Source organism: Parus major, chromosome 4A (genome assembly GCF_001522545.3).
Source record: "Parus major isolate Abel chromosome 4A, Parus_major1.1, whole genome shotgun sequence".
NCBI lineage: Eukaryota > Metazoa > Chordata > Aves > Passeriformes > Paridae > Parus > Parus major.
In genome coordinates, this window is record NC_031772.1 from 17,395,077 (window position 1) to 17,461,214 (window position 66,138).

General features: G+C 43.6%; 4 protein-coding genes and 1 non-coding gene across 10 annotated transcripts; 2 read left to right on the forward strand and 3 right to left on the reverse strand.

Moving 5' to 3' along the window:
- Nucleotides 1-1,756: 1,756 nt before the first annotated feature.
- Nucleotides 1,757-13,007, reverse strand: PGK1 (phosphoglycerate kinase 1). Its single transcript, XM_015626321.3, has 11 exons — nucleotides 12,842-13,007; nucleotides 10,281-10,331; nucleotides 9,437-9,592; nucleotides 9,174-9,318; nucleotides 7,028-7,131; nucleotides 6,210-6,329; nucleotides 5,268-5,382; nucleotides 4,793-4,972; nucleotides 4,060-4,237; nucleotides 3,773-3,871; nucleotides 1,757-2,216 (listed from the first exon to the last, which is right to left on the reverse strand). The coding sequence occupies exons 1-11, from the start codon at nucleotides 12,904-12,906 to the stop codon at nucleotides 2,176-2,178; spliced, it is 1,254 nt and encodes a 417-aa protein (XP_015481807.1). The 5' UTR covers nucleotides 12,907-13,007; the 3' UTR covers nucleotides 1,757-2,175.
- Nucleotides 13,008-18,701: 5,694 nt separating this feature from the next.
- On the reverse strand, nucleotides 18,702-45,445 carry ATP7A (ATPase copper transporting alpha). 6 transcript variants are annotated; one of them, XM_015626315.3, is made up of 24 exons: nucleotides 42,155-43,170; nucleotides 41,792-42,025; nucleotides 39,146-39,289; nucleotides 36,143-36,632; nucleotides 34,665-35,396; nucleotides 33,741-33,947; nucleotides 32,630-32,793; nucleotides 31,829-31,990; nucleotides 31,129-31,205; nucleotides 30,719-30,944; nucleotides 30,112-30,345; nucleotides 29,758-29,849; nucleotides 29,228-29,355; nucleotides 28,916-29,070; nucleotides 28,488-28,622; nucleotides 27,478-27,672; nucleotides 26,079-26,261; nucleotides 25,579-25,792; nucleotides 24,808-24,954; nucleotides 24,220-24,362; nucleotides 23,726-23,929; nucleotides 23,069-23,186; nucleotides 22,475-22,577; nucleotides 21,767-22,107 (listed from the first exon to the last, which is right to left on the reverse strand). In XM_015626315.3, the coding sequence occupies exons 3-24, from the start codon at nucleotides 39,251-39,253 to the stop codon at nucleotides 21,834-21,836; spliced, it is 4,491 nt and encodes a 1,496-aa protein (XP_015481801.1). In that variant the 5' UTR covers nucleotides 39,254-39,289; nucleotides 41,792-42,025; nucleotides 42,155-43,170; the 3' UTR covers nucleotides 21,767-21,833. The 6 variants fall into 6 exon arrangements, with proteins under 6 accessions (XP_015481804.1, XP_015481806.1, XP_015481801.1 ...); XM_015626318.2 differs by lacking the exons at nucleotides 41,792-42,025; nucleotides 42,155-43,170 and adding an exon at nucleotides 45,335-45,445 and having other exon boundaries at nucleotides 18,702-22,107; XM_015626316.3 differs by lacking the exons at nucleotides 41,792-42,025; nucleotides 42,155-43,170 and adding an exon at nucleotides 43,192-43,242.
- A 672-nt stretch (nucleotides 45,446-46,117) lies between these two features.
- Nucleotides 46,118-48,610, reverse strand: LOC107203841 (cytochrome c oxidase subunit 7B, mitochondrial). Its single transcript, XM_015626322.1, has 3 exons — nucleotides 48,239-48,610; nucleotides 46,862-46,986; nucleotides 46,118-46,317 (listed from the first exon to the last, which is right to left on the reverse strand). Exons 1-3 carry the CDS (start codon nucleotides 48,495-48,497, stop codon nucleotides 46,243-46,245), a joined length of 459 nt encoding a protein of 152 aa, XP_015481808.1. The 5' UTR covers nucleotides 48,498-48,610; the 3' UTR covers nucleotides 46,118-46,242.
- Nucleotides 48,542-48,658, forward strand: TRNAL-CAA. The gene is made up of 2 exons: nucleotides 48,542-48,579; nucleotides 48,613-48,658. It is a non-coding gene; the product is annotated as a tRNA-Leu (tRNA).
- Nucleotides 48,659-49,903: 1,245 nt separating this feature from the next.
- On the forward strand, nucleotides 49,904-60,466 carry MAGT1 (magnesium transporter 1). The gene is made up of 10 exons (XM_015626773.3): nucleotides 49,904-50,159; nucleotides 51,315-51,484; nucleotides 52,309-52,426; nucleotides 53,393-53,533; nucleotides 54,014-54,154; nucleotides 54,478-54,567; nucleotides 55,743-55,806; nucleotides 57,396-57,470; nucleotides 57,885-57,975; nucleotides 58,988-60,466. Exons 1-10 carry the CDS (start codon nucleotides 49,923-49,925, stop codon nucleotides 59,001-59,003), a joined length of 1,143 nt encoding a protein of 380 aa, XP_015482259.2. The 5' UTR covers nucleotides 49,904-49,922; the 3' UTR covers nucleotides 59,004-60,466.
- Nucleotides 60,467-66,138: the final 5,672 nt, after the last annotated feature.

Genomic DNA, 66,138 nt, shown 5'->3' on the forward strand with positions numbered 1-66,138 from the left:
TTAAATTTATTTAAAATTTATCTCTGGCCCTGCTGTGCCCATGCTGAACACAGAACAGTACACAAGACAAACCAGGTGGAAAAAAAAGGATATTTTAGAGATGTGGGTAGAAAGCATCCAAAATCAGGTAGAAAAATGTTTTAAAGCAGAGATATCTGTATGTAACAGAGCAATTTTACTGCTTGCTGTGTTTAATTACAGACAGCTTTGTTTTGCTGCTTTTGATAGAGAGAGGAAAAAGCCAGCAGAGAGAGGTAGTGGCCACACACCAACCTTCCACTGTAAACACCCAGAAAGAAGGGCTGGGGGAAAGTTTGTTATTGCTCCATGGGAGTCCAGCAGCACAGGGACACAAGAGTGACACAAAAATGGGCTGTGCTGTCACGAGGCCTTGTTGGCCAGAGCCAGACAAGGAGGATCTGTTACAAGACGTGGTGGAATGTTTGTTTTTGTAGTACTGGGTTTCCAAAATCCATGGTCTTTTTGTGGCTGACAAGCCCCCTCCTTTCTTTGCCTCGTTCCCGCAGCTGTCGGAGGTCTGCACCCCTGCCTGGAAAACATGAGCACAACACAGCAAAAATGTGCATCATTTATGTGCCATCAGACAATGCTTGGGAGAGTTACAAAGGAGGGGAGGAAAAAGAAACCACAATGCTGCAGTAATTTGCATTATTTCTACTTTCTTTGCAAGACTCACTTCTAGTGTTAAACTGTAACAAGTATGTATTTCATAGCAGCTTTACCACACTTCACCTTTATTGGGTTTTAATTCACACCCCCTCATGACCAGGTAAAATTTGGCAGAGTGTGTCTGTTCTAACACATACTTTAATTTTGTTTTGACAATATTTCATATACAGAAATTATCTGAAAAGCAGGATCTGTGTTGTGAGCTGTTGCTTACCTCAGGGATTCTCCTCCACGGTTCATCCTTAATACTTTGTGCTGTCCCAGAACCTCCTGAGAGCACCACTGCTGGGGATTATAAACCAGGATCAAACCAGGGCCCACACCACTCACTTTTCCTGGATCCAGCAGGAAGATCCACAAGCAGTGCCTCTCCTCAGAGCAGAGCTGTGACCAAAGCCATAACCCAAAGGCCAGGCTGAGGCTGGAGAAGTCCCAGGTTTGGTTCTGAGCCACGCTGTGCACACTTTTGGGCCCTGCAGCAAGCACAGGAGCCAGCACAGGTCAGCTCACGTGGAAAGGAAGCTCCAGGCACTGGAACCACCTTGCTGGGCCTTCACTGATAGCACCTGCTATTCTGCCACATCCTGAAGCCCACACACAAACCTCAGTGCCCAACTGTGCAGTTTTACCATGCTACCTTCAGTGCTTTTAGGACCACAAACTTGAACATTGCACATTCCAATTCTATTTTCTTGGGATTTCCTTTTTGCCTGCCTCAGCCTTGACAATTCCCAAATTAAATACATCAGTTGCCCACGATGAAGCAAGTTCTCTAGATGACAAGCACTTCAATTTGCATTTTTCTTACTTGACTTGCACATTCAAAATTTCATCTTACTTTATTATGAGGGTCACTGAAGTTTTAACATAACAGCACAGCTGTGGCAATTTACTTCCTTACCAACCAAGTTCACTTTGATGATGATTGGGTGCTTATAGAGCCACTGGAAAAACATAAAGGAGATGTACAAATATTGTAATTAGAGCAAATAGGAAAAACCCCCCTCAAAATTCCTGATATGCAAATCAATCTAAAAATCTGAAATAAGGACAACATACAAACTGGGAGCACTTTAAATATGTTTATTCAGCAGCTGTTACAACCAACCTCCAAAAAACTGGAGTCCCCTCTGGTTTCTGAACCGTGTCAAGTGATGAAAATGGCTCTAGGATGGAAGCTGGACAGTGCACTCCTTTCTGAGATATATGTCTAACAGGGATTAATCTCTTTGAAAAGGCAAAATATAAATATATACACTCTAAATTCACAACAACAGCTTCAACTCACTACGTTAATTCAAGTGGGGTAACAGTGGACAAACCCACATCATGTAAACTGCAGTCAGAAAAATCTCTGCTCTCTCCTGCTCCAAGGTCCCGTTCTGGTTTACATTCTGGGATCTGCCTCTGGCAGAGCTGGAATACGGAAGCGCTGAAGTGTTGGATCTCAGGGGCTGTGCACGGGACCGGGGCGTGTTCTGCTCTCTACACGTTGCTCAAGGCATCCACACCAGGGAGAACCTTACCTGGGGACAGATAAAACACAACAGCAGGGTTAAGGATCTTTCTCTGCTCAAACAACTTTGCAATGTTCAATGAGATATAATTCCTAATTTAGCTTTTAAAATTATAGGTTGAAAATGGAAGAGTTTGGCTCCACATTGACCACGGTGGATCCGTGGACCTGCTCTGAACAGTAAATCCACCCGGAGCACAGCTGCACTCAGATATCAGCAGAGAGATTCCTAACACAGCCCAGCCATCAATCCTCAATTAACAGTAAATGGCATCTTTCTGTCCATCTTTCTCTGCTAGGGCCAGATCCAAACACCCAACATCCTTTTCCATTAAATTTGATGGTAAACAGATTTTTGATTGGATTTACGGAGTTGCTGCATACTTTCTTAAATCCCTAAAGGCATGTAAAGAGAATTCTGGGGAGTGTAGTGGAAAATTTAAGAATTAATTAAGAGAAAAAGCCTCCTATGAGTCCCAGATCTTTAAATAACTAAAACACCCAGTTTGAGACATTTACATGTCTTTTCCAACTGGTGGAATCAAAGAATATGCTCATCTTTGAGTACAAGGGACTATATTAATACAGTTCAACATTTCTAAAGCATTTTTAGCTTTTTGTCCTACTTTAATAATGAACAGGCACCACTCTGGTTTTGCCTTTCCTCAGAAAAATATCCTTCTAATGCCCAAGCTGTGGAGCAGGGCTGAATTGTAACACTGTTCACAACTCACTAGTTTGCTAGGTTTTCAGGGATTTTCCCCTCTTTTTTCATCTTCAGAAGCTTTTCTAATTAGCCAGACTTCCGTTACATTTAAAAGATCACACACACAAACCCATATTTTGGGCCAAAACTTAGACAAGTTTGTGCTTTTGAATACACAGCGTTTCCTTCGAGCCATCTGCATTCTTTCCCTTCCCCATCACTCCCTAGGCAACAGAAACAAAAGCTCTGTCTCCCACTTCACTCCTGGAAACAGCAGCTGCAAGGCAGTTTATTGAAGTTTCTCCTCTCCAGAGGAGTTGACAGCATTGGATAATTTACACACACTGGGAAACGGCAAATTACCAGAGGAAATGAAAAGTCGTTTAGAGAACAATGGAACTCGTTACAAGAATACCGTCAATCCTCACCATTTTGAATTCCAAGTACCCTCGTGCAGGTTTGTCCCTGAGCACTAGAGGGCCCCCCAAAACCAAGGGAATTCCAAACAGGAAGAGGAGACTGCTGGCAGGAATTCCAGACTGTTCTGATAAGGTTTCCCTAACAGAAACTGGACATTTTAAACAGGCTGGTTGGCATATCCTGAGGGATCAGTGACAAAATCCAGCTCACTCTCGTTTTCTATCCCAGTATTTTTGCTTTGTGGGAGAGGCATGCTGTGCTGTTTGCAGGAATATTCAATTTTCCTTCCTCCCTGAGGGCTACAGAATAGCAGCAGAAAGAGCTTGTGGCTCTAAAGCTACATGTAACCAACTCCACATTCACATCTTGACCACCAACACACCGCAAAGCACCCAGAACTCCACATTTACTCAAACAAATGAAGATAAAAGAGGATTTACCCTCTAGCAGCTCCAGGCTGGCACCACCTCCTGTGCTGACATGGCTGACTTTATCCTCAGTGTTCCACTTGGCACAGCAAGTAGCTGTATCTCCACCACCTGTAGCACAAACAGAATCCATGAGACACACAGGAAATTCAGATTTTGTCCAACTGAAGGCCCACACTGAAGGACAGAGGAGAATGTGGAGAAAGGAAAACACTTTGACCAGTATTTTTAACACAGTGCTGACCAGCATAAGCTTCCTTTGTGCATTTAGAAAACCTGAAACAAGCACATCTACTTACCAATAATGGTGATGCAGCCTTTTCCAGTTACTTCTACCACTTTGTCCATCAGGGCTTTGGTTCCTTTGGAAAACTTGTCCCACTCAAAGACCCCAACTGGACCGTTCCACACAATTTGCTTGGCCCTTCCCACAACTTCAACAAACTTCTTCACACTCTCAGGGCCACAGTCCAGGCCCTAAAGGAAGTGAGAGAAGGCAGAGATACACTCACTGCTGACCCCCAGCTCAAATCACCCATGCCCAGCCTGAAGCTTCCCCCTCGCCCCAGACATAAAACAAGAGTTTCTCTATGCATGGACAGATTTGCCAGCAGCTGCTGCAGGAGGGTGGAGTCTGGGGTGGTATTTATCTTCCTAACACAAATAAGTCAATTTTAAATCAATGTCAGATTCTTGAAGCCTTAGTTAGAAAACTTTGCCAGCCCTACTTAAATTCCAGTCAAATAAAAGCGATTTCTACTGCATTCAAATCTGCAAGCTGGGAGAGGAATTTTGTTGTTTTAATCCAAATCTCACATTAGCTACTTTAGACTTCAAAATTCAGAACAAACAACAGGGCTTCAATTTCATTAAGCCAACAAACTCTACACAGCTTGACTGCCCTCAGAAACATTTGCCAAGGCTCACAATTACACTTTCTACTCCTTTAAGAGGTAGATCCTTACTGTTCCTGCTGTTCCCACCCTGATCCTTACTGTTCCTACTGTCAGTCCCTTTCCCATCCAAACCTACCATCCAGCCAGCAGGAATGCCTGAAGCCACTGTGGCCTCCCCAGTCTGTGCATTCTCATCAAATTTGTCAGCAGTGATGAAGTCAACAGGCAGAGTGATCTTCACACCATTCTTCTCTGCCTTGGCCATCAAATCCTTGACAATTTTTGATCCCTCTTCATCAAACAGAGAGTTGCCAATCTAAAGGAAACATTTGGGAAGAGTAAGAGAGGTGTTTGCTTAGCTCCTGGTTATGACAGAAGAGAACATCAGCACCCAAATTGCTCAGATAGCAATTCTGGAAAGATTGTTTTCTTAAATCACATGGAGAGACATAGCAGCAATCTGAGTTTTGCAAAGGGATTGTCAAGTAATTTCTCAGTGCTTCCTACTTTTGCAGAGAGCTGAGACAGCCTGTGCTCAATCCCAGAACATATAAAGGGCATTCAGACCACATTCTTCACTAGGAGCAGACACAGAATTGTTCTCCTCGTACCTCCATGTTGTTGAGCACTTTGAGGAAGGTGAATGCCATCCCACCACCAATGATCATCTCATTGACCTTATCCAGCATGTTATTGATCAGCTGGATCTTATCCTGAACTTTGGCTCTGGTCAGAGAGAAAAGAAAAAAGAATGAATAATGAATATTGTGACTATGTATATCAAGGCTGTTCTAGAGAATTATCCAAAAAGAATTGTTGGGAATGGGCAAAAAGAGAATTTCTCAAGTTAGCAGGCCAGCATTAAAATTCAACTTACTAGAACATTATTGAGCCCTCCATTTGTTCTTTGCTATTTAAATATAAACCTCATTTGGCCCTTTAGAGCCTGACTTCCCCTGACTGCCCAGCCAAGTTAATTCACCTGATGAAATGCACCTTGCAGAGCTGCAGTGCTGGACTGGGCACACACATGATGAAAACTGGCTGTAATTAAGTATTTCTGCACAGGAGCAGTCACTTGGTTGTGCATCACCCAGTCCCTTTGCACACCAGGTGCTGGGGCAGGGCAGAGCCCATGCAGCCCCAGCAGGGCCCCGTTGCATAATGAGAGGGCAGAGTGAGAGGTCGTGTCAGTTTACAGAGTGCTGAGCCTGAGCACTCCTGTACCCTGAACTGGGGGGGAAAAGGTCACTGACAATGCCTGGGCCATCATGTGGTTCTAAGTGCTCCCCTGGCTCATCTGGGCAAAAAACTGCCGGGGACTGTCTCAGTTTGGGGAACATCAGAGGTCAGCAGAGACAATGAGCAGGCAGATTGTATCAGCACAGGAGCAGATGTATCAGTTAGCTCCTCTCTAATCCACATCTCAGAGTGCTACAAATCTGAACTGCAGGTACACTTGAAAGGAAAGCACTTGCTGCTTAAACCAAGCCAAAACATGTCATTTGTTAGGGGAGTTAGAGAAATAGTGTCACAATGTTCTAGAGTCTCACCCTCCAAGAATTGCCAAGAAGGGTCTCTCTGGACTCTCTAGGGCCTTGGCAAAATAATCCAGTTCTTTCTTCATCAGGAAGCCAGCAGCCTTCTGAGGCAGATTGACACCTACCATGGAGCTGCAGAATTAAAGTAAAAAGTGAGGCAAGGAAAAATTTACATGTGGAAGCACCCCCATGTCTCACAGCTTTACAAAGCCAACCCTTTAGTCAGCTGCAGCAACGGGAACACCAGCATGAAAACATACACAAGGGCTTTGTTTTCCTGGTTTGATAAGACAGCTGTACATGCTTCATTTCTGACACTGGTTTTGCACAGAAATATTGATTTGCAAGACATTTATCAGCTCAGCTAGTGATCCAAGACACTGGAGGACAAATTAAAAACAGCCAAGAGCAGAGATTTCTTCTTCCAAGAGGACCACTGCTATCTGCAAGTGCACATATCTAAACACACTCCATGAAAATAATCACTCTGAAGCAATTAATCTTTTGGAAAAGAAGGCTGTTGTGACTGCAGAACAATTTATACAAGCTCTAAGCAAGTAATTTTTAGATCTTCAGAGTCTAAAAAAAGTCAATGCAAGTCTTAAGATCTTGTTTCAGCTTTCTCCTGTACCCAGAAGACAAACGTGAAAGAGCATACACTGATGAAAACTACCTCCAGTAAATCCACTACTGAGGAACAAACACATCACAATGATAGTGAGATAAGCCTTAATCCTTTCCAAAAGGAAATTAAAACTCCTCAAGGGCAATATTTGATGTGTTTCCATGGCAGATATTGTTCTGCCTGTGGAAGGGAAACTGGTACCCACCTGTGAGCTCGGTGCGCAGTGCCAAAAGCATCATTGATATAGACATCTCCCAGTTTGGAAAGAGAGGCTCTGAAAGCCTCCACTTTTGCAGGCTCAGCCTTGATCTAAAAAGAGGAAGAAGGACAAGTTTGTACCTTGAGACTTTGTCTCTGAATCTAAGCTCAAAGTCAGCTATTTGATTCATAAACCCAAAGCAAAGGTCAGTTTGAGGAACTCATCAGTTCATCCAGTAGGTCACTGTCTTCATTTGCTTTTTCCCAGTCCAGCAGGAGCAACAAAAAAGTAAATGGCTTAAATTCCACTTTAAAACTTTAAACTCCCCTAGACTGCTATTGCTGAAGACTGTTCCCATTTCTGAACTGCAGCACCACAAACCTTTCAGTCTCTCTCCAACAGATTTCCAGTGCTGTGAACACAGGTAGCACAGGACAAGCAGGAGGTGTGGAGAGACAAGGCAATGCTGAGATCAGGCAAAACATACTCCCTCACTGAACAAAGCAAGCAGGGTTTCCAAGAGATACAGGTAAAAGGCTGAGCTCCTGAAGGGCTGTTTTAGCCACTGCATTGACGAACCCTTGTAAAAGGCCTGCACACTACAACAGACCACAGTGAAAGCAGCCAATGCTGGAAATGCAGAGATAAATGTAGTGTGTAGTGAGTAAGAACAGGCAAATCTCTGTTAAAAGACTCCTCCAACCATCCTACCAAATCCTCCCAGGATGGCCTATGCAGTTCAGCTTTCCTTCCCATCAAAAAGAGACAGCAGAGCTCACTAGGGCAGCAGGTGACTGCTCAGAGGAAGCTGACAGCCACTTGCTGTAGAGGAACAGCCCAGACTGGAGTCAGGCCAGCCCCTCTCAGAGGGCTTTTCTGCTCATCACCCCACAGGAGGCCTCTGCCAGCACCCAGATGTGACACCAAAGGGACAATGGCAGGAAGGCACTCCATGAGATGGCAGCAGGGTTCAGCACAGCTTTGGGGGCCCTTTTTAGCAGAGCCTGAGCAGGAGACAAGTCCAAGGGACCACACAGATTCCAGAACAATGCTGCCAACTGCTCCTTCACTCAGCAAACTGCCCAGCTGTACAGAGACTAAGTGCTCCAGTGAGAACCAGAGCCATCTGTGTGTGAGCAGAACACAAGAGGCTCTGACAGAAGGAGCCACTACCACTGCATCTGCTTTGGAGAAACAGTTTAAGCACCAGTCAGAAACCTGCAATCCTGTATTGCATCACTGTTTCCATAGCACTGATTTTCACCTGTGCTAGAAGATCCAGCTCTGTCACTGGCACCTCCCCTGTTGTGCTCTGCAGTGTGTGCTTCCATATGCACACAGCCAGCTAAATCACCTGGGCATTACAGAAACACACAAAAACAAGGGACTGTATCCCGGAGAAAATTAAATTCTTGCCTCATTCTTCTCCCTGCCACTGTACCTGCAGTAGCACAAAGTTCTAGCAGTGAGTAATTCCAGACTTCCATCTGCACAAGCTCACCAACTCACTGCTGTGTTCCTATACTGCAGGAGTCCTGTGTCAGCCCATAAAGGGCACCAATCTGTATCAGCATTCCCTCCAAGCACTGGATCTGAACAGAGCCAAGGCCTCTGTGAAACCAGCGGGGTCACCATCGCTAAGAAAAGCAGCTGTCCGGAGCAAGCACTCTGCTGACCTTCAACAAAATGTCAGAGGTGCAAGGCAGCCTGGTTCTAGAGAACTACTCTGAAGAGCAGGCAGGCTTAGAGGAGGGTTTGATAATTCCTGTGCTGCAGAAATATTAGCCATGTAACCCAAAAAAGAAGCATCATTCTTAGTGGCCTGGTGGCAACAAACTCTCTCCAAATTGGTTTTCATTTCAGGCATCCAAAACTGAAGCCTAACAAGCAGCAGTTTCTTGCACAGCTCTATTTTGTTTCTTTCTCCTTTTTTGACAGTCATCTATAGCCTTTCACTTGAGCTACTTCATCTTGGAAATTCACTGTATTCCACTCAAACTTTTGCACAACAGTGGGACACACTAAAGATCTCTGACATCCTGTTAAGAGCAGGCTCACAATCAGTGCTTTAGAGAGGCTCCTGGTCAATCTGCAGCAAAGAGCAGATAAGATCAGAGCAGTCAACACATGAAAGCCAGACTTGAAGTTTCACCTTGTTCCCTGAAGCATCTTTGCCTTTCCCTTCCTCTTCAACGTGGAATCGGAGGTTCTCTAGCAGGATGACTGAGCCAGCAGCAGGATTAGCACAAGCCTTCTCCACCTCAGAACCAACACAATCCTTCAGGAACAAGACCTCCCTGCAAACACAAGACACACACACTGTAACCTCACCAGTGACTTGCTAGGGGAAAGAAAAACATCCAGGTCCCCTGGCAGGAAGGGGCTGATGCACACCAGACTGCTTTTCCACTTTACCTGCCCAGGAGTGCCTTCAGCTCCACAGCTACTGGGGCCAAGGAGAACTTGTCAGGCATGGGGACACCATCCGGGCGACCCAGGTGACTCATGAGAACCACGGACTTGGCCCCATGGTCCAAGCAGTGCTTGATGGTAGGAACAGCTGCCTTGATTCTGTAATAGCACAGAAGAACTAATAAGGAATCAATTAGAGTTTACCAGGCAAGCAGATTAGTACCACTTACACATGAGCCCTGGGAGTTGTCCCTCAAAAATGACAAAAGAAACAGAGCACAAGAGCTGGACAAAACAATTCCTTTAAAGCATCAACAAAATTCTCCATCCCAGCCTGTTTTCATACATTTCACTGTTATCTTCCAATCAATAAAGGACATGGAATTAAAATGCATTTTGTAATCTAATTTCTGCTGATTGCTCAGCTAAGAAATGCCAGGACACACCTGAACACTACCAGGCTTCCTGTTTACTCTGGAATCCTGCACCAAGAGAGAAATGAGGAGCAGTGAGCACCTTGTGGTGAACGAAATTGGCAGACAAACAGGGCAGGACATTTGTCATCACTGTTTCTAAATGGTCATGGCCAACTTAACAAGTTTAAGATCTCTAAAATAAGAGATTTTTTTTTCCACAGCAGCCACAGTGAGTATCAGCCTTGTAGTTAAATGTAGTTTGTTAATAACTGCAGGGGCTTTAATTAAAAATTGTTGGACTTTCTTTGACACCTTTAATATTCTGGTATGAACAATGACAACTTAATCATGATAATGTTCCAAATATTGGGGTGAAGTCAAAGACACAGCAGACTTTGGGGCCTCCATTTGGGATGGAAATTACAGCTCACCTCTGATTGTTGGTTATTTTGTGATCCTTCATTGGAACATTGAAGTCAACCCTAAAAAAAAAAACAAAACCAGAAGCAAAATTAAATATTCAATAGATTTCTTTTATTACTTACTGGTTTTATTTAATTTTAAATGCTCAACAAATGAGTGAGGAAACCTGCCAGTAAAGGTGCTGGCTAGAACAGTAGTTTTACAATTCAGAGTCAGATGTTCACGTCTGCCCTTCTGACAAGTTCCATTCTGAAATCAATGTGTTATCAGCCATTTCTGCTTGTGATAACACCACAAAGGGAGAACAACCACTGCTAAAATAACTCAGGAAAGCTGGGCCACCAATACATCCTAATGCTCAGGAGCAGCAGTAATGCTGAGCAGGAATTTTATTTTTAAACAATATGATTTCAGATCCCCAACAAGGAACATCCAAAGGAAAGGGAACGAACAACAACTAGTGACCTTGTGCTCTCTAATGAGGTTTCTGAAATACTGTGGTCAGCAGGCAGTTCAAGGAAGCTTTCATTTCTGTCCTTTGCAGCTCTAATCTCCCTGCAGTGAGTACTGTGGCTTATCACATTCTCCCTGGAAGACCTGACTTGGATCTTGAGGTAACTTCCTGGCTGGAGCCAGCTGAAGGGCTGGCAGGGAGGAGTTTCAGCAGCCCATTCTCCTGGCATCCCTTGTGCCCATGTGCAGGAAGCTGCGTTGTGTAACCGCGGAGGCAGAAATTGCTCACTGAGCTACGGGAGGGAACAGCCATGGCAGAGAGCAGAGTGTGCATCCCTCATCGCTCTATACATTAAAGAACATCCGAGTTCAGCAAGCTGAATGAATCCCCCTGCAGCCCACTCAGCACCTGAAACAAATGGGAAGAAGGACAAAAGCTGCCAGCAAAACAGGAGTAGCTGAGCAGAAAGGAATTGAACTGGCAGCCCCACAGCACAGTGGTCGAGTTCTAGAAGGGGCAAAGAAAAGCACCATTATCGGGCCATTATCCTAAAAGGAGAGAATAAAACAACAGTTTGCTTTACAGAGCCGTCAAAACTACAAAAAGAAAGGTCCAGCTCAGCCTTCTTCCCCCCTGCAGACCATTGAAATCTGAGCTCCCCTGAGCCCTTTCTCCTCCCCATTCTCAACTTTTCCTGAAGCTTCGGCATTAGGAGACCCGAAGCAGGATGTGAGTACACCAAAATTACGATGAACATGAGGAGAGAAAGAAAAGGTATCGATTTTAGTACTAGTGACAACACGTGGTGACTCGTTTCAGAGAGGTGAGATGCAGGCACTGAGCCTGGCAGTTCACCTGCTATGTTTGGGTAGCCCCTCAGAGAACAGCAAAATTAATTAATTAGCATTAATTAAGGGAGACTTTGAGCGGGCAAACCCAGCCCATCGCCTGGCAATGCACGGCTGCTCTCTGTAACATGACTCAGAAATGGAAAAAAAAACAGTCAGATGGCCAAAAAAAGTCAGGTACAGACTTCTACCGAGATAGAAAGATCTTTTGTTATACCAGACTTAGAAAGTGCACGGAAATCCTGAGCAAGCTTCTTCAGTACCGGGTACACGGGCTGGTTTCTGATAATCAAATTTTTAGGGAACTAGTTCAAAACAAGGTTGAAGAGACAAGGGGGGAAAAGAGCAAGTTGTCTAGCAGACTGGGAATAAGAAGAGCTATATTTTTGCTATCCCTGCCTACTGACAGGGTAGATAACACACACGCAGTAGCCACATGACAGTGACCTTGAACAAATTACCCCAAAATAAAAGTATTTCGAGCAGGACATATCACGAAGTACCTTGGTGCCCTTATCTCCCAGGATTTGGCAACAGTTCGAACATTAGGCTTTCAGGCACTTACGTTTTATAAATAAGCTATGAATGCCTACTTTAGGGTTTCAGACCAGGATGTGTTGAAAACCTGCGGTGACGCCCCATCCCTGGAAGTGTCCAAGGCCAGGCTAGAAGAGGTTTGGAGCAACCTGGTCTAATAAAAGGAGTTCGTGCCCGTGGCATGGGGCTGGAAAGAGATGAGCTTTAAGGTCCCTCCCAACCTAGGCCATTCTGTGATTCTATGATTCAATTCCTACTACGAAATGCTGAATTATTATTTGTATTCGTATAGCTGGGCAGAGCCGTATCTTCACTTTTTATTGCAATATTTTTGAATTCGCATTAAGGAAAAAAAACAAATAACTGAAAAATAAGCATTTTTGGGGTAATTCTCTGGAATAAAAGCACGGCAGGCTGGCTGGATTTGCTCTCAAGCCGCCTGTGGCCGCCACACGTGCGAGCGGGGTGATCCAAGGCGGCAGAGCCGGGCCGGGATTTACACCGTGCCCGGCCGCCACGGCCCCCGCAGGGGAGCCGGGCCGGCTCGATGATGATGCAGGAGCTTCTCCAACACCCAGCGAACGAAAAAAAATGAAACTAAAACCGCACAAGTCGACACGTGCCGGGCTCGGGTAAGGGGCTGCAGCCGGGGGGCACCGGCCCGGCCGCAGCGTGGAGGATGGAGCAAGCCGGCCCTCAGGGGACACGTATTCCCCCCGCAAAGTCTCACCTCATGACGACGCGCTTTCCCTTCACGTCCACCTTGTCCAGGGTGAGTTTGTTGGAGAGAGACATGTTTGCTGCCGGTCGGAATCACCCCACTCCCGCTCAAACCGCTCCGCTTCGCCGCCTCCGCGTTCTGCCGCAGCGACACCCGCGCCGCCAACACCCAGCGCGCCTCGCCCCGCCCCTCCCGTCAGCGATTGGTCCGTGCTGTCCTCTCTGCATTTCTATTGGTCGAGCCTCCTGTCCGTCAGCAGACATCCCGCCTCTCGGGGGCGGGGCTGCGGTGCCGGCCCCGGTCACGTCCCACACGCAGCCGCCGCTCCCTGAGGGCGCCGGGAGTGTGCGGTGTTCTGTCCCTGAGCACCGAGTTAACGGTTCCGCACCTTATCTGAGGGAAAATCACCCATAAATGGTGTCTAAACGTGCGTCGGCTGGTGCGAATCCTTCAGATGAAGGGCAGGTACCTCACGGCTGAGCCACAGGCCTGGGGCAGGCCAGGCGCTCACTGTAAAGAACAAGACAAAACCCGGCATATTTTTAAGTGACCTACATAAATACTTCTCAAGACAACTGGGGACAAAACAACTGTTTGAATGGATACACCTTGCAGCAGCATGGCTTAGCAGAACCACGGAGTGTTTTGGGTTGGGAGGGACCTTAAATATAATTTCGTTCCACCCCTTGTCATGGGCGGGACGCCTTTCACCGTCCCAGGCTGCTCCCAGCCCCATCCAGCCTGGCCTTGGACACTTCCAGGGATCCAGGGGCAGCCACAGCTTCTCTGGGCACCCTGTGCCAGGGCCTCACCACTCACACAGGGAAGATTTTTTTTCCTAATACCTAATCTCAGCCTACTCTCTTTCAGTTTGAATCCATTCTCCCTTGTCCTGTCACTCCAGGCCCTTGCAAATAGTCTTTCTCCCTCTTTCTAGTAGCTTCCATTCAGGTACTGGAAAGCCACAAAGCCTTCTTTTTTCCAGGCTGAACAATCCCAGTTCTCTCAGCCTTTCCTCCTAGGAGTAGTATTCCATCCCTCTGATCATCTTAGTGCCTCCTCTGGACTTGTTCCATGTCCTTCCTGTGCAGGGGTCCCCAGAGCTGGAGGCAATCCCAACCCTGCCCTCTGTCAGGTCAAAGCCATTCCCTGTTTTCCTGTCACTCCATGCCTTCCTAGCAGGTTGGTGATTGCAATCAAAAATCCCCTGCCCCAACATAGGTGCAGCCTCTAGCAGAGGGCAGTGGGCTTTGCATTGGGTGACAATAGCAGAGTGCAATGCACTGTACTGGGTGAAAAAGGAGCTCGTGGTCTTTTGTCTTTTGCCCATAGGATAGGCCTTTCTGTTGCTGACAGGGTTATTTTTTCGCCACGTTCACAAAAATGTACAGACACCGCTGAGGAAAGTGGTGGTGACAAAATCAGTTCTCTGCTGACAGAATGGTGCTGGAGAGCCCAGGAAAGGGCAATAGAGCTGGGTAGGGGTCTGGAGAGCTCAGTCCTATGAGAAGCAGCTGGGGGAGCTGGCAAGGCTCAGCCTGGAGAAAAGGAGGCTCAGGAGGGACCTTGTGGGTCTGCACAACTCCCTGACAGGAGGAGGCAGCCAGGTTGGGGTCAGGCTCTGCTCCCAGGGAACAGGGACAGGACCAGAGGAAACAGCCTCCAGTTGTGCCATGGGAGGGTCAGGCTGGAAGAATTTCTCATGGAAAAGGTTGTTAAACATTGTAATGAGCTGCCCAGGGAGGTGTAGAGTCAACATCCCTGGAGGTGTTCAAGGAAGGATTGGATGTGGCTCTCAGTGCTCTGGTCTCATTGGTAAGGCAGTGAGGAAAGGTCAGATCCAATGGTCTCAGAGGTCTTTTCCAACCTAAATGATTCCCTTATTCAAATGAGCATGCACTGACAAGAAACAAAACACAAAGATAGCTAGAGAGCCACACTAATGCACTGCTCACACATGGGTGAAAACACACAACTTGAGGCAGAGGGGTGGGAGTCTCCTGCAGCAGGACTTGTCAGAAAACCCAGGAAAGCCTGGATGGGCCTCCAAGATATGTTAAAGGTGTCAGTCCCAACAGCAATAAACCCTGAAACACACAAACAGGAACAAACTGGCAGGTGACATGAAATCTCCTGTGAGGTGGTCACTAATTAGGATGGAGGAGACCAGGAAACATCCCTTTAGCTTGTCGGTGTGTGACACACTACACTTGTGTAGTTTATCTTATATTGCTGTAAATCTACAATCAAGGCTCAAATTAGGTCCAGCAATGGTCTCATTGTTGACTGCAGAGTAAATCTGGGGGTCCCTCCTGTGACAGAGCAAATCAGATCAAACCTTGCAGTGGTGGGTCCTTGTAACCCAGAGCTCCTGGACAGTGCTTTGAAGAGTCCCCTGTGGGCAAGGGCATCTGGAAATGTCAGTGTGAATCCAGCCTTCACCAAGGCCTGAGAGTCAAATCTTAACCTGGTCCTGAATCCAGCCTCCCCTCAGGAGCTGGGATCCCCGGCTCGAAGCCCAGCTGGCCAGAGCTGCTTCTACCTGCCGAGCCAGAAACACAAGTGACAGATGAACAAACCTTAGAGGGACCCTGTGAGGAGATAAGGAAGGGCTTTTCTGGATCCACAGGAGTTGTAACTATTTAACTGTTCTGAAATTAATCCCTTTCCTTCTTCCTGTACTACTTCATGCTGTGCTGCTTTCTCCGAAGGCAAAGGTTAAATTCCTCGCTGCTGACTCAGAAAGGAAAGTTCTTCCCAGCTGCAGCCCTTGCAGCACCTCCTGCTTTCCCTGGGAAATGGGTTCATTCATTAGGACAAGGCTTTAATTTCAAAAGCTCGCCTGTCACCTCCTAGGGGTAAGAAAGTGCAGAGCAGGAATGTCACTGTGTGGTGGCAGGAACACGGTAACCTGAGCACCCACAGCGATTTAGGACAGGCGTGTGCCACAGCTGAGAGAAAAGGGACTGCAAGACAATGGTGAGTCCCCAGGTAGACAGGACATTCAGCAGCAAAGGACTAAGCAAACCACGACTAAAAATGACCAAGAGGATTTTATTCCAGTAGGACCAACTCCACTATATCCCATAGGTTAGGAGAGTATTGGATAAGAAGTCTGGAGCAATCTTGGTGCACTTACAAAGATCATTGTTTTGGCAGGAGTGCAGCCAGAGCTCGTTCAGTGTTGGCTGGTTTTATCCTTGTTTGCTTTTTCCCCATTTTTTTTTGTGTGAAAAACATGAGATAGAGGAATAGGGAGGATGTCACATGAGAACCTGAGGTGGCAGAACACAATTAATTACAGATGGGAAATGGACCAGGCTTGAGAATTTGTGTCTTATAAAAGGAGTTACAAAGAAATGGGAAGAAATACAGACACACATTCAAAGCTCACTTCCACGCTTGAGTCACCTCTCTGTCCTTCCCTCCTGTTGTGAAATATTTAGAATATACTGCAAATATTTAAAGAAAAAAAGCCCATGCAAACAGTTCAACCCCTGCACTTTTAAATTAACCAGTGCAGCAAAGCCAGGAGGGCAAAGGGCTGCTAATGACAAATCCAAGGAGCTGGGGTTAGGCCTGTGACCATCCTAGGCAGTCATTCCTAGGAATATGAAGCAGCAGCTGTACTTTAGACTGGCACAGCCCTCTCCTACATGATCCTGCTTCATTCATCCAACAGGAACAGGACTGTGCAAGTTTAGGCAGACCAGAGGCTTTGGTGCACTGGGGTGTGTTGCGGTTTGGAGACCAAAATCTGCATCTCCACCCCTGTCGTGTGACCCAGGCTGCAGAAACTTCCTGCTTTTAGAACCCCCCGCTGCAGTTTGAGCCTCCCCTTAAAAACAGGCTGCAGCACAAGGTCTGAGAGCTCTGTTCTCCTTGCAGTGGGACATGGTCAATATTCAAGCACAAGGATCATGTAGGAAAGATAAAGAGCGTCCAATTTGGAACTGCTGGAAAAGCTGCCTGAAAAACAGAGTGCTCAGAGAATGAAGGCAGACATCTCCCGGCTGCTCCCTCACCTGGTCAAAGCCTGCACATTCTCATTCCCAACACCTACAGGGACAAAGGGCTGCAGGCTGTCCATGCATGAAATGGAATGAGGGTTAATTAAAAAATGCTGAAGAATCCTCTGTGTCTCTTTTTCCTGCACCTGAGTGTGTGTGTACAGCTCTCCAATTCTCCTTAAAAAATTTATTTTAATGATGTGTTTAATGTGATACAGACAACCCAATGCTACCTGGTCAGCAGTTTTCCTTCATGAGCAAGCAGACGTGGTACAAATTCACAGCTACCACTTAAATTATCCAGTCAACTGGAAGGAAAAAAAAAAAACCCTCACATTGCCCATAGCACAGCTCTGCTATCAAGGCAGATGCTGAATTTGGAATCAGTCTGACCTTAAGGGCTTGTCATACTGCTCTGCAGAGATGTGGTCTAAAAACGTTACTTAAAAAGGGAAAAAAAAAAAAAAAAAAAAAAAGAAAGAGCATCTTGAAAGATGATGTAGCCATCCTGAACTGAAAGCATCTAGGGAGTGACTCAAAAATCCATGCAGGAACTGCACACTGGTAAAACAGAATCCATCAAGGCTGAAAAGGGGATGTTTGAGGCAGCAGCTGCAGAGGCTCCAATGTTCACCCTGGCTGTGGCAGGCTGCATTGTAGTAATAAAGAATGTATGTTTTAAATTAACATGAATCCTACCATTATCTACAGTATCATTTTCTATCAGAACCCTCAAAGGTGGTGTTTATTCCACTGATTATTACAACATAGAATAAACCTCATTTTGATCACATAATTTACCCATTTTTCCCTAAGAAAATAGTGCTATGGAATGTGAAAGCTCTGCTCACCCCTCACACACCTCAAGGGAGGTCAGGCTGCTCTACTGAACTACTCAAGAAAAATTGAAATCAAGGGCTTGTAACAGAATTGACTCTGGGACAGCTCATGTTTTCACTTAGGAAACATCACTGACATGTCAGGTTTCAGGAAATAAGAGACATTTTATAATTCCAGGAGAGTCTTAATTTTTAATTCTGTATTAAAGTTGGTGTTCCATCACAATAAAGGGTTGTTGGCCAGACAAATGCAGAGATTTTTGTATCACAACTTAGTCCATAGGATTTGGGACCTCCTGGCAACTTAATGAGGTTTTGGTTTGGCTTTTTATTTATTTGTTTTAGCTCTAACTGAATTAAAAACCAGTTCCATTTGAAACAAGAAGGTTCACACATTGCCTTAACCCAAAATAACTCAAGGCCTAAATTAAACAGTCCCACATATTTTGGTCACTATTTTTGTGCAACAAACCTGCATTTTCCAAACCACAAGTGCTCAAACTGCAGGGTTTCCACACCTGACAGTCATACTAGGCCTGAGACAGTCCAAGAGGATGAAATTAGAGGGTTATGTTTAAAGGAAAAGCAAAATTCTTCATTTTGAAATTACTTGGATACAACTTGAACCAGACTGTGCTCAGTAACACCCAGTGACAGAAAAAGAGTCAACAGGCACAAACCAAAATATGGGAAATTTCATCCTAACACAATAAACCCCTTTTTTACCGTGAGGGTGAGTGACCTGCCCAAAGGGCGTGGAGATGTTACAAACCTCAGTCCTGGGGGAGCAGCTCTGGCTGTGCTGGGACAGGCTTTGAGCCAAACTCTTCCCCCAATTGCTAACACAGGGATGCTCCTACACAAGATTATTCCGCAATTTCCCAGTTTTCAGCACCCCCACAACTCTCAGTTTTTGCTCCAGTGTTAGTGTTTAGCAGAGCTGGAACCACACCTAACCCCCAATCCTTGGCCTTTTGCTGAGACAGCTACAAATATTTAAAGGAGATGAAAGAACATGATTTTAAACAGCCTTCAGATGCTACATTTTTATTACAGAGGTTATAATTGCCATTAGAATGATGGAGGCACAGTCTTAAAGTAATAGGAAACATGAGACAACATGTTTTGAGATGCAAAGAACTGTAACAGCCCTACATTAACATTCCAACCAGCATTGCTTCTCCATTCTTCATCCCTAAAACTGAATAACAAAAGTTCTCCAGTTTCAAACTTTTTGCTGGAACTTCTAAGCAAAAAAAACCAAAAAAAACCAACATAGTTTTTAATAAATAAAAGTGTTTTCTTGCTTCCATTGTGTTCTGGCAGCTTCACATTATTTTTTTTTTGTATAAAATTTCAAGTGTTTTAAATTCTTTTAAGAGAAAGTTTGGTATGATTCAAAGAGTAACTTTTAAAGCCTGGAGCGTACGTACTTTTTTATTAAATAGAGCACAGGTTTATAAATAGCTAGACACAGAAAACAATAAAATAGACAAAGGAGTAATACAATATTGTTTGTAACTGAGTGCTTCCAAGTGATACTTTAAATTTCTGAATCCAAACTGTCTCCAACAGGAGGGACCTATTTACATATTAAAACATTTACATTTGGGAAAACATTGAGCTCCCACACGATTTCACTTGCACTGTACATTCAAACTGAAAGGGATTTTGGTTCTTCAACATAAAGCACCATTTTTAATATTTAAATCACATGATAAACATCCTGGAAGTCATTATTACCTCATCCTTGGGGAGTGCTGGACAGAAAACCTGCTTTCAAAAATCTGAGTTTATCACAGCCACCTTGCCCCCACCCCCACCTTGGGTTCAGTTATTTCCTCTCCCCAAAAATCCACTCAGAAAACTCTGAACCTGATCCTCTGGGTGTCCCTACAAGCTGCTCTCACATCCCTCCCAGCCAGCAGCTGCTGTTCCTTATTCCCTGATAATCATCCTGCACCTCTTGGAGTGTCCTGGTTTGGAAAAAAGCCTTATTTTGCTGTACCTGGATCAAACACTGAGTTTCACAGAAAATGATAAAGCCTAGAAAAAACACCTGTGTTGGGAAAAGATTGGGAGGTAAAGCTGTAAACATTCAACCTACACAGCATTTGGACAATGAAAGGCTGAAGAAAAAGTGCTCTAAAAATATATTTGGAAATTGTTTAAACAAGTTCTTAATGCTGCTTTATTTACTAACCAGGAATTCAACCCTGAATTAGCTCCCTGTTTCCTGCAGTGGGAGGGGGATGTGTCATTTCCCTGCCATCCACTGAAACTCCCATCTGAAGGAGTGACTGAGACCACCCACAGCACAGACAAAGATGTAAATACCTCCCTTTCACCTGCACAACTGTGCCAAGAACACAGAGAAGGAGGGTGGATAAACAAGAGACTGAAATCTTTGCATGATTGTGAAGCACTAAAACCCATCCTAACACAAACAAACAGCTTTGGGTAAGGATCTGCTTTGTAAGAACAGCTCTGCTGCTTCAAACTGAGAACAAAACCTCATGGAATGGCTGTGCAGTGATGTATCCCAGCATGGAACACCACCACACATTACATACAGGTGTAATCTAATTTATAAAAATACTCTATATTCATGTAGAGATATTAAGAACCCAAATCCTCCTACAGAAATATTTTGTTTCTTGAACCAGCAGCACGTGCTACTGCTCTCCTCACTGCAATACAGGTACCCTGATTTCCTAACAACACATCCCCCAGCAAAGCCCTTCTGCTCTCACACAAAGGGATTTTTCTGGTGGTTCTCAAATAAAATGCAAGAGCTGTTTACTCAGGACTTTTTACATACACAATCTATGCCCTGACATCAGGCTTTGAGTTAAAAAGCAGAACATTAAAGAGAACCTCTTTGTCTTCACCAAACTGATTATTTCTCCTCTACAAGCACAACTGGTACATGTTTACATCATGGACTGCAGTTCACAATGAAATTTAACATTATTGATGGGCAGCAATTGCTGCCAATGACTGCCTCAGCAGTGGATGGGGAGAGAAAGGCTCAGTAACAAACAGGTAACCAGCTAGTGCTGATGAGCATCTTTCTCACTGAGGATCTTTTTGATATTAATGATTTCACAATCAAAAGCTGCATTTTGATATTGCAGTTCAGCAACAAATGACAACTGTCTGAATTCACAATGCCTGGATCTGCACAGACCAAGCACAGGGGGTTTGGATCAACCAATGTAGTGATGTTGGGGCCATTCCTAGAACACAGACACTTTACAAGCAAGGCCTGAACTGTAAAGATTTTAAAGGCAGTCTGTGACAAACTCCCCTGGTTCACTGAAGGAGTGCCAGTAGATCCTGGTGGTGAGCGCTGCTCCTTCCTAAAGCTGAACACTTTGGCTAAAACCATCTCACACTGATAATGCATTCAGGTGTTGCAGGAGTTTTTTGGCTTAGGAGAGGTTGGGAATGAGCAAAGCTCCCAACCCAGGCAACCTTCAGACAGAGTCTCAGGGCAGGAGAGTCTTGGGGCAGGGTGTGCAGAGCTCAGTGTGGGGCTGGCCCCAAACGTCCCCGTTTTCTGCCACGCAGGAATCCGGATCCCACGGAGATGATTTGGAGCCTGGAGTGTGAAAAGCTGGAACCAGATGCTGACAACAAGAAAAGGCATTTGAGAGGACCCAGTTCCAGCAGAAGGCAGGCTGGAGGAGTGAGAGGGTTCTGAAGTAAGGCACATCTCTCTGCAAACAGAACCTTCAGGATTTTGCAGATGCAAATTCACAATTTTTTAACACGGTACTGAACTCCACTATGCATAAAGTACCCTGGTATAAGGCTGGAAAATCAGTTTCTGCTTCCTTAGTTTCCTTAATTGTATTTTGACAATTTGCCAAAAATAAAGGCTATACTGCAAGCTCCATGGAATGGGAACACAGCCCTGTTTGTGGGCATCAACAGCCCCGCACCAGATATTTTTGGTAAGTCTAGATTAAAAACCACAGAAGACCCTGGAAAGTCACTGCAAAAACTACCTCTACACTGAAGAAGAAATGCATCCAGGAGACCTCCACAAAGATCAGGACATGCACAGACCTCACAACAGCTGTTTTGGTTGCGTTTTTTACTTTGGGGTTTTGTTTTGCCTCAGTGGGTGTGGGAGGAGCGAATCTTTCATAAGGCTGTGTCATCCTCTTCAAAATCTCCCACCAGAAGTGAATGTTTGTCTGGCTCACTGAGGACGATGCTGTTCACTGAGCGCTTGTCTGAGAACAGGGAGGTGATGGAGGCTCTGCTGTAGGTGACAATTCGATCCATCAGGCTCAGCTTGGGGGAGCCAGCCCCGCTCTCGTGGATGCCCACGTGGACACTGATCTCTGATGGGCTCTTGTGCCTCAGCTGGCCACGGGCACGGAACTCCAGCTTCTCAGAGCTTGGTTTCTGGTACCTAAGGAAGGAGAAATCAAAGTATATCAATACCTCTGAAGCTGAAGTACATTGAAATATGGATAGAAACTGATTATGCACAAGTCAGAGGCATTTATAATTTGATGAACAAGATTTCTCACAAACATACGAAGTTCATTAAGGAATTTCCCATTCTGAACACTTCTGATTTGTACATCTCTTCACATTAGAAATTACATTTTTAAGCACTACTGTCTGCTTAACACAGACTTGCCTGGACTGTTCTCAAAAACAGGTTTTTTTGTTCTTCAAAATCTCTCACAGTTGCACATTTATTTTCTGTCACTCTAAGTAAAAGACCTGAGCTTCAAATCCAAGTTAGAAACCACAAGACTGTTCCTACTCACATCTTTAGGAGCAAAGAAGAAAGCACAACGGAGACTGAGGAGGCAGCCATGGCTGCAGATCCCATCCAGGGCTGCAGAACCAAACCAATGGGCAGGAAGACACCTAGAAAATGACACCAGCTGTTAAGTTCAGAGCAGGAACACTGCATTATTCATGTATTAATAGATATAATTTCACATGAACTGTCCAGTTCTAGTTGTTTTTTAATTTGTTAGTAAATGAGGTTTTAGTTTAAATGACCAATATTTAATACATAAGGATTTGTGGTTTATCTCAACTAGAACCTCAGCCTGAAACTCAGAGTTGGCATGTCCTGCCCACCTTGCAATTAAAATGCTTGCTCACAGGTTCAGGCTCTTTCTATAAACCTTTTATCTTGAAGGTATTTTGATGTGCTGAGCACATCCATAGCAGCCACAGTGTTGGAGGAGGACAGCTCAAAAATATTCCACTGCAACATCCCCAGGCAGAGAACTCTGCCCTTGCTGACAGCCAGAGAGAAAGACAATGGAAACTGTCCCACACAACAATAAATCACTGCAATCTTCTAGTCACTGAGCCCAATCCAATTAGTGCAGGCAGCACTCACACACCTGCAGCTATGGGAACTCCAATGAGATTATAAATTAGAGCAAAGACAAAGTTGATCCGGATCCTCTTCACGGTTTTCCTCGATAAATCTATGCTTGCTACCACATCCATCAGGTCATCCTGCAAGTTAAAATGTTTATTGGAACAGTCAGAGAGACAGAGAGCACACAGGTGGTGTCTTCAGTCTTGTTTTTGAGCTCACTACAGTGCACTGGCTGTAACAGGCAGAGATCTCTTAGCAGGCTGCTCTGCTCAGTGCCAACCCATCATAATCCAGGTAATGTCCACAGCACCTCCCAGGACAGCTCCAAACACTCACCACACTCTGCCAGGGAGTTGCTGATGTGTAGGAAGAGGTGTCTGCAACCCTGGAGGTGCCATGGTGCATTACCCAAATGTAATTTATGTTTGCCAAAGGACAGCTCACTTTGTCTTCCTTTGCCACTCTCAAACTTTAGCCCAGAATGTGCAGTGCCCAGAAAATGTGGAAGTGGGATAATCACTTTTATCCTTCATGGGATAATCACTGCACTAAACACAGTGAACACAATCTCTGCTCCACTTCTCCAGCTGACGGAGATTGTGCACCCCTGCATCACCCAAAACATCCTGGGCCTTCTGACCCCTCCTGCCAGCTCCCTTTACCTCTGATTTCTTACCCTGATGAGAACCACATCAGCTGCCTCGATGGCCACATCCGTGCCCGTGCCAATGGCGATTCCCACGCTGGCCATGGCCAGGGCCGGCGAGTCGTTGATCCCATCTCCAACCATGGCCACCCGCTTCCCTTCGTCCTGGAGCTGCTTCACTTTGGCCACTTTGTGTGAGGGGAGAACCTCTGCAAACACTTTGGTGATGCCAACCTGAACAGAGAGGGAGAGAGGACACAGCTTTTCCAGCAGCTGTCAAAGCTCCTGCCTGGAGTGATGTGGCCAGGAGGAGTGAAACCCATATTATCACCCAGGAGCTAAAGAGCAAGCCCAGCTGATGATATGAAAACAGCTCTGAATTCACAGCTGATGTTACTTCCATTCAAAAACTTCTTGCATTCTTTATTCCAAGTCTTTTAAAACTACCATCTTTCACAGCAGCAACATGAACATGCCACACCAGCCTTCCTGCTGAAACCAGCCCAGCACAGGGCACAGCCCACCTGGGAGGCGATGGAGCGGGCTGTTTTGCTGTTGTCACCCGTCATGAGGACAACTTCTAAGCCCATGCTCTTCAAAGTGTACACTGCCAGCTCAGCCTCTGGCTTCACAGTATCTGCAATAGCTATCAAGCCACAGAGCACTCCTGAAAACAGAAAGAAAGAGTTTGTTACAAAAACCTTTGTTAATTTAGGGGGAAAACAAAGTAACTTTTAAGTTCCAGAACCAGTTCATACTGACAGTAGGAAGCAGGATGAGAGCAGGTATTGGTGCAGCAATGTTTAGAGCAGTACAGAGCATGGACTGTACAACCATAATGAAAAATAAATTCCTTTTGTCTCCTTTTTCCCCTTTTGCTTTCTTTGAAGTCTTTGTATTGTATTATTATACCAAACTCTCCTGTCAGCTAAGAAAGGCAGGAAGAGCTTTTCCCATAAGAAAGGGCTGTAAAACTGATTAATTATCTCTTTTCATCTCCATTACCCTGCTTCAGGTGTAGCTGCTATGACATCACTACTTATTAATCTCTACTTATGTGATGTTTTATGTGGCAATCAAACTGAATACAGCAGCAGCAGCCCTGAACTCACCATCCACAGCTGCCAGAACAGCCGTGCGGCCTCTGCGCTCGTGTTCCATCATGGCTTTGTCCACCTCAGCTCTCACCACGAGGCCATTCCTGGTCATCCACTCCCTGTTCCCAATGAGAACTGAGTATTTCTGGGAGGTCACATGAGCTGAAGGAAGAAAACACAATGCTGTGTTATCATGTGGATGAGCAGGGAGCTTCCCTGCAGCTCGTCCCAGCATACACTGGAACTGCAGGGAATCCAAACAGGAATCAAGAATTCCTCAGTACTTTGTGCCCTATCACCTTTTCATGTAACTTTCACAAGAGAAGACACATTTCTTCAGTCCTGGGGAGTCACCCCATGTCAGAGGGCCAAAAACCACAAGTCAAAGGACAGTTAAGGACTTCTCAGTGCCTCTCATTTCTATGAACAGCCCAATGGAGTTGAAAGACCTAAAAATGAGCTGTCATTGAGTGAAAACTAATCAGTTATGCAAATTCAAAATTTTGGCTAGCAAATGGTAATTTGGGACAAAGCAAAGCCAGAGAGAGCTGACAGACAACTTCTGTCTGATTTTCCAGTCCCATATTCAACATGCAACTTGAAATTGTATTTAACTTAAATGTTCTGAGTGATGTATGAGCACAAAATAAACTAATGAGCAACTATTTAATGTGTGCCTTGATGTCAGCCCAGTTCTCCAAGGCAGAAATAAGTGACCTCATTCCTAAGGATCCTAAAGACACAGCAGTAAAAATTGTTTTATTCTCTTACCCAGAGTTCACTTACTTGGTAATTCAGCATCAATGATCAAAGCAGGCTGCATTGATTCTTGTGCATTCTCCTCAATTTTCACAAGTGTCACATTTTTAACATTGTTTTCTTCAACCATTCTGTTGTTCTTGTAGAGCAATGCTTCAATATTGGTGACTTTGCAACTAATGCCACAGCCTGGAACTACCTGGAAATCTGTACACGTCCCCAGGGTTTCTGAGTTCAGCTCCTAGAAAAAGAAGATGGAAACTGATGAAATTTTAAAATATATAAAAGCATGATGCAATTATAAAGCCCACAAAATAAAGTGCAGTTGAACAAAGAGGAGGAGGGAAATAACCATCAAAATTTAGGTGTGAGTGGTGCCTCTAACACAGTGCGATTTATATGGCTCCACAATTTTCAGCTTTCCCAATTAAACACAACAACTAAATCTGCATGAAGAGTCTCCTGGTACTGATGAAGTCCTGCAGGAGAGGTTCTTGCACAGCAGGCTGTGTGTGGGAGCCCCTCACCTTTTTGCAGTACTTTGTGATTGCTGCTCCCAGGGGGTGCTCGCTGCTGCTCTCCGCTGTCCCCACAATCGCCAGCATTTTGTGACGGGGGAGGAGGTTCCCCTCCACCAGGAACTTCACCTGCATCACCTCTGGAGTGCCGTGGGTGATGGTCCCCGTTTTGTCAAACACAACCACCTTCACCTGCAGGAAAGCAGGAAGATTTCAATCGAGGAGCTGAGCAGGGAGGCACAGATTCCTCAGAAAAACACCCACTCAAACCAAACTCCCAAACACGGAGCCACGACCTAACACGGAACTGCCCAGGACCCACCAGGACATTCCACCACCTGCTCCAACAACAGCTGGCAAAACACCAGCACCCCCTGTAACTTTTCTCTAAAAAGTCCTTTTTCTGTTTCTTTGTTTCTGCTGCATCTCTTTTGTATTTTTCTTTTTATTCTTGGATTTCTCAGCTTCCTTTAGACTGAATTTTTTTGGGATCCTCCCTCGTGGGGAGCTCTGCTTATCTCAGGTCTTCTGATTAGAGGAAAAACTCCCGAGCTCATTAGAATCTTGTTTCTCGTGTTTATTAACAGGTGATCACAAAACTTAACAGGTCTCTCCAAGCTGGCTACACAAGGTTAATCTTTGCAATTTGGTACATTTCTTTCTTCTGACGGTACAACAAGGCTTTGTGGCACACTTCGTGTCTGATGCACAAAATGGCCTCGAAATACACAGTTCTTTTATCTTTATTTCTGTTTTTACCCAATTAACAATAGACACGTATATTATTTTTCTTAATGACTCAATGACCCATCACCTCTGTGATGCACTGTGGCATTTTCTATCCAGTCACTTACTATTACCCAAAAACCTCTAGAAGAACATGAAAAGAAAGAAGAAGGGACAAGGAACAACACCCGAAATCCTCCATCTTGTCTCCTGTTTTTTAAACTAACTTTTTCACCCAGTGATTTAAAAAAACTTCCTAATCTACACACTTACACTTCTAGCTTTTTTCATCTAACTTTAACATTTGTTTTCATGTATCACCATGAAAACATGCTCATGAATTTCATATTATATGAAATTCAGTGTTTTTCTAGATCTTATAACTTAGTATCAGAAACAAGGGCACACACTCTGTATTCCAGACTCCAGCACCCCCAGGCTGGGCAGAAACGGGGGCACACACTCTGTATTCCAGACTCCAGCACCCCCAGGCTGGGCAGAAACGGGGGCACACACTCTGTATTCCAGACTCCAGCACCCCCAGGCTGGGCAGAAACGGGGGCACACACTCTGTATTCCAGACTCCAGCACCCCCAGGCTGGGCAGAAACGAGGGCACACACTCTGTATTCCAGACTCCAGCACCCCCAGGCTGGCAGCCCTTGGGGCAGCCCAGGGCTCACCTTGTGTGCCATCTCCAGGGGCTCCCCGCCCTTGATGAGGATGCCGTTCTGCGCGCCCACGCCCGTGCCCACCATGACGGCCGTGGGGGTGGCCAGGCCCAGGGAGCAGGGACAGGCGATGCACAGCACCGTGATGGACGCCTGGAAGGCGAAGCGGATGATCACCTCTGCTGCTGAAATGCTCTTGTTGTAGCCCTGGGCATGGAGGGGAGTTGGTCAGGGGAGAAATCCAGCAATAGGAGCAACACATTTGAATACGTGTTGTCTTGGAGGTTGGAAATATCTGCTGTGTATTCATACTAAAGTAATGCATGCAAAACCCGAGATGAGTGATTAAATTCATGATTAATTAACCAATTTGTGTTCTATACTGCATCCATCCTTGACTGTTTTATTTATAGGACATTTTCCTAAAAAAGACATGACGTGTTAAAACGCTTTAAATGATGCACTTTTATTAAAGATACTCTATCAAAAATATATACAGTAGGGAGGAAAAAAAAAGGTAGATATGAAGATGGCTTTCCTATAAACTGAGAAATTCTAATTAGAAATAGTTTTGAAACAAGAAACCCTGTGATCTAAGCAACCCTTAAGCTCAAGTTGGCATCCTGACCCTCCTCTGGAATCTGTAATGAAGATGAATTCCACTGATTGCCAAGATGAATTCCCACAGAGCTACATACAAAATTGGAGCTTGTGACAGGAGGAACTTCTTTTTCCCACAGAAGAGGGATGGATGGTGGGAAATTTTTAATGTTTAATATTTACTTCTTTTAATTAACTCTTTTTTTTTTATCCTAATTTACAAGAGTTGATTAATTACTGTGGACTCTCTAAGTATAAATGCAGGAATGATACAATATGAAAAAAATACATAATGTAAAAAATGTAATAACAAGAACAGCAACTCCTGCAAGGGTGATCCAGAAAGGGAACCACTGTAGTCTAATAGAATTGTAAGGCTGTTTATTAAATATTTCAGAAGGTGTTTAAGGAGATTTACTTACCAGAAAGTACTTTTCCACTATTTCAAAATCCACAAACCCAATTATAATCCAGGCAAAAAGGGTAACCACAGAGACAGCCACAATAAAAGGAACAAAGTAGCCACTAAGTTTGTCTGCAAATTGCTGGATGGGAGCCTGGGAAGGAGAAACATCACTCAGCACCATCATGTGTGTGTCTGAAGGCACAGAAGAGTCACAGCTGCTGCTTGCAGCACACTTGGCTTGCCACACTTGATAATTACAGATTTACTTAATAAGAGGATGAGACTTGGCTCAGTAGACAGGATCAAAGTCCTTATTCAGCAAGATACTTCATTATGCAGCTACAATTCAAATCCAAGCAGTCCCAGCCACCCCTGCAGTGATTTGGTGTGCTGGTGCCTGCATGACACAGCAAACCCCAAGTGTTAAATGGGATGATGCTCTACCTTAGAGGTCTGGGCCTCCTCCACGAGTTGAACAATCTGGGACAGGGTGGTATCAGCTCCCACGTGGGTGGCTGAGATCAGAAGGGAGCCGTTCTGATTGATGGAGCCTGCAATGACTGTACTGCCAGGCTTCTTGGTCACAGGCATGGCCTCACCTGAGACAAGGGCAACAACAGACACAACCCTGCTGAAAAAGGCACCTTTGGGACAGCTGCCAACTCCTAACAAGGGGGAGAACATCAGCTTCCACTTCCCCTCTGCAGATTTGTTTAAAGGAAAAGGTTTTCACACTTGGAAAAAGCAAATGCTGACCTGTGATGAGAGACTCATCCACCATGGAGTGTCCTTCAATGACACGGCCATCCACTGGGAATTTGCCTCCTGGGACCACTTTGACAATGTCACCTCGCTGGACCAGTTCCACATCCACTTGTTCCTCACTGGAATGGTGCAAATGTTTTTTATAAGAGACTGGAAGTGGAGTGACCCAAACAAAGGAGCTGGCACTACACACAAAGCACAATCCCACTGCCTGGCATTAATGCATACAAAAACAATCACAAGAAAGTCACAGACCTCTCTGAAATGGCCTATTTTATCATAATTTTATTTACTTTCTAGTTAGTAAAATCCACTAATTGTCTTATCACAGAAAAAAAACCAAAACAAAACAATAAATCAAAGCAGAGCAGTGTTAATTCTGCATTTTAATATTTTTATCTGTCATCAAATCTGAAGTTATTTGCTTCATAGTTCTATAAAACAGTAAAATTTGTCTGTGAATTCAGCATATTAACAACAAAAAAGGAGCAACAGAAAAAGCAAATGATAAAGCAAGATACCTTAAAAGAACGTTATCAGGGCCCAAGGTAACAATAGTAGCTTCAGTAGCTTGTAATGAAATTAGTCTTGCCAGTGCTTCTGAGGTTTTACCCTAGAATAATAATTTTCATATTTTTCTGACTATACTATTGAAAAAAAAAAAGCTGGGTAAATGACAACTGCATGTGTTGCAATTTACCCTTTTAAGAAAACACTTTCTGCAAACAGTCTGATATTAAGCCAAACTTTTATTAGTTCAGTTATTAAAGACGATTTTACCACACAGAAGGTTAAAAGAACCCATGGGATGGTTGACAGGACTCTGAGGTGATTCTCAGTGGGAAGTTCCTCAGGAAAGTTTCTGCTTTCCTCACCTTTGCCACGTGCTCCAGCCAGCGCCCCAGCGAGATGAACACGAACAGCATCGGGGGAGTGTCGAAGAAGGTGACAGGGTTGACTTTGGCCCTCTCAGCCATTGCCACCAGGAGGATGATGAAGGAGTAGAGGAAGGCAATGGATGTTGCCAGCACCACGAGCACGTCCATGTTGGCTGTGTTGTGCCTCAGTGCTCGGGAGGCCTGGATGTAGAAGTGCCACCCCCCGAACACCTGCAATGGCATTTCACACGTCTCTTACACACAGAAGCAGCTTTTCCAGTTTGTTTGTGCTATTTGCCTCTCTCCCTGAACAAAATCCCAGATCTAGCTGGGGCTGTGGTCTTCCCACAGCACTCTCAGGTATTCCCAGTGCCCTCCCAGTGGGATTCAGGAGCTGCCTCAGTGCACAGCAGCTCTCCACAGCCTGCCCTGCCCCTGAGAGTCCCCAGCACACATTCTTTTGGCAACAGCAGAAGCACACAAGAACCTCAAAAGCATTTTGCATCAGTATAACTGCATTCACTTTTCAAACTTAATTTCTTCATCGTCTTCCAATTTGAGCACTTCAGCCCAACTAAGCAGGAGCAGTCATAACCCCACTCACCTGCACAGGGACACAGAGTAAAAATGAGAGGAAATTCATGACAGACAATCCTGGTAGGAGCTGGTATTCCAGGATCATGGAAGAGTGCAGGGCCTCCATCTCCTCACTGCTCATGTTGTGATGTGCGTGAGCATCCGAGAGCTGGCTGTCCATCACCATCATGTAAATCATCAGCCCCATCACAGGGATACAGAAAACCAGGCTCACCACAAAAGATCTTTTCCACCTCAGATGTAAAAAGAGAGAAAAAAAAAAAGGGAAAAAAAACAACTTGTATTGCAGTCAAGTGCTGGAAAATATTTTAAGGAGTAAGTCTGTACAGTCACAGAGAAAAATCATAAATTGATGGTTGAGTAACAAAGAAGAATCAAAGATGTTTATGGAGTCTTAGTATGCTCAGGAATACTTACTGCCTGATTTCCTGTTTGTGATCCAGATGACTGGCAGATCTATCTTTTTTGACTAAGGAAGTAGTAAAACCTAAATCCTAAGGGAAAAAAAGAACAATAAGAAAGAGAACAGTTGGTTCTAAAATGCACTTCATGCTCTGTTACTGAGGGTACCACTCTTACCTTTGATTAACTTTATTAACATTTCTGATATAAAATATTGTTTAGCTACTGTTACCTGTTACTATGGTTTAGTTACTTTTCAAAAGGAGAAAAGAAATCTGATGCAAAAATTAACCTGTCTGGAATAAAATGCTGTTCTAACATGTGGCTTTCCAAAATGGTTGTTGCTAAAGCACAGAAATTGAGAAACTGAAGTAGAAGGCTGAGAAACTTATTTCACCTCTACAGTACTGCTACACTACTTGATTTTTAAATAAATGTGCTTTATTTTTCTACAAACCTATAGCTGGTATCTCCAAGTCTATCATGACCTGGTAGACAGCATTTATTTTTCAAAACTTAGGCAAAGTTGGAACAGAGCATTTTTAATCCAGAACACACAAATCATCAGCAAAAACCTGCACTAAGAAGAAAGAAGATGGAAGGAGAGAGACTTTTTTTTTTTTGCTTTAACAGCCTCTCCTTCTATTTCTGGGGTGTGTAACTCTTCTAAGAGCACTGGATATCATAGGAGACTTGGTGCCTACATGAGACTCACCTTTATCACTTGTATGACATCTCGAGGACCAATGGCCTCAGGGTCATACTTGATGTGGGCTTTGTTGGTTGCCAGAGCTACTGAGCAGTACAAAACACCATTGGTCTTCATAAGGGTGGATTCTATCTTGTGCACACAGGAGGCACAGGTCATCCCTCTCACCTGTAAAATAAAGGTTATTTTATTTATTTAAACCTGTTAGTAAAGCACAGGCTACCTGGCAAATGCATCTTAACATGTAGGAAAAGTGTTTGTGACTACTGCATTATTTATTGCTTTGATCTGGGGTGTGAGCACTGTGGAATCAAAAAGCAGTTTGGGCTGGAAGGGTCCTTAAAGACCATCTGGTTCCAACCCTGACGTGGGCAGGGATGCATCTCACAAAATCAAGCTGCTCAGGGCCCCCTCCAACCCTTCTAGAGGAAGCACAGCACAGGGATGAGGTTATTAAGCCCTGCTAAAGCTCTGCTGGATGCTCAGTCTCAGAGCTGGGGACACTGAGCTACACTCAGCTTCAAAAAGGAAAAAAAAAAAAAAAAAAAAAAAAAGGACTAAATCCTGGCAACAGGAAGACCAAACAGAAGAAAACAGGAATATTTCTCTGCATTTTCAGTGTTGTAGTAGTGAGCCAGCACAGTTTGCAGGACAAGATAAAATCTGTGATACGTACCTGACATACCCTTATACTTAATTTTTTATAAATTAACCTCTATTACACAATTAATCTCTAAGAAATGGACACTAACACAGGCACATCCAAGAGAATAAAGTAATGGTGGCTGGGTTTAATGATCAGCTTACAACAAGTTCCAGGATCCCATCTCCTTCCCCGCAGTTTTCCATCACGGTGGCTCCAAAGCCCAGCTCCCGAATGAGCTCTGCAATAGCTGCAGGGTGAATGACAGCAGGGTTGTACCTCACTTCTGCCTTCCCTGCCATGAGGGCAACAAGGATTGAGTGGATTCCTAGGAAATAAAATGTGTGAGTGGCAGATCAGGCTTAAGAAATATCCTACTTTTATTTTAACATGAATGCACAACACAATTTACTGAAATTGGGAAAGCTCCTGTGTTGTATATAAAGAAAAACAGCCTCGTGTTTGGAAGCTACAGCAGCACCTCAGTGCAGGTGTGACAGATGAAAGCATCATTCCACATGAGCAGCAATGTCTTTAACAGTTTAATTACAAACATTCTCTTCATGCCATATGAAAAATTATCTATTTTTCCTTAAAATAAATTATTTTAAACCACAGTGCTGCATATTTCTCTGATCTGCATTGATCATTTCTGGATGCCTTTTTTAAGGAGAACCTGTACAAAAAAGGGCAGATCCAACAGTGCAATCCTCTGGGCACTGAGAGCATTTACATTCATCCACTTTCTAGGATGAAAAAATTAAAATCCAAGCTGACTCGAAACCCATCCATCTTCATTACAATAATTAAACACAGTCTGCATTAATGACTGTTACATCACAGTCTTGTAGCTGTTTGTTCCTGCAAATATAATCACAGACACCACTGGCCTGACTTGCAAAGCTAAAATTAACCTATGTCCCTTTCATCCCCTCACACTGTCCCTTCTCACAGCTTCCTAAAGCACACAACTGCTTCTGCCTTTCAGCTGCACACCTGGGAACCTCCCTCCAGTAGGAAAGAGCTGGTTTACCTTCAAAAGGATTCCCTATTTGATCCCAATATTCTTTGGAGCACTCAGCCTCTGCTTTTGCAACATCAGCGTCTGGGCAGCTTGCTAAAGCAGCAAGGATGTCCCTGTTCCCACTCTATGGGCCAGAGGTGAGGAGGAACACTTGTCCTGACAACCCACCCCTTAAAAACACCACAAAAACCAGATGGATTCTCCCAACAAATGCTTGGAAATGTAACAGACCACACTGACACACATCTCACCATCCTCCCTTCTCAGGTTCCTCTCGATGTTGGCCACACACGAGGCACATGTCATTCCTGTCACCTGCACGTAGCACTTGGAGATGGTCTTGCTCTCCTGCCTGCCAAGGTGGGCTGCTGGCACTTTGGAGGGCGGCTCAGGCTTGTGAGAATCCAGCTGTGCTTCAGGGCAGGGCTGAGCTTTGGCCACAGGGAGCTCTGCCTTTGCTGGAAAGGAGATTGCAGTTTGTGACACTGTGAACAGCCAGTGCAGGGAGGGATGAGCTGCTGGGACACACTGCTGTTCACCGAGACTGAAAATGGAAATGGTGACTGTACACACCTTGTCAGCAAAAGAAAACAAGACAAAGGTGGGCCACTGATTAACTTACTGGCTTGTTAGTATTTTTCCTTTCGCCTTTCCTCATTGTCCTTGTTCTGTTGCACATCCTCTGCCTTCTCCTGTAGCTGTAAGCAAAACCTCTCCCTCTCAACCTTAGTTTTACACGCAGTTTTATTGCCTTTACCTGGAGCACAGAGCTGAACTTGTAATCCGGTGCATGTTTCATAAGCAAAACCCATGTTTTTTAACCTTAGAGAAAGGCTCTGGAACTACAGGCTCCTTACAGCAATTCAGGGGATGTTCTGTTTGTGCAGGAACAGGGTGAAAAGGATTAAATGTGAGCACCCAACCACTTCTGCAGCTATTGACATAAAACAGCATTTATCTGACATATTTATATTGCCAGACACCTCAAGAATTTGAATAAATCTGATGTATTAAAAGGATGTGCACATTATCTTTAATGATCTCAGCAGTGAAGATATAAAACTACTCTTGGCAAGCACAAAGTCTATGTCAGCTGCTAAATTTCATCTTGGGTGGTACCAAATCCTAAAACTGCACAACCCTGGTAAATTTAAAATTGTTTTGGATGTTATTACCTGGAAAAGATGCATCAAATCCCATATCCTCTATTGAGGCCCTCAAGTCTTCTGGGCTTGTCTGCAGTGGGTCATATTCTATAGTCCCATTTCCATCTGGCAGAGAGACATGAACAGATTTCACACCTGCCTTTTGGGACAGCACTCCCTCGATGGACTGCACGCAGGAGCTGCAAGTCATGCCCTCAATATTGATCACAACAACTTGAGTGAGGGGCTGGCTGGGATCCTTGGAAGCAGGGTGAGATTTCAGTGGAGACACCAGCGTGGGCAGAAGTGCCAGGTTCTCATGCTCCTCAGGAAGGCTGACTCTGAACCTCTCTGGAGACACATTCTCCACAGCTTTCCTCAGTTCTTCTATGCTAATTAAGCTTGGGTTGTAGTTTATAGCAGCAGATTTGTTCTCTAGAGAAACCACCACGCTCGTCACTGCTGGTAATGCTGATATGGTGCTCTGGATGTTGAGGACACAGGAATTGCAGTGCATCCCCTCAATTCTGAACTCAACTGTCTTTGTGCCAGTCTCCCTGGAGCTTTCCATCTGTGATGCCTCAGAGTCCCTGGGCTGAGCATTCCTCAGCCTCTCCAGGTCAATCCCACTGAGCTTCAGGGGTTTAGGCTGCTTTTTGAAGGTTGCTGTGAAACCTGCCGCTTCAATTTGCTGTTTTATTTCTTCTGCTGTGATTAGAGAAGGCTGGTAGACAACAACAGCTTCCTTACTGTCCAGGGACACTGGAAATTAATCAGTAAAATAAGTGTGTGTCACTGCCCTAAGCATAATAAGCACATCACAGGAGCTTGTCAAAGCTTTCCAGCAACACTTTAAACGGACAGAAATGTAACTGCAACAGAAAGGAGATTCCATTGGTTTGGTAAAGATCAAACAACTTAGTTCTTCAGCCAGTTTTTGTCTAGTACTATGACAATTTTCAACTCCTCTAATTTTTGCTCTTTCCCCAGGATTTTCACAAATGGCATCACAACTTACTGAATTTATCCTTGTTTTGAGGTCTGTGGCAATCTTATCCCAAAGCTAGCTATATCAGTAAGCTGGTCTTGCCTTTTAGATTTTTAACTGGACAGAAAAAATGAACTATCATTAATCACAATTTAAAAAAGACATCTGTTATTAGAGGTTCCTATAACTGGTAATAAGATTACGGAACACAACTACTCCAGGCTCCCTACCAAATGCAAAACAACCACTGAGCACTATCACACATGTGTAACATCCTTCACACAATGTGGGCTCCTTTCTTCATTTCTAGTCCACATTAAAAACATAATTAAATGCCCAGTCCCACAAAGAGTCACTGTCACACTCAGCTATCTCATCTAAAATCTGCAACACCATCAGAAGAAAAACAGCATGGCTAACCTCAATTTACATAAAAACTCACTAAGGCTGTACCTCTAATCTGTTGAATGCCTTGCAATTTGCCAGCTTCAATTTACATAAAAACACACCAGGGTTTTACCTTTAATCCTCTGCATTCCCTGCAGTTTGCCAAGCTTGCCCTCGATGGTGCTGGTGCAGGAGTGACAGGTCATGCCATCGACTTTCAGGCGCAGCACAGCACTGCTCCCATGGGACCAGCTGCAATCTCCCCAAGTTCCAGGTGTTACTTCTGGCACAGAGATGTTCAGATCTACCCCTGGGACCATCTGGGTAATGTGCCTGCCATTGGTGATGGAAGGGATGAAAGTCACCACCGCAGTTCTTTGATCAGAGGACACTTTCACATCCATGATCCCTTTGTTCTTCAGCAGTGAGGCACAAATCTGTCTGGGTGTTAAGGCTGACTGGGCAGGGAGGGTGAGGAAAATTGTGTCAAGTACAACAGGTTGTGGTTTTGAATCAGCCAGGGTAGCATCGAATCCCATGTCAGAGATGGCTTCCTGCAGAGTCACTGGAGTTTGCAGCTTGGAGTCATAGATGACAACAGCGTTCTTGTCCTCCAGGGAGACCTCAAGGGGATGAACAAAGCAATTGAGTGAACTGCAACACAAAGACTTGAGAACTGACACAGCACCAGACTAGAAACTGCTTTTATTTGCAAAGATTAGCAATACTTGTCCAGTAAAACTTTCACTACTCACCTCAAAGAGCAAAGCCAGCACTGAGTAGTAACTCCTGCTCTCCTGTGCAACAACAGGGCTGGAGAGAACAGATCCCAGCCCCACTCCCAGCTCCAGAATCCTTTAGGAGTCTGTCTGGCCACTTCTACTTGCAACATCCAGACAGCACCAAAGCACTTAATGAAACTTCCAGAGCCAAATTCACTTGAATTAGGATGACTAACCTAATTCAATCCCTGGAGCAAAACAGCCCACAGAAGAAATTCGAATCAGTTTGCAGCAATTCTAACGCAGTTAGGAGAAACTGCCCTCGGGCTACAAGGATGGAAAAAAATACTCTTTGAAAAAACCCACAGCTTTAAGCAGCAGTGAAAGGAGCCCAGCATTTCCAGGCAATGGAGGCACAGGATGGCAACTTGCTGTGAACAAAAACCTGCATCAGAGTTCACTAAAACTCCCTTTAGACACCTGATACGTGACAAACATTAAAGAAGCTGTTTTTCCTCTCTCTGTACATTTGGGTGATCCAGAGACATCCTCATTTGGTAATAACCTTTCCCATCTGATAGTACACATAGCCTCAATTCAATTTGCTCCCAACAGATGATATATCAAACATAATAATTGCAGTTTCCAAAAGGAAAAAGCAACGCCTGCCAGAGGCCAAACACATTATCAATTCAATTCTATCTTTCCTCTGGGCAAAGGTACAACCTAAAGACCACAGTCATGATTAAATTGTATCAGTTAAATCATTTTAAGAACCACCTTTCCTCATTTCTGTCCCAATTATGGGCCTTAGCAGAATTAGCAACATGGACATTTATTGGTTTCATTGCAGAATAACCTAAAAGCAGTTGTTAGTCTGTATTAGTCATCTGACATTCATGTCCCTTGCTGACCTAAATCATAATCACTACACAAAACCCTGTTTTAGTATTTACAGAGAACTTTCTGAATCAACTGATTTGCCTAGAATGAAGCTCTGATGCTGTAGAAAGGATAATTACTAAATATAACCTCAAAGTTTCTTAAGAGTCCTGCTTTACTCAGATTAAGGTTTTGCAATGTATCTTTTGAAATAGCATTCAGCTTTGTGATAAGGTATTCACCTAAAAACCTAAATTCAAAAGTCTTAATACTGTCCTTTTAAAAACCTACTTCATTCCTTCTGTAAAAGCCACTGGGGATCCACATTGTATAAACCTCCCTATTCTGTCTAAAGTCACCTGTGTATTCTCAGGGATCACATGAGAAAACACAAGGCTGACAAAATTACATTACTTTGAACACAAGGCTGACAAAAGAACATTATTTTGCTAGCATAAGGAGAAAGAGAAGATTTTGAAATCAGACTGTTTGGGGATATTATTTTACAGGCTGCTTTTAGCCTTTACCTGGCTTCATGCTTGCAGACACCCAGAGATTTATCTGGCCATGCACAGGGGACTGTTCAGAGCTTCAGGGCTCTGCTGTCACAGTACAGACTCACATTAAAACTCCTTTACAGCTGAAGGAAGATGAAAAATTATCTGTCTTGTAGATTTTGTTGTTTTTCAACAAAATTTCTGTATTCAAACGCCTATTTCAGGACACAGGGAGCTGCTCTGAGTTATGCAGCACCTGCTCTGCAGGGGAAGAGCACCACAAAGAGTCTTGCAAAACCAGCTCCACACAATGATCACACACTCCAAATTAAAATTGTGCCCAGTTCTGGGAAAGGAAGAGGTCACCTAAGATGTCCCCACTAAAACAGGAGTCAACTGTTGATAAAACCAGGAAGAAGTTATTTTCTTTGGAGTAAAATCAACAACTACAGAATGTAACGGGATGCTTTTAGAACATAGACACTAAAGAAATAAACTTTTCAATTTTCTATTGTTAGTTTGTTCTACTACAGGCTGTGTCACAAAATTCATAGAAGTCTGCCAGCTTTTAAATTACTTTTATTATTAAAACTACTGTAAAATTATGTATTCTGCAAGGATGACCAGCTCACCCTGGGATATTCTACAACCCAATATTTTGGCCATGACAGAAGAAAGACTAACAATGTTGCCATCTCCTCTGAGCTAAGAAAAAAGTTAAAACTAAGTCAGGCAAAAAAAGCCTGAATTAGGACAAACCCCATTCTTGACTTTTTCCCCCCCATTACTTCACAATACTGAATTAATTGTAAAGCAGAAAATAAATTAAGAGCAATCATGACTTAACTCCCCCCACAGTGAAGCAAGCACCTGTTTCTCTCTCATTTACCAAAAATACACCAATAGACCTCCAACAACAACCTGCAAAGAAATGCAGAGAATAAACTCTTCCTACATTATTTTTCTCTCTCAGAGCACAATTTCTCATGGTTTCTCATCCAAACCTTTGCTAGAAGCAGTGCTAGACTCACTCACTTTAATGTTGTGGATCCCATTCATCTTCCCAAGGTGCTGCTCAATGCTCTGGACACAGGAGTTGCAGGTCATCCCCTCCACGCCGATGGCCACAGATTTTGCCTCCATGGTGAATTTCTACTCTGATCTTCTCATTGCTGGTGGCTGAAAACAATCAGGACATTAGTTCCTAAAGAATTTCCCAGAGACTGAAACCAAAACAGGGGTGTAGTGGAAGGAGTTCTCGTGGCAGGGCTTGGGATGAGAGAAGCTTCCAGGTCCCTTCCAAATCAAACCACTCTGGGATTCTAAGATTTAACAGAGGACATTCTCCACATGGAACTGGTAGATGTCAAAGTCTGAGCAGGTAACAACAGAATGGAAAACTTCACTTATTTATTCCCATTAATTTCCAAAAATAGAAAGTGTTCAGACATCTAATATTCAAATTGGGTTACACAGGAGATCATTTAATTACATGCTGCAAGCTGTGATTCACTGGTGTGAGATATTAAATTATAGGGAGAAGCAGGAGAGAGAGTGGGACAGCAGCTCTTGGAATGCTGAAACAAGAGGATGGCACATCAGCCACTGTGGCACAGCTGGGAACGCTGTTTTTCCACATTTCTCTCTCATCTATTGCCCTCTGCTTGCAAAAACAAGTGATATTGAAGTAATTAGTCCATGAAACAAACCAAGATTTTTGCCACACCTTGTTCAGAAAGGTCTCATTTCTGCTCCTCTGAAGAGTTTAATCACTATTTTTGTTCATAAAAATAAGCCCAGAAAAAAAAATAATTATTGAACCTAAATGAATTTTGTAGAAATAACAGCTAATGAAAAGGACTTCTTTTGCCCAATGCACAAACTGTCAAGTGACTGAGGGGGAAAGAGGGCAAAAGAAGCAAATCTCCAGATTTTTTGTTAATATTTTGAAAAAAGTAATGCAAAGTTTCATTGACAGAGAGGTTAGTGACCAAGGAAATGATCACTGTTAATGTCTGGCAGCAATGGAAGCAGCAGTAAAATCTGATGAGTAACTGAGGAACTGAAGTGAAGCACAAGCTTAACTTGTTTTCTTACCCTGAGGACTTATCTTGGAAAATTCAATTACATTGATGTTTAGTAAAATAAATTTTTCCTGCTCCACGGTGACATTTCCAGACTGTTACAAAAGGCCTGGAGGGTTCTGCTTTCACTTTGAGACGTGCCACAAACCATGTAAGAACACAAGGAAGTTTCATCATAGAAACTGGTTTACCTCCCTGATGCACAAAAACTAAATGCTGAACTTAATTAACAAGCAGTGAAAGAAGTATAAAACTGGGAATATCGACTTTTCCAACAGATGAAATACATCTCATCCCTGCTAAGAACAGAAATAACACAACTCTACCTGAGGAGTTATTACAGATCTCACTTCTCCCCTGCTTGTATAATAGCTGAGCTATTGGAAACAAATATTGAGTGTGAATATATTTACAAATACTGAGTGTGAATATCCACACATTACAAAAATGTAGAACTGTCACAAGAATTATCAACCAACAGAGAAGTGTATTTTAAGCAAATTTCATACAGCAGCTCCTTTCTCAGGCTGCTCAGCACACACAGAGGTACAAAACACTTTAAAACCCACTAAGTTCCGTAAGAAAACATTCGATTTCCTGCCATCCTATTGAAATGTGATCCTCTGTGCTTCCCCAGCTCTTCCCTAAGGAATGCTCAGTCCACACCCAGCACACAAGGACAGCCTTGGAACTCCACAGCCAGGGATACACCAATATCCCACAAGCCTGAAATACAAATAAAATTGCAAAAAACCACTTGACTTAAAAGGGAACTTTGTGCACCACCAGGCACTTGGGACTAAAATCAGACATCACAGACGGAATCAATCTGCCCTCAGTGAGAATTGGAGAGATGTGAATTTAAAAGCATTTCAGGTACATGACCAACCTGGACTGGCCTGTTACTGTACTTTGAAAACAAAAATAAAGTAAGGAGACACTTTGGATGTGAGCTGCTGTCTAAAATAATCAAAGGTTGGCAAGATTCTGCCTTGCCTGTGCTTTGGTTTAAGAGACCCAAGCTGTAAGCACAGTAATATCCATTTTTCCAAAACCAAGATACAATGTTCAAAGTTCTCTGTCAAACAAACAGCAGCCACACTGGCAGTACACTGAATTAGCACTGATTACAGTAACCACCAGCACTGCTACCTAATGCCCACCAAGGCATTAAAAAACCAACTGTTTAAATATGTAAAAATAACATTAAACTTCTTTTCACATCTATTACCATTACAGTTTGTATGGGCAAAGTGTTTCCTCCATTTTCTCAGTCTGTTTCCTTGCCCTTCTGCTGTTCATTCATAAACACAGCAGAGAAAACCCCTTCCTGGAAGAGGCTGTAATTCAAACAAAAACCATAAAGGCATAAGAAAAATAAATAAAAAAATAAAAATTTATTTTTCCTTTTTTACCCCTCAAAGCCCTGAAGTACTAGGACTGAAGCCAGAACTTCCATCACTAGAATTTATCTATTGGATCAAACTGGCTTTTCTTTTTGTTCTCTGACCTTCAATTAAGAATAACCCAGATCTCTCTGACATGAGCACAACTCACAGGTTGGTGGGGAAGACAACCAACCTGGAATTTTATTTACCTTGTTGCAGGCTGCTAATTTTCATACTAATTTTAAAAGCAGGTTGTTCTCTAAAAGTATGAGAGATGTCCAAATCTAATGAGCAATGCTTGTCTCTTCAATCAGTCACATGGTATTATTAGCACTGAATTGTTAATGAGCTGTTTCTCAATCTCTGTTTTCTGTACAGCCTTGCTGAAATTTCCAGAAGCCAAACTGTCTGGATTTCCAGTGCTCCTGAAGCTTCAGAGACACCTTGTTCACCAAAAAAAATATAGGGTTATATACAGAGTTACTTTAAATAGACAAATCCTTTTTTCCTCCCCTTGCAAAACTCCCAGGATAACCAGTTAAATTTAAATTTAATCTGAGGCTGTATTCTACCTTGCCATATTCATTTCATTTCTGATGCTCTGCTTCCCTTCCAAGTGCTTCAAGGTAGAAATAACTTGGCTGAAACTTGAATGAAATATTTGTCATATTTCCTCCTCCTGACAACTTTAAAGAAGTCCATGACTAAGCAGACTGAAAATACTTGTTACAGTAATGAATTAAGACTAGATGCCCACAAAAGGTACACATATTAACAAGTTCTCCTCGTTTGGGTTAACATTTTCCCAAGTTTACATGAAAATAGACTTAGAAATCAAAATATCTGCAGCAATCCATATATTTCACATCAATGACTTGTGCAAGTTAGCATGGACACATCCTTTTAATCATAATGTATTTTCTTATAGAGAAAAAAGTTGAAGCTGAGGTACTGAAAAGACATGAGATGCTAAGTTATGGATTACATAGGTTTTAGAGAAAAAATAATGTTTTTATTCTTAACTAACGCAATGCTCCATTTATAAAACACTTTTACCATCAATTAGCAAAGAAATTCAGGGTTTGAGAACACAAAGAAATGGCAGTTCCCTTTACAAGTTACCAGTTCTGTAGTTAGTGCTATTTTCTTGAAGGAAGTCAGTGGTTCTATGAAGCAAATGAAGCAACAGAAAGAGGTGATTTCTACTTCCAACAGAAATTTCTCCCCATGGAAAGGAAAATTCAGCAGTGATCAAGCACAAAGTGACTGAGACACTCATTCATCTCTCTAAAGAGTTTTTTGATGTGCTAACACCAGTCCTGTAAGTAAAATATCTGAAGAAATAAAGCTAGAGGGGGTCAAAGTAATTCATAAACACACACGATCAAAAAAAAGAAAATTAAAAAAAAATGAGCAATGCAAAGAGGAAATTACACCACCAGTAAAAACTCAAGAGCCCCATTTAACCCCCAAAAAAGGCACTTTGCTGCTTCTAATATCTGAGCACACCCAGGCATCACAGAGCAGCAAAGCTCTGTGCCCCAAAGACTTTGTGCCAGTTTTGGGATTAGTAGGGAGACAACCAGGAAAGACAGATGCTTCTGGTTACCTGTACAGCTCCAGTTTTCACCAGTTCATAATTACCTTGAATTTACAGCTGCTGAAATTAAAAGAGGTCACAGCTTGGCAAATAGCACACAAATACCAAACAGCAACAGAACCTAGCAGGTTTAATTACAACCTTTGGATTTTATTAAATTTCTAAATGGCCAAGTGCTACTTACCTTGCTTTATTTATGGCAGCAGAAAGCTAAATTACTTATTACATTAAATAGAAAAAAGGTTCCTGTCCCTGAGTGTCTGCAGGGCAAAGGGCAGGAAAGGGAAAAAACTGCATCATCTCACCCTTGGGCTTGAAAAGTGCTACAGGAGATGGGCCCAACAGGGAAGAAGGAGGTTTTATAGGGTTCATGTGCAAACAAAGCCACTAGAAAGTGTGACTAGATAGGAGATATGTATGAGAGGCCCAGGGATAGATGAGGCTTAATCATTGAGAGAGAAACTGCACATCTGCAATAAATGTCACAGCTACGTGACACTTTAAATAGGTTGTAATTCATGTTGCTCAAGACTTTAACAAGCCTTGCTTGGTCAGCAGAGGATGGAAATTTCTCTCAGAGAATTTATTTCTATACTAACTGCATGGGGGAAAAAAGAAAGCACGCATTGAAAACATTCTGCTTCGCTTCTAATGAGTTTTACAGTATTTGAGGCAAATTCTAAGCAAGTCCTTGAACTCGTTCTTGGCTTTCCACAACCTCCTGAACTCAGATTTCTGTAGAAAATTAACATTTCCTTGGAAGAACCATAGGAAACATTATGAGTAGAATATAATTTATAACCCCTTGTTATGTGAGCATACCAAAGTCAATGGATGCTTCTCTGTCTAAACCTTAGTCTCAAAGCACTCAGCAGTACAACATGGAGTGCATTATACAGTAAAAATAAGAAGAGTAAGACAACAAACTACATATCATGTTAGCTTTTGCTGCCCTGCTTTGTCACCTGGGAAAGAAAAAAAAAGCTCAAGTCTTTTCTGTACTAAGAAAATACATTATAATTATTAATTTCTAATCAAACTGTGTTTGTGCTCACACAGGGCTCTGTCATACACACAAAGTCCCACACTATCAAATCTTTGCCTATTTACATCCACACAATTCAACAAGTTTTTAAGTACAGAAACTCAAGCTTTGCTGGCTGCGTGAAAGACTTTAAGATTTAAAATTTTAACTTTACACTACTTACACACAATTTCTAGAACATGAAAACAGGGAGGCAGCAGTTAAGTTGTGTTGCTCATTTTTGTGAGATTTCACCCCAAAGCATCATCAACAACTATTTGCCCTTTTCTAGAATATAACACTATGCTTTTAATTAGACAAAGGTGCGTGTGCACGGAGTGCTACCAACATAAGGTGACATAATAAACACTAAGGTATTTCAGAGGGACAAGCTAAGCAGCTCAGACCTGGAACAGGAGCTCAGTGACTTTATCTGGCCACTGACAGGAGCACAAGAGAGACTCTTCCGATAAGAGTGCACTGACTGCATGCCAAGTCCCGAAATGTGGATGCTCAGCGATAAGCACAGCGCGCCGCTCCCGCAGCAGCCCCAGCAGCGGGGCCGGGCTCCCGGCCCGCAGCAGCCCCGGGGGCTGCGGGAAGCGGCTGAGCACCAAATGCCGTTCTGGCTCCGGGCTGCGCCGGGACATGGAGATGCCGCCAGGACACTTTGGGGGTGAAGCCCGGGACACCCCCACAGGATGCGGGCACCCTCACACACAGGACGGCCCCTCCGAGGGGCTGGGCAGACCCCGGCCGAGCCGGGCGCGTTTTGGGGCCCGGACGCTCCCCTCCCGTCTGGGGCACGCAGCCGGCACCGCCGCACTCCCCCTCCCCGCCGGGACACGGTGACAACGGGCCGGGGACAGCCCCGGAGCGCGGGGGAAAGCGGGAGCCCCCCAGGGCGGGTCCGCACGCACCTGAGGCCGCGGGATCACCCCCGGCCCGCAACTACGGAGGGATCGGGAGCCCCCCGAGGGTCCGCACTGCCGGGGATAGCCCCAGACGACAGGGGAGCGGCAGCCCCAAGGGGGATCCGCACTGCTGGAGGGAAACAACCAAGGCGGGGCCCCGAGGCGAACCCGCACTGCCGGAGGGAAGGGAGCCCCAAGCGGGGTCCGCACTCACCGGGGCCGCGGGCTCCGATCGCCGCTCCCGGCCCGGGACCGCCGGGCTCTTCCCCTGCCGTGCCACGTGACCAACGCCGCTCGGCCCCACCCACCCGCCACGTGACGCGGCGGACACGTGACGGCGGCGGGAGAAGGCGGGGCCGCTGTCGCTGTATCGCGACAGGAACCCGCCCGCCGCGCAGCGACCGAACCAGCTGGACTTCAACGTTCCTCCCAAGCGGTCTGGGATTGTGTGATCGTCAAACACCAGCATGACCCCATAACTGCCCTGTTCCCGCCTAATTTCTCTGGTTACTTGTACTGTGAACAAGTTAAATGCAGAGACAGTGTTGGAAACACCCCAACTCTGGCTCCCTTCCACCCCAAATCATTCTGGGATTCCCTAAAAATTCATTAGGAAAGTCCCATTGATTCTGGGATACTGTCTGCTCCTGTGGAGCCTCTCCCACTCAAAACTGAATGTAATTTCTTCACAACTCTTAGGGGTCATGGGAGAAGCAGCTTCCTGGCAGAGGGATCCAAGCCATGAAAATCCTTTTGTGGAATAAAAAGTGGGATCTCGACTTGGTCAGATGTAAAGTGATGTGCACTCTGCAGCAGGAATGCAGTAAGGCTGATTCACGCACACATCTGGCTAAATGAAAACAAACTTCTGGACTTATCCTTTATCCTCCAGTCATCTTTACAGCAACAACTGGGACTGTAAAATTACTTGGAGTTTTTACACTATTTCCTACAATTCAGCAGAAGCAGAGCACAGAGGAAACCTCGAAGAGCCAGACAGGTTTCTAGGGATATTTATTAGACCAGGAATGCCACTGTCCAAGTGGTAATCAGGGAACAAATGTCATTACATGACCATTTTCTCAGTGAAAGTTTAGACCAGTTCATTAGAAGCAGAGGCTGTTACTCCTTCCATTCACTTGGAGTGATTCTTCCAATAGGTGAAAAGCCCCACTCAATTTTAAGCTGTGTGAGCACCTGTAAAGGGATAAAACCCAAGGGATATTAACTCCAAAATCAAACCTTCTGACATAGGGTTATTTTCATTGTTTTCAGTTCAGATTTCTTGTTATTAGAATATGACATCTCATTAATTTTCTAATTAAACAAGTGGAATATATTTATATTGAATAGTATTTAAATGTTTCAGTTTTCTGTTTCCAAATATCCAACTGTAGAAGGAAGAATCTGGAAAGTAAAACCCCACCAACATATTGGTATTTTCATCTAGAAATTTTGCTGCTGAAAGCTGTACCTGTAGAGGTGCAAAATCCCAAGTAAAATAGAGAACATTTGTGCTTCTGATACATTTTCAAATCAGGCAATAGACTGATGCAGAAATTTGAATAACAACTCAAAATCAATCTGGGAATTAAAAGAACTTTCACCTCTATCACATCACTATTTGCTCATGTAAGAAGCTCCTAAATTCTGACCACTGAATTTATTTCAAACAGGCAAAATTGACACTTTTAAAGTTTTTAGCTCGAATCACAAGAGAGTGGTGACAAAACCAACTTACATAGGTCCAGACAGCAGAGAACATGGCAGCTCCTCCAAGGAGGACAGTGGTTCCATATTTATCATGGAAAGTCGGCTCATGCTTGCGATGAGCTTGTCTGACTGCAGTGTGCTGGATGCCACGAGCTGAGAAGTGTTAACAAGTACAGAAATCAACTCAAATATGTGCTCAAACCATTCACAATCCTCATCTCCCACCAAGAGAGAAGCAAATGTTAGTGTTGAAAGACTAAAAATGCTGGAAAAATATTGATTTGGATTTAGAACTCTGGAATGACTCCAAAACACAGGATATACACAAATACTTTATTTTTTTTTTTTCAGCTCCCTCAATTGATCTCTATAAAGTTATTCTTCAAGTCTAATTCCAGTAAAAAAAAATCCTCTAAGTTGCCTTTTTCATTAATATGTTTTCTTTAGTATTACTGTTTCTCTAATAAACTATTTTTTTTAGTGCTCCTGGCAGTACATGTACCCAAGCAATGTCAGGATGAAGCTCACCACCAAATTACAGGGTTAAAGATAGCAGCAGGTGAGGGTAACACCTGCCTCGTTCCCTTGGGATTTTTGAAGGAAGGGGAGGAAGGAAACTGAAATAGCCCTTGGGCATGAGACAGAAAAAATACACAGTGTTATCTTCAGATGATGTACATTTTAAGTGTACACTATAAAAGGTACACTTATTAAAGGCAACAGTGAAAAATCAAAGCAACAGCTACAAAAGACAGAGTGCCCTTTAGTTGTGTACGAGGAATTTGATGAGAGGGTGCTGTTGCATATAGATATTACAAAATAAAACCTTTTAGTCTCAGGTCAATGGTTTGCATTTCTACCCAACCGTGATTAGAGAAGATGATGGTGATACCCATAATGTACTACATCCCTCGCCTGCTCTATAAGACAAGACGTTTTTTTAAACATAAGAAAGCTTAAGTATCTACCGAGATACGCTAATTTTAGGTGCTCGCACCTCGGGATAAGCGCATCGTGACCCAGGACCAGACACTGCGGGGGTCTGCATCACTGAAGGGGTAACTTTAACCTTGAATTTAAGGGCTGAGTATTGACTTCCCCTTGACACCTCAGGTTACCAGGCCAGAATGTGCCTTTAGGTACTAGGGAAAGAAAGCACCAAGGAAACATCTATGTCAAAAAGCAACTAGGAAATAAAAGAGGCTGAAACAAATAAAAAAAATTAAAAAAACCCCAAAAAACAGGAGGCGAAGGACGCCAGAGCCGCCCGCAAGCCCTGAGGTGCTCTCACGACCCTCGCCGGGTGCACAGCGAGGCTGAGGGACAATCCGCACAGGGGAAGGCACAAACCAGGGCAGACCCCCCGAGGAACCCCCCACACCCCGAGAGCCGCCCCTGTGCTTACCGACGAGGCTCCGCGCGGCCCTGGCCACCGGGAACATGATGAGAGCCGAGCGGTTACCCTTGACGCCGGTGAAGAACAAAATGGTCGCGGCGGAAGTGGCGGCACGGCGGGGGCCTGTGGGTAACGCCGGGCTCCACCTCGCTGCGGCGGAGCTCCGCGGCCGGGCCGAGCTGAGCTGGAGGTTCCCTGGCTGTTCTCCGGCGCCTCCCGGGTACAGACAGACTCTTCGTGAGGGGCCAAAGGACAGAGATACGGCCATGACGACAGTACTAAGTATGTCCCGGCCACCACTGCTAATGCAGTGTCAGGATGGCCGAGTGGTCTAAGGCGCCAGACTCAAGGCGTTCCGCGCCTTCCCGCGGCGGGTTTGGGTGTTCTGGTCTCCGCATGGAGGCGTGGGTTCGAATCCCACTTCTGACACCACTTTTTTCTTTTTTTTCCCTGTCTGGGTTAGCTTAAATTTGCAAAAGCGCCGAGTTAAAAAAGTCTGGGATTTTGGTGCAAATAGAAATCAGAAATAATTTTATAATAAAACCTGAAGTGTAACTCCTTCTCCTCTCCCTGGCCGTTCTGCTTCAGAGCCTTAACCCACCACACAGCTGCTGAGGTATTCCTCTGTGCATTTGGATTTTAACGATATTTGTAACACATGACCCAGCAATTTATAGCGTGCATGTATAACATGAAGCATGTATCTGAAACAACAGGGAGAACTTCATTACTCAGAGGGTGGCAGAACACTGGAACAGCTGCCTAGGCAAGGTGTGGAATCCCCCTCTTTGGAGACACTCAAAACCCAGCTGCAAGCATTTGTGTTGTTTCAAATTATGTAAAATTTTCTTAAGAAAGGATGTTCTTTGATGTTTAATCTTGGCATACTTTCTAGCCTACTCAACAAGGAAGGAAAGCTAATCCATGAAACAGAAGGTATCCAGCTCTAAGTGATGTCCAGATGCTGGAAAAAAGTTTTTGGTAGAACAGCCTTGTTAAGGTTTAGGGCTTGGCATGTTTCAGTTATCTCAGGCTTAGGGGAAGGAGGATGTGCCACTGATAGCAGACACAAAGAACGCAGAATTTACAGCCCACAAGGACATTTTGCAGAATTCCCACGGTAAGGAAGACACTAACAAAGCCAACTCAGCAACCGGGCGGAAATCAGTTCCAACTGGTGAAGGGTTATTTCTGCAGGGGCAAATCACGATCACCAACCATCCTACCCAAGACAAAGTCAGAACCTGTGCACTAATTAGTATGAGAAGCAAAGAGAAGCATTAACCATTAGAAGATAAAATACTAATTAATAAGAGAACTACATTACTTTTATCCAGTGAATACAAATTCCTTTGTTTGTTAAAACGTATAAACAATAAAAAGTTTTGAGAATTGGCCCATTTGTGGAACACCACTGAGCACTCAACGGCTAGCACAACTGTAATATAAATCAATCTCTCTCTAAGCGTATAATTATTGGCTTGTTGCACACAGGGTAACGAATCCGATCTTAGTGGATAACAGTGTGTCACCTGCTCCTGGAGACCCTGTCTCGGATGATCTCCGAGGTCCCTTCGAAACGTGAGGGTTCTGTGATGCGGCTGAGAGAGGTCCCGGGGTCCCGCCACACTTTCTCCCGTCAGGGCCCGGTCCCCCTCAGGGCTCGCCCCGCCCTCCCCTCGCGTCTCCACCAATGGCGCGGCTCCAGCTCGCCGCGCTCCCCCAGTTCAGCCAATCGCAGGCCGGCAGGGACGCTCGAGCGGACGCCTCCGCCAATCGGCGTCTAGCGGGCGGGGCCTCCCAGCCGGCGGGGCGGGGCGGGCGAAGCGGGGCGGCCATGGCGGCGCTGCCGGTGCCGCTGCTGGCGCTGGTGCTGCTGCTGCTGGCGGGATGTGGGGGGCCCGGCGCCGCGGGGCAGAGGCGGAAGGAGGTGAGATTCGCCCAGAGCCCCCGCTCTGCGCTGGGGCAGGTTCTCGCTGAGCGGGATGAGGGCAGGACTGGCTAGGGCCCGGCAGGGTGGCCTGGCCTCACCCCGGGTCTCCGCCCTGAGGTTCGGCCGGCTCTGAGGGGAAGCCGCAGGGAGGGAAGGTCCTTGTTTCCGGGTTCTTCAGTTCTTGTTAGGAGCACTGTACGAGTGTTGTCTTCCTAATGTGTGGGATTCGCGGCGGGCAGGATGCGTGGCCTTTGGTTGTAGTCACTAAGGTGCAGCTTACTTCCACGCACTTGAACTGCTTAGGTTTGGAAAAAAACCCTTTTATGTAAGTGTGTATATTCATGTGAGTTGTAAGTCAGAGAAAATATTACTATTATTATTATTAATAATAATAATAATAATTTAATGGGGCTGCCCTGTGCAGGGTCAGGAGTTGGACTTTGATGCTTCTACTGGCTTCCTTCCAGTTCAGGATATATTATGATGATTTCCTCTGACATATTTATCTGAAGAAGGGTGTTAATGAGTAGAGAAGTGCTTTATGATAAATATAACATTTGTGAATTTGTCAAACTAATGCCTCTTCTTATAATGTTATAGAATTGATGGTCTCCTTTTTAAAGAATATTTTAGTGTTGAGCACTCCTGAATTTTTCAAATATATTCTGAACTACGGTTCTTCTTTTCCAGCAGTGCTGAAAATGAAATGTTGAGGTTGGTTCCATATCTGATGTTGATTCCACTGCCACAAGATTTGAAAGCTAAAACAGTTTGATGCTTAGTATAGAAAAATACTAAGGATGTGGAGGGGATGGAGGTGGTTGGTACAGCTGAAAGAAATTCTGCAGCTACTGTGAGGAAGGGCTGGTGAGCTGAGGGTCTTCACCAGCCTGGTTATACTGAGTGCTTAAAGCTGAGTGTGTTACTAGGTGGTTGTAGTTAATGAGTTATGTTAACATGATTGTTAAAAGCTGCTGTGAATGCCTTGGGGAATTTTACTGATGTATCACATCACCTGGGTGATGTTATGAAAGGCAGTGCAGATATTTGTTGCATCAAATCTAAAAACTTCTAAGACTGTATTGTGAAACTAGAAAAAAAAACAAACAAAAACAAGCAAAACCAACAACGTTGCTCTGTCTTGATTTTCAGATGGTGTTATCAGAAAAAGTGAACCAGCTGATGGAGTGGGCCAGTAAAAGATCGGTGATCAGAATGAATGGAGACAAATTCCGGCGCCTTGTGAAGGCACCTCCCAGAAACTACTCAGTGATTGTGATGTTCACTGCTCTTCAGCCTCACAGACAGTGTGTTGTGTGCAAGTATGTCCTTTAGTCCTAAATTTGAACTTGAAAGTCATCTGATGCTTTGTAGGAAACTAAATTTAAGAACAGGGTTGAACTTTGATGCACATGGGAGGAATATACATGGGCAAGTTACAGTAGGATTGATTGTCTTTGCAATTTAATGTATAGGAATATGTATCTAATGAGTTTGTAAAGAAACAACATAATCTTTAGTTTTATCTCCCTCCTAAAATAATCCCTGCTTTGCAGAAACAGTGTTTACTCTGGAGAAAGACACAGTGAAAGCTCTACTTTCCTGGCATGAGCTGCTGAAGAAATGTTTGTAGAATTATTGCTGGGCATGGAGCTTAAATGTTGTTCTTAATTAATATGTTGCTTGACACTTATTTACAGTTCAAATATCCTGGATCTTTAACCATATTATAGCTTTCCTGTATTAATGTGGAGGTCTGTAAGGGTGATTTTTATGCTTAGTCAATTGAAATTATTGGTTTCCCACTCTCTGACGTGGAAGAAAGGGCACACCTGGCCACAGTTTGGTGCTCTGTGGACTGGCAAATCATAAGCAGCAGGGATCCATTTCACCTTTCAGTTAGAAATTACCTCATCTCTTGTTAGTGGACTCAATAAATCTTGCCCTTCTATTTAAAAAAGCAGTTGCCAAATGCTTCACCTGATGGTAGCCGAGTATCTGTGCTTAAAAGATTTCATTAACACTTAAACTTTCTTTTGAACCCTAGAAGATTAATGGGGTGGGTGGGCAAAGCTCCCTCAGCTGCTTTACAACTTGTGCTGTGGACAAAACCATGATACATCATCTCCCTTGGTGTGTTTTCCAGGCAAGCTGATGAGGAATACCAGATTCTGGCAAACTCCTGGAGGTATTCCAGTGCATTTACCAACAAGATTTTTTTTGCAATGGTAGATTTTGATGAAGGCTCAGACGTGTTTCAGATGGTAATATCTTTTTCTCTTCTAACATCATTTTTAGTTTGGGTTTTGGGAAAGAAGGTGAAGATGCTACATAATATAGTGTTACAGTGAACAAAGGAATGAAAAGTTAAAAACTGTCCCTCTTGGAAGAAACTTGGCCTGAGAATGTTGGTAGGAATATTAACAGAACTGACAGATGTGAATAGGTACAAGGAGTGAATTGGTTTCTTTGACTCCTTTTCCCCTGAGTTTGTCTCCTGTAATAACTTACAGTGTAATTCTTAATGGAATTCTTCTGTCCTACGTGAAGAGGCAAAATAGAAAGCACTGATTTCATTAGGAGCAGCTATTACAATTTTTAGATTACTAGAGAATGATAGATTAGGCTTTATGGTAAAACTAATTTCTTTTCAGCTACCCAGCCTTTTTTCTCTTCTATTAATATTGTGTGACCACTTTTTTTTCTCCAGCTGTGAGAACATTCCATGTACTCTTGCAATTGTAGGTCACATTAATAGCTCATTACAGTCTTGCAGATGTTAACTTTTTTTAAGAGGTACTAATCTCTTATTTAACAGCTACACTGTTTAGGCAGTGATACTTTTCAAAAGCTAAAAGGAAGCTTTTGAACTGGGGAGTTGAAGAGAGATGTCTTTTTATTACGCTTGTTAATTTTTTCCTTACTGTTACATTAAAAATGCATTCATCAAGCTATGGCCTTCCTAGATTTTAGAATCATGTGTTGCTATTTTGCAGATTTCTTTATAAAAAGTAGTATTTGGAGAAGAAACAGATTAAAAAAAAAAGTGCATGAAATACAGAAATGCAAGCTGTGTTCTACCTACTGTTTTTTTAAGAAGCGATGGCCATTAAATCAAAGAGCTAACTTTTCTGATTTACTAACAATAGTACAAGCCAGAAATGGCATAGAATTGTGTTATTAAGTAGTCCTTTCCTAGACTATATCTTCTGTGAACTTTCTCCCTGCAGCTGAACATGAATTCTGCCCCCACCTTCATTAACTTCCCTGCCAAGGGGAAGCCCAAGCGGGGGGACACCTACGAGCTGCAGGTGCGCGGCTTCGCGGCGGAGCAGCTGGCGCGCTGGGTGGCCGACAGGACAGATGTCCATGTGAGTCCAGACACCTTCCCTCAGCACCCCTGTGCAGGGCCAGCACACCTTCCCTCAGCACCCCTGTGCAGGGCCAGCTGGGGAACATCACTTGTCCCTCCTGAGCTGCTTGAAAGAGCTTGTCTACAAAATCTAGTTCAGACACACAGAGTGCATCTTTCAATTTCCTTACAGTCTCTGTGCTGGTGTTTTGTGTAGTGTTGTATTTGAGAAGATGTTAAAATTCATCTCCTTCCTTCTTGCTCTCTATTCTGCAGAAGAAAAACAATCTCTAAATTATTGAGCTGGGTAAAGTTGTGTAAAACTGAAGTTACAGTATGGGTGGAAGAAGCATTGCTTACTTTCCGTGTCAGATTTATTACATAGAAAATGTGTGTGCAGTATTTTTTCCACTCAATATGTTGTGGGGTTTTTTAGCAGGAGTGTAGGTATAATGTATAATCCTGCTGAGAGAAAATAATTTCACTGTCCTCTGTTCAGATCCGTGTGATAAGGCCACCAAACTATGCTGGACCCTTAATGCTGGGGTTGCTGCTGGCTGTCATTGGAGGCCTCGTGTATTTGAGGGGCAGCAATCTGGATTTTCTCTATAACAAAACTGGCTGGGCCTTTGCTGCTCTGGTGAGTAATCATGACTTCTGTCTCCCTATTACATTGAGTTTTGTAGCTGTTCAAGTTCTCAAAAGTATTTCAAGATTCTTAAAGCTGGTAGAGGAAAATGAGGTAGAGTTAGTTTTGTTTTTTCATAGATTGATAACATTATATAATCTTAGTCCCTTCAGTTCACTGAATGCTCAATTAGGTGCCTTTTGTACAAGGATAAAGTGGAACAATTCTTAGCCTGTGTTCCAAACCAGTACATTTTGGTAGGAAGTGAAAAGATATCATGTTAAATTTAAAATAAGAGAATCCTTATTAAATAGCATTTCTTTTTTCCTTTTCAGTGTTTTGTGTTAGCAATGACATCAGGCCAGATGTGGAACCACATCAGAGGTCCCCCTTATGCTCACAAGAATCCCCATACAGGACAAGTGGTGAGTGTTGCCTTCACTTTCTTTTCTGCATTTCTGGTGTTTTTCTGCAGAATAAGGCTGATACTAAGAGACAAATCAGAGTGCAAATTCTGCTTTTGCCTTCTCTCTTGGTGAGTGAAACCAACCTGTCCTGCAGTGAGCAAGGCAAATCAACATGTCTTGAACATATGTTGTATCTCCAATGGTGAAGGGATGTGATAGTTCTAAACTGCTTACAGCACAATAAAGGTATTTATGGTTTGAGTCCTGCATGCTAAAATTCCTATTGCTGAGCCTGGCAATTACATTTCAACCTGGTCTTGTTAACTTATACGCTCATCTAATGACTTCCATATAAAACAATCTTTCCTCAAGATTCTTGAGGTAAATTAATATCCAGTGTTCTCAGATTTATGAAGTTTCTTTCTTGGGAAAAATTTCTTTAATGTAATTTGAAATATACTGTTCTGTTCACAACATAGAATGAGATCCACTGTAAAAGTAGTCACAGTGTTCTGAGAGCATTACATCTGCTCAGGTGCTTACACATCGCATACTGGCTTTTCTTATGTCTTTACTCAGAAAATTAATTTGGTGAAATGTCCTTTTGTGCTTCGTTAGATGGGTCAGGTGCTCTGTATTCTTTAGAAAGTGCATAAAGCTTTTTTTTTCCTACTTAGATACGGCATCATAACCATAACAGGGTGTTCCTTAAGGATTAAAACCAGTATTTTTTCCACAAATTTCAATTTTTCTGTTAACCCAGAAGTGAGAAAGATTTCACATGTTTGGTTCTGAAGCCAAATGAGTTGGGTTCACACACAGGTTGAAGGGATTTCCCCTAAGCTAAGCAGCAGTATACACAACCTTGGAACCTCAGTGAGGGAATGGATCAGCTTTGGATCACATTAGGATGCAGGAGGGCTTAATCTTGTGGTATTGTGCTTAGCTGGACTGAGAATCCAATCACAAAGGTTGTAGTATCTGAATTAGGCTGACTGTGCATGGTAATGGAAGAAGGATCTTTGTTTCTGTTGCAAGTCCCCCAAAAATCAATGATCAACAGCTGAAATAGTTTGTGCTCCAACTCCTGAAAAAAACAATGCAAACCCCAGTTCCAGGCTCTGTAGCTGTTGTTAATCATGTCAAAGTTGTCTCCAGTCTTTTCTAAATTTAATTACTTTGGTCTCTTACAGAATTATATCCATGGAAGCAGCCAAGCCCAGTTTGTGGCAGAAACACACATAGTTCTGCTGTTCAGTATCCTTCCTGGGAGGAGCATGTGGTTGGTGACAGTTTTTTGGTCAGCAAATGCTGCTGCCTTTTCTGTGGTACTTTCTCATGGCTGTAATTGCCACCTAACACTGATGCAGAAGCTTGTAAAACCTTTCTGCATTGACAACTGTGCTTTTCCTGTGCCTCTGATCTTTTAAGTTGAATAGAAAGATATTTACTGCTTTCTCACCTTGTTTAAGTACCAAGCTGAATGCATCACTAAAGTTGTGGATCTTTTTGGAATCAGAAGATTCAGGATACTCCCTGTTCCTCTGTGGATGTCTGTTTTTGATGTCACTTATTTCTTGCTTTGGTGTTGAATTCATTCCTCTATCATTGATCTTTTATTTCTTTGCTTACCTTCTTATAATCTTCTAATTTGTTTGTACTAATGATGCAGGATTTTGCCATGCTGTCAAGAAAGGCAGGTGGAAACTTTCAGATTGAGAGCTTTTACCTTTCTTATTTGTACAAAAAATGCTTTTTGGGGTCATAAGAATACCTTAAAATTCAATGTTCTGTTTTTCTATTCCCACATTAATGTTTCTGATCCATCATTTTTAACTTTAGTCATTTCTGGCTGGAGCTTTTCTTCTGTGTCTTGTCACCTGTATGAGCATTCCTTTATTTTTTTATCTTTTATTGTATTTAATTTTTTAAACTTAAAACAGGCACTTGGAGGAGAACTTGTGATCTTTTTCTGTTACTGTACTTTTGAGCCACTTCATCAAATTCAAAGTAGAAACTTTTTGTTGATGTTTGTGTTGTTACTATCCATCACATCACAGACCAAACCTACCCATTGCTGGACATTTTAAATTGAATTTAATTGAATTTGGTGAGGTTTCTCTGGGTTCAAGCCACTTTCCTCCTGTGCTGAAGGTGGGCTGTGTCTGGAATGGAAAGACTCTTGATGGTCCTGAGTCAATGATAAGTACTTTTCCTTTCAGGAGGAGACTTGTGACTGGACATTTGTAATGAAATGGAATGAAATCTTTGGGAATTCTGTCTTTTGTTCCACTGGATTCATTACTTTGCTTTGCTAGGGTTCATTCTTGGCAAATATAAGGCCTTTTGTGTTGCCTGTTCTCCTTTAATTTTATGATCTTTTTTATTTAATTTAAAGAATTAGGAAAGAAATATTGCCACTTGAAAGACAGCCTGATGGATTAAGTACTGTATGTATTTTATTTGTTCTGTTAGCTGAGTGAATGCAGAAGCTGAATTCCTTTGGGGATTTTCCAGTGGAGAGCAGCAGTAGGAGTGGACCAAGCTCTCTGGGAAGGAATGCTGCTACACTACAAGCTGAGATAATAAATGCATGTTTTTAATTTTGCCTGAAGACTTTGCAGTTTATATTTTAAGCTTTGCTTTTTTTCTCTCTTAAAAGCTGACATTATGAATGTCTTTCAGCTGTTCTTTTTTTCCCCCATAGTTGCTGATTTGACTGGGAAGTCTTTGATTTTTCCAGTGAGTTTTAATGCCCCAGGTATGGTGTGGGAGCTGAATTTAGGGAGTGTTGTTTTGAGTGTTGTTTTGTACTTTGTTGGTTTAGCCTTAAACAGCATCTGTAGATGGTGGAGTTACTTTAGGAATGGTTCTTCTCCATGAAGCTGCTACTTCTGACATGGATGTGGGGAAAAGAAAAAGTAAGTACTGATACTTTGCTGTCTGAGCAAAGGCATATTCAGTGAGGGTGTTTGATACACCATTTAACAGAAATGCTTTTGCACTGGGGGGTTTTGTTCACTCCCCACCTCTAAGCTGAGAGAATAATTTGGATTTTTGACAGTTTTTGGAGTTGCTTAGCAAACTGCAAGATAAATCCTTTTAGTAGATAGAGATAAAGAGGCTTAGCATTATTTAGCTAGTAAGAGGGAGAAGGAACTTTTTCTCAAAGCATTTGTATAAAATTGATGTAAAATTGGTGTTAATTTAGTATTTCTCAATGACAGAAATAGAGGCCTCAACTGACCAAATCTGTAAAAATATTGCAGAAGGCTTTGAAAACCTGAGTTCACTGAGCTGTCCCATCACAGCCTCTCCCTGTGCATCTCTTGCAGTTATGTGCATTGCTGGCATTGGCTTGGTGGTGCTGTTCTTCAGCTGGCTGCTGTCTGTCTTCAGATCCAAATACCATGGCTACCCCTACAGGTACGTCAGGCTGGGGCCCTGCAGCTCCTGCTCTCCTGGGCTTTGGGGTACAGCTACACCTCTGGAGCTCTGCTGGCTCATTTGGGAAATACTCCTTTAGAAATGCTCCACTGGCTTCTCAGAGTAGCAATATTGGTTGGTAAAGTCAGCAGAAATATGAGTGTTTTGTGGGTATCGTGATTTTTCAATCTAGCCAAAGCAAAGATTGTGGAACTCTCCTTTTCATTCCATTGCATATTATAAAATACTTCAATTTTCACAATGATATCTCAGCCAGTTTATACTGCCAACGAATGTATTCTCCCCCTTTTTCTCTTTTCTCAAAATACAAATGTATTTCCCCCTATTTCTCTTTTCTCTCTTCCATGTTCATACATCTTCATTATTAACCCATATTTGTGAGAACAGAGAGGATTCCTGATGTTTTAAAGCTGCCTACATTTGAGGATTGCTTGTATAAGGAGCCTAATACTGTCAGCTGACCACTTGTATATATGCCTGACTGATAGGGATACCTTAGGTGTGGTTGTTAGGCATTTTGAAGCAATAAGTACATGTTCAAGGACTAGTTTCTAATGATGTCACCATCCACAACAAGCTTAATTTGTCTATAAAACTAAACTCACAGACAGATATTGTGCCCTCTCAATGAGAAATGTGTTCTTATTTAAAAATATCTAAATAGTAAAACTTGTTATTTTCTGAAGACTTTTCTCAAGAGCAAAAGACAGCTGAAATTATTCCCTTTTTGATAAGTGGTCAGCTTTTATTCTGATCTTGCAATGATCTTAGATACTTCTGCTGACTTTATTGTAGGGAAAATGTGGTTGTCTTTGGTTTTGAGTTATTAGAAACTCCTTTTTAAGTGACTTCACAGCTGCTTTTGTTACAGCAGCATCAGGCCCACTTTCTCACTCTGTTTTTGTTGGCATTTATAAAAGCTAAGTGGAATGTTGCACACCTTTGTTTCTCATAAAATTAATAAGAATGTTTATTATTTTGCTCTTTTCAGTTTCCTAATGAGCTAAAGGATTCCAGAGTCTGGTACATCAGGAGGGTGGTGGCTCTGAAGTTGGATGTGGTGGAATGAGGAGCTCAACATGTGTGGTTTGTGCTACCTCTGCTTACAGTGAGACAGTTAAACACTGAACCAAAGACAATGTAGTGCCTTAAATACAGCAAACAATTTGCTCTGAAGGACACAGAGTGTTAAGATGCAATCTCTCTTTCATAAGCTTTACATCTTCTTAAGCAACTCTACTGCTAGCAAAATTCAGAACATAATACTTAAAACTATATTTCCATGGACTAACTAAAAATGGTACTTTCAATTCACTTGGATAATCTGTTTACCATGTTTCTTTTTCCCTTGAGTTATCACCTTATTTCCTGTTTGTGCATAGCAGGTGACAGCAGCTTCTCTGTCGTGCCTTTTCATGGTTGAGGAAACAGCTTCATGTACCTGGAAATCTTTTCCTTCAGCCTGTGTGGCAACCCTTGGTGCATTCTCTGGCTTCCAGTGTGGAATGTGCGTATCCTAGAGCCGTGTCTCATTTTTGAGAAGAGTTCTTAACTGCTGTATGATGCAAGAGGTTGTTTCACAGATGAAGGGGGAGTTTTCAACATGTAGAATGGAGTTATTAATTAATTAAATCTTTCTTTGCCAAATGCTAAAACTGCAATATTTAAGTTGTGAACTTTGACTCAAAACTGGAAAAAAACAATTCTTAGACTGTCCAACACTCACACTCTCAAGAATACAACCCAAAAGTTCAAAGGTAACTATCTATGTGTTGCATGAATTCAGAGTTGCCAATTGGCTTTCAAGTTACTGCCTAGAGCCCTGGCAAACCAGCAGGTACCAGATTTGTGGCCACTATAAGTTCTATAGTCTCCACTTGTTTTCTCCACATTTTTATCCTTTGGCAGAGATGTCTGCTCCCAGGATAAACGTTGCTACCCCAGGACACATTTGATAGCCTTACAATTGAATGCATGTGCTGCTTGCTCTGTCTTTTTGTCCTATCACCTCACAGATACTTTGCCTTAAGAATTCATGAGTGGAAGACAATTGTGCCTCAGCAAAAACTGCTGTGCAGATCAGCAGTTGTACTACAGGAAGTCTTTGCAGCCTGATTCAGTAACACTTCCTTCCGTAGGCTCTGGTGGCCTTAGAGGTTTGTAGTCAGAGAGACTTTTGTCTCCTGCTTCTGCCTCTCCCCTCTCTCAAGGGGTTTCAGAATCTGGATGTTTGAAATTGAATCTCAGAAAGGATTGTATTACTCCAAGTAAAAGGTTATTCTTATGCAGTTTTGCTAAATTAATACACATCTCAAGTGCCTTAACTTCACTAATTTTGTTGTTTGATGTTTCAACTCATTGAGATGCATTTTTCTATGCCACATAGAACGATAAGCCTTAGTGGAACGGATAAATTGTGTGCCTGACTGAATTTTGGACAAGTTTCAATAAAACTTTTTAGTCTAATCCATGCTCCTGTGTCTTTTGAACTTTGACATGAAACAAGGCAACCTCTTTTCTTCCACTATTGTTTCAACATGTTAATCATAGCCTGTCTATATAGAGTAAGTAACCTGAGTATGGGTGTGTAGACTGGATTAGTAGCCTGTGTGTTTATGTGGAGAATTACAGCCCAGAATGTCAGCACTAGAGAGCTGCTCATGTAGCCAACTGGTAGCATAAAGATTACATGATTTTGGCTTGTCTTTGACAGCTGTCATGCAGTGAAAATCTTGGATTCCTGGAGTTCTAGACAGATCAACTCGCAGTGTTTCTGGAGGTGGAATCTTGTTAGCACTGTAGATGTGCCTGGAACAACTCAGCACTGCTGTACTTGTGGCTTGTTTTCCTGCCCAGTTGGTAAAATGCTTCCCATAAACTTTTCCAGTTATAATTTATGCTGTCCTTCTAAAACCATCCAGTTCCATATTGACTAAGTTTAAACAGTGGCACCTCATGCAGGTGTCATGCTGGAGTCATCTTTTACCTTCCCCTTGAAGGAAGGTTGATGTTGAGAGTTTGGGATTTTCCTTTTTTTTTTTTTTTTCCTGTGCTGAGATGAAAATAATGCTCCTTTTTTTCCAACAGTTTTTCTGCTCTCTAGGCTGAAACTGAAGTGCAGGAGGGAGCAGGTGTGGTAGTGGAGCAGAAGATGAAGTGCTTGTAAGGACCAGGCAGGTTTAGAGAGAATGAATTCTGGCAAGGTTTGACTTGTGCAGCAGTTGAGAGGTAATGGCTGGCTCTACCTGGTGCCCAGGGTGATTCTTTGGGCCAGGGGCACTGGCAGCTCACTGGCTGGTTAATGTAACACATCTGGGCCAGCCAAACAAAGGTGGACAAGGCAATGCATTCCAGACCTGCTGTGGGGAAACTGGGAATTGCTGAGGTCATCTCCTTTAGAAAGTGAATTATTAAATAGCTCAGGAGTGCCCTAAAAGCTCACCTTGAGAGAACACTTGCAATAAAGGGAGGAAATGGTGTATTCTGCAGCTGAAAATGGACTCTGTGGTTTTGCTAATGTGGCTGGCCTAAGTGAATGCTGCTTTTTTCTGCTTTTGAGGAGGAGTTGTGGTGTATTTAGAAGATATTTTGGAATAACAGCTAGAAATAATTTAGGGAGCTCTCTGCACCAAGCACAAGGCAAGACAGTAAATTAAAATGTATTATTCTGTGTAATGGTTTGCATTATGTACAATTTACTGGATGTTCCTGCTTTCAAACCATTCTAGTGTTCAGCACAGAACGTGATTTTCATGAGGCCCTGGCACAGGGTGCCCAGAGAAGCTGTGGCTGCTCCTGGATCCCTGGAAGTGTCCAAGGCCAGGTTGGACAGGGCTTGGAGCAACCTGGGGTAATGGAAGGTGTCCCTGCCCATGGTAGGGATGAGCTTTAGTGTCCCTTCCAACACAAACCGTTCTGGAATTCTGTGATAGTGGTGCCTAGTGGTCATTCCTAAAGCTAAGGCTTTTCCAGCTGCTCCATGAGCAGCTGTTCTTCAGGCCCAGAACTGCCCAGTCCTCCAGAAAGGTGGGAGATGTGCTCAGCCCTGCCTGTGCTGTGTTCTTGGTGCTGATGCAAATAACCTTAATTAATCCCCTGCTGGTGATGGCCATGAAGTGAAGATTCAGCCATGGGGGTAAGAACAAGTACAGCCTCTTGGCAGGCAGGGGGGTCACCCTCCATGCTTGGGGAAGATGATGAGATGATGGCTGGCTAGGGACTTCAGGAGGAAAATGTAGATGTTTTTATGGTCACAACCACTGAAGTGTAAGCAAGTGTACAGCAAGGTTTGTTCTGAGCCCTGTTCAAAATGTGTGAAAGCATAACAGGCATTTTTTGATTCCCAGCAAATCGAAGTTGGAGTTTTAGAAGTATTGAAGAAAGTCAGTTTAACCTTCAAAACATTTGAAACATCCAAAGAAAATCAGATGTGTGAATGGCTTCTGCTTGTTTGAATATGCTGCCCATGATATCAGATGATGCCAAACGTTGGCATCTCAGAGCCAAACTTGGTTGGGAGAGAAGAACGGTCTGCAGTGTTCCTCCAGGGGCTGTTGGCAGTGGTTTGTGGTAGTTTGTTTTAAAAAATACCCATTCTATAATAGAAAAATACTTAAACTGAAAGCAGATTATTTAAGAAGTTAAAATTTCCAAGTGCTTTAATCTGCTGTGAGAAATAATTCTCACAAAGGATTTGAGAATGTACTGGCACTTGGTTTCTGTCTTGGACCTTGGTGTTTGCTATTTTCTCATGCTGAAAAAGTGTAATTCTGTTGCAAACCACTGCTCAAGTGACTCCACACCATTCCTTTGGACTTTGCTAAGAGGAATAAAGCAACAGCAACACAAAGAACAAACCCAGCACCTCAAGTGAGCATCATCTGTTTTCAGTTTTATCATGCTTTTTGTCTGAGGAATGAGAGTTTTGTTGCACATAACCTGTTCCAATTAACAGCTCAGATCTTGATCATTCCTACAAAATTAATTTAAGCGTAGCCTTTTATTGGTCTGGATTAATTGTGCTACTTTTATCACAGATAATAATATGAAAGAGATGTATATGTAGTTTGTATTTCTAGGTCAGGAGCACATCAAGTTATTAAAATATCCTCTTGTCAATTGATAGCTATACATGTCTTTCAGCCATGTTCCTTAAAAGTAGGGTAATATGTACTTAACAAAACTAATTGCTATCATTATGAGGAGAAACAATGGGTGTGCTCAGAGTCTGCAGTGTTTTGTCCTGCAAGCTGAGCTCTGAATCCTGACTCTGCCAAGCCTGTTGGAGCAGGGGGAAGGAGTCCTGTGTGCTGGGGAAACTTAACTGGGTGCAGATCTGGTGGATGTGAAGTGTTTCCCTGCAGATGTGCTCAGTATCTGCCTGTACACAGATTTCAGAATACAAAAAGATTCTGTGGGGTTTTTTTGTGTGTGTTTTTCGAAAACCTCATGATAATGTCAGGTTTTGTCTTCTGGAGTAATTGCTGGGAGATGGAAGCATTTCCATTTTTACTTTATCTCGACCTTTCCTCACAGTAGGTTTCCTTTTTCATATGTGACTTCAGATAGAAGTTATGAACTGGAGGCAATTAAATTTGGGTTTTTAAACTGCTTTCAAATACCTTCCCCAAGGAAATAGTGAAAGAATAAAATATTACAGAGCAATTGTAATAAATCTATGTTATTCTGAATCAGTGGGACATTAGTTGGTAATGCTGACTAAATCCCTTGAGGAGGAAAATGAATGTTTTGTGTTCTTATTTTAATCACACAGTTGGGATCCTAATACAGAACTAAGACTGGGTAATGCTTCCTGTTTCCTTCATCTCACTGGTGGCAGAACACCTAGAATGGCTTTTTGCAATTTTTAATGGAATTTGTAACTCTCAGTTAATATGGATTTTTTTTTTCTCCTAAAATTGGGTGAGAAGGTGATCCTTTGGTCTTCTCCAGGACGAGACAGAGCTTGGTAAAAAAGCTGCTGTTAAATCTGCTCTCTGCTATTACTAAATTCAGCAGATACAGGGTGCAGCTCTTGGGTAAAACGTTACATTCTAAAGCAAATTGTGTTTATACTTCTTTGGAGAATTTCCCTGGGAGATGTATAAGCTTGAATGTGCTGAAGTGTGAAAGTGCTGTTGATTCCATTATCACAGAATGAAATGGGTGTGTTGTGTTGAAGGTGTGTCCTTCCTTTCGTTCCTTCTCACCTATAGAATTTTCCCCATTACTTGCAGGAAAACCTGACTGCTGGTACTTACTGGGTGTTTTAGAAGACAAAGAGTTTGGCTGGGCCCAGGGGGGAAGGGGGGCAGGTAAAAGGTAGGGGGTGGGGGCAGCTGCTGGTGGGTTCACTTCTTCGGCATCAGAGCAGGGCACACTCGGAGCTGTTGTTGCTTGGGGTAAGGAATTTGCCATTAACCCAGACGGAGCTGGAGCTTCTCCTTCTCTCCTTTTCCTTCTTTCTCCTCCTCCTCTTCCTCTCCTTCTCCTTCCAGCCGGCTGTTCCTCAGGGCCCTGCAGGAGCACCAGGACTGACTGCCCGAGGGGGTTTGTGAAGCAAAGCCTCTCCTCCATCCTCTGTCTCAGCCGAGAAGGCTGTCACGGGGTCCCTGTAGTTATTGTTGTTTGTTTGCCTTGTTGTACATACTAGTAAAGAACTCCTATTCCTACCCCCAGATCTCTGCCTGAGAGCCCCTTGATTTCAAAATCATAATAATTCGGAGGGAAGGGGTTTACATTTTTCATTCCAAGGGAGGCTCTTGCCTTCTCTAGCGGACACTTGTCTTTCAAACCAAGACAGGGTGTTAGGGGTGATTTCCTTGGGTATTTTCTTATGTTTCATATGTTGCTTTATGAAACCAGGTGAGTAGGTACATTTTATTTTTTTCTTGAGTTTCTGCAGAAAAATATGTTAATTTTCAAAACTGGTTTTCTTTACAGTAAGTGGCTAATACTTGTCACCTGTTTCAGATTTTGGGTGGTACTGGGCTTGGCTTTGTTCTTCTGTTCTGTTTCGGTCCCGTGTGGTCATGGAAGCTCACACACAACCTCAGCCTGCCCAGTTCAGTCATCTTCTCACAAAAGCCTGCAACAGCTTTCCCTTGAAGAGGGCTGCATTCCAATCCTCCTCCTTTCACAACATTCTAACATCTGACAGGAGTGTAGAAGCTGCTAGTACCAGCAGGGAAAATTGTCTTGGCATACTTAGGTGTAGCTGCCAATGCTACATCTTCTTATCCAGAGAATTTTCTGATTAAATTTCCTGATTAAAAAGGAAAAGTTGTAGCCAAGCTGGGCTGAAGCTGCCCCAGGCAGGTTTACCTGGGGCTGCTCACCTTCAACCTGTGTGTGGTTTATGTTATCCTTGTCTTGCTGTCTTTGTGCTTGGGAAACTCTGCTCCCACGCTTGCTTGTGGGCTTGGAATTCCAGGGCTGGTTCCTGCAGAGGATGGTCAAGATGGTGATCCCTGGAGAGGCTGAGGGTCGTTCTGGTGATCTGTTGAAGGAGAAGGGTTGTTGTGATGCTGTTACTACGAGTTTGGGTGTCTGCTCCATGTTACTCTTCCTAAGGGTGACGTGTCCAAACGCCGTGGTTAACCTGCTGTGGTTGAATCGAGGTTGCAGAGTCACCCAAGGATGCAGTTCTCCATCAATGAAGGGCCGTGTGTCCCCGGTGTGACACCGGCTCCTGTCCCGTGCTGTCCATCCCCGGGATGTGTCAGCACTTGGCTCCCGCCGCCATGGCCGCAGCCGCGCGCTGGGGCCCCCTGCTGGCTGCAGGTGTCAGTGCACTTTGTTACCAAATGATGTCACGGGTGTCGGTCCATGACGCCAGAGTGACGTCAGCCCCGCCTCAGCCAATCAGCGCGGGGAAGGTTGGGATGGTGACGTAAACTGCCCTAGCAACAGTCGGCGCGGTGCCGCCCAATCAGAAAATAGCTGTGGGCGGCCGCGAGCCAATGGGAGGCGGCGGAGGAGGACGGCGGCAGGAGGCAGGTCCCCTCAGGCTCTCTCCGCTAAGATGGCGGCGGTGCTGGCGATGGCGGCGGCCGCGGCTTTGTCTGCGCCCAGCGCCTGAGCGCGGCCCCGGCCCGGGCGGCCGCTCCGCTCCGAGAAGCGGCGGCGGAGTCATGACTGCAG

Excerpts from the sequence above, each read along its gene's own strand:
- PGK1 (XM_015626321.3), bottom strand. The coding sequence starts at position 12,906 with ATGTCTCTCTCCAACAAACTCACCCTGGACAAGGTGGACGTGAAGGGA. Across the intron at positions 10,332-12,841 it reads GGAAAGCGCGTCGTCATGAG|GGTTGACTTCAATGTTCCAA; the intron begins GTGAGACTTTGC and ends TTTTTTTTTTAG. Across the intron at positions 6,330-7,027 it reads ACTGCGCACCGAGCTCACAG|CTCCATGGTAGGTGTCAATC; the intron begins GTGGGTACCAGT and ends TTAATTCTGCAG.
- ATP7A (XM_015626318.2), bottom strand. The coding sequence starts at position 39,253 with ATGGAGGCAAAATCTGTGGCCATCGGCGTGGAGGGGATGACCTGCAAC. Across the intron at positions 35,397-36,142 it reads GGGAATGCAGAGGATTAAAG|TGTCCCTGGACAGTAAGGAA; the intron begins GTAAAACCCTGG and ends ATTAATTTCCAG. Across the intron at positions 22,108-22,474 it reads TCTTCTTTGCTCCTAAAGAT|GTACCAGAAACCAAGCTCTG; the intron begins GTGAGTAGGAAC and ends CTCCTTCCTTAG.
- LOC107203841 (XM_015626322.1), bottom strand. The coding sequence starts at position 48,497 with ATGGCCGTATCTCTGTCCTTTGGCCCCTCACGAAGAGTCTGTCTGTAC. Across the intron at positions 46,987-48,238 it reads GGCCGCGCGGAGCCTCGTCG|CTCGTGGCATCCAGCACACT; the intron begins GTAAGCACAGGG and ends AACACTTCTCAG. Across the intron at positions 46,318-46,861 it reads TCTCTGCTGTCTGGACCTAT|GTGCTCACACAGCTTAAAAT; the intron begins GTAAGTTGGTTT and ends ATCCCTTTACAG.
- MAGT1 (XM_015626773.3), top strand. The coding sequence starts at position 49,923 with ATGGCGCGGCTCCAGCTCGCCGCGCTCCCCCAGTTCAGCCAATCGCAG. Across the intron at positions 53,534-54,013 it reads CCGACAGGACAGATGTCCAT|ATCCGTGTGATAAGGCCACC; the intron begins GTGAGTCCAGAC and ends TCCTCTGTTCAG. Across the intron at positions 55,807-57,395 it reads ACACATAGTTCTGCTGTTCA|ATGGTGGAGTTACTTTAGGA; the intron begins GTATCCTTCCTG and ends CAGCATCTGTAG.